We start from the raw sequence: 72,089 nt of genomic DNA, 5'->3' as shown, positions 1-72,089 counted from the left end.
AAAATAAATAAACGTTAAAAAAAAAATTAAAAAAAAAAAAAAAAAGAAATGCGACGATTTCACCAAAACAAAGGTAGAGCCAGTGGTCTTATCAATTTGGGGTTAAGGTAGAGTTTAACTAAAATTTACTTTTTCATTTATTTTAATTCCAGTGTAATTAACACACACTGTTATATTAGTTTCATGTGTACAATGTAGTGGCTTCAACAATTCTGTACATTACTCTGTGCTCATCACCATAAGTATACTCTTAATCGTCTTCATCTATTTTACCCATCCCCCTACTTACCTTCCCTTTGGTAACCATCAGTTTGTTCTCTATACTTAAGAATCTGTTTTTTTGTGTGTGTCTTTTTTCCTTTCTTCATTTGTTTTGTTTCTTAAATTCTAAGTACGAATGAAATCATATGGTATTTGTCTTTCTCTGACGTTTCACTTATCATTATACCTTATAGATCCACCCACACTGTTACAAATGGAAGATTTCATTTTTAATGATTAATAGTCCATTGCATTTATATAAAACACCTCATCTTTATCCATTAATCTACTGATGGAAACTTGGATTCCTCCCATATTTTTGACCATTATAAATAATGCTGCAATAAACATATGGGTGCCTATATCTTTTCACCTTGGTGTTTTTATATTCTTTGGGTAAATGCCCAGTAGTGTGATTACTGAATTGTAGGGCAGTTTTATTTTGAATTTTTTGAGGAACCTCCATACCATTTTCCAGAGTGGTTGCACCAGTTTGCATTCCCACCAACAGTGTACAGGGGTTCCTTTTTTGGCATATTCTTGTTGATACCCGTTGTTTCTTGTGTTTTTTTATTTTAGCCATTTGGACCGGTGTGGGGTAATATCTCACTGTGGTTTTGATTTGCATTCCCTGATGATTAGTGATATTGAGCATCTTTTCATGTGTCTGTTGGCCATGTGGATGTCTTCTTTGGAAAAATATCTGTTCTTCTCTTCTGCCTATTTTTAAATTGGATTATTTGTGCTTTTTGGGTGTTGAGTTATGGAAGTTTTTTTATATATTTTGGATTAGCCATTATCAGATAGGTCATTTGCAAATATCTTCTCCCATTCAGTAGGTTGTCTTTTAGTTTTGTTGATTGTTTCCTTCACTGTGCAGAAGCTTTTTATTTTGATGCAGTCCCAATAGTTTATTTTTGCTTTGTTTCCATTGTCTCAGGAGACATTATCTGGAAACATGTTTCTATGGCCAGTGTCAGGGAAATTACCACCTCTCTTCTAGGATTTTTATGGTTTCACCTCTCACATTTATGTCTTTCTTCCATTTTGAATTTATTTTTGTTCATAGTGTAAGAAAGTGGTCCAGTTTCAGTCTTTTGCATGTACTTGTCCAGTTTTCCTAACACCATTTGTTGAAGAGACTTTTTCCCATTGCATATTCTTGCCTGCTTTGTTGAAAACTAATTGCCCATTGGTTCATGGGTTGATTTTTAGGTTCACTATTCTGTTCCATTGATCTATCTATCTTTTTTGTTTTGTGTGTGTGCCAGTACCATAATATTTTGACCACTTTATAATATAATGAGAAGTCTGGAATTGTGATGCCTCCAGTTTTGCTTGTCTTTCTCAAGATTTCTTGGGCTATTTGGGGTCTTTTGTGGTTCCATACAAACTTTAGGACTGTTTGTTCTAGTTCTGTGAAAAATGCTGGTGGTATTTTGATAGGGATTGGATTAAGTGTGTAGATTGCTTTGGCCAGTATAGACATTTTAACAATATTTGTTCTACTAATCCATGAGCATGAACTCTTTCCATTTCTTTATGCTGCCTTCAATTTTTTTCTTCAGTATTTTATAGTTTTCAGACTATAGGTCTTTTACCTCTTTGGTTAGGTTTATTACTAGGTATCTTATTGTTTTTGGTGCAATTGTAAATGGGATTGATTCCTTAATTTCTCTTTCTGCTGCTTCATTATTGATGTATAGAAATGTGACAGATTTCTATAGATTGATTTTATATCCTGTGACTTTACTAAATTCATGTATTAGTTCTAGTAGTTGTGTGTGTGTGTGTGTGTGTGTGTGTGTGTGTGTGTGTGTGTGGAGTCTTTCTATATAGAGATCATGTCATCTGCAAATAGTAAAAGTTTGATTTCACTATTCCTTACTATTGGATACTATTGGATACTATTCACTACTTCCTTACCTATTTGGATACCTTTCATTTCTTTTTGTTGTCTGATTGCTATGGCTAGGACCTTTAGTATCACATTGAATAAAAGTGGTAAGAGTGGACATCCTTGTCTTGCTCCTGGCCTAAGGGGAAAGGCTCTCTGTTTTTCCCCATTGAGGATGATGTTAGCTAGGGGGTTTTCATATATGGATTTTATTATATTGAGGTATGTTCCCTCTAAACCTACTTTGTTGAAAATTTTTATCATGAATGGATGCTGTACTTTGTCAAATGTTTTTATGCTTCTTTTGAAATTATCATATCATTCTTATATTTTTTTCTTATTGATGTGATGTATCACATTGATTGATTTACAAATATTAAAACACTCTCACAACACAGAAATAAATCCCGCTTGATCATGGTGAATGTTTTTTTAATGTATTGTTGGATTTGGTTTGCTATTATTTTGTTGAGGATTTTTGCATGCATGTTCATCAGAGATATTGCCCTGTAGTTCTCTCTCTCTCTCTCTCTCTCTCTCTCCCTCTCTCTCTCTCTCTCTTTGTGTGTGTGTGTGTGTGTGTGTGTGTGTGTGTGTGTGTGGTATCATTATCTGGTCTTGGTATCAGGACAATGCTGGCATCATAGAATGAATTTGGAAGTTTTCCTTCCATGTCTATTTTTTGGAGTAGTTGAGAAGAATAGGTATCGACTCTTCAAATATTTGGTAAAATTCGCCTGTGAAGCCATTTGATCCTGGACTTTTGTTTGTTGGGAGTTTTTTGATTACTGATTCAATTTCTTTGCTGGGAAATAGTCTGTTAAAAATTTATATTTTAAAATCTCTTGTTTCAGGTTTGGTAGTTTATATGTTTCTAGAAATTTATCCATTTCTTCCAGGTTGTCCAATTTGTTGGCATATATTTTTTCATAATATTATCTTAATATTGTTAGTATTTCAATGGTGTTTGTTGTTATTTCTCCTTTTTCATTTGTGATTTTATTTATTTTGGTTATTCCTCTTTTTTTTCTTGATGAGTCTGGCAAGATGTTTACCAATTTTCTTGATTTTTTTCAAAGAACCAGCTCCTAGTTTCATTGATCTGTTCTACTATTTTTTTTAGTTTCTGTATCACTTATTTCTGCTGTAATCTTCATTATTTCCTTCCTTCTGTTGTTTTTAGGTTTTATTTATTGTTCTTTTTCTGGCTCCTGTAGGTGTAAGGTTAGGTTGTTTGAGACTTTTCCTGCTGATTGAAGTAGAACTGTAATACTATAAACTTCCCTCTTAGAGCCTCCCAAAGATTTTGAACCACTGTGTTTTCATTTTCATTTTTTTCCAGGTACTTTTTTATTTCTTCTTTTACTTCCTGGTTAATCCATTCATTGTTTAATAGCATGTTATTTAACCTCCATATATTTATGGTCTTTTCAGATTTTTTCTTGTATTCGACTTTTGGTTTCATACTGTGGTGGTCAGAAAAGATGCATGTATGACTTTCATCTTTTAAAATTTGTTGAGGCATCTTTTGAGGTCTAATATGTGATCTATTCTGGAGAATATTCCATGTGCACTTGAAAATAATGTGTATTCCACTGTTTTAGGATGGAAAGTTCTGAATATACCTGTTAAATTCATATGGTCCAGTGTGTTATATAAAGCCATTATTTCCTTGTTGATTTTCGGTTTAGAGAATCTGTCCATTGATATAAGTGGGGTTAAGGTCCCCTACTATTATATTATTGTTGATTAATTCCTTTATGTTAATTCCCCTGTTAGGTGTATAAATATTTACAATTGTTATCTTCTTGTTGGATTGTCCCTTTTATTTTATAGTATCCTCTGTATCTCTACAGTCTTTGTTTTAAAGTTTATTTTGTTCAATATATGTATTGCTACTTTTTCTTTTGACATCCATTTGCATAATAAATGTTTTTCCATCCCCTTTCTTTTTTATTATTTTAATTTTTTAACATTTATTCATTTTTGAAAGACAGAGAGAGACAGAGCATGAATGGGGGAGGGACAGAGAGAGAGGGAGACACAGAAACAGAAGCAGGCTCTAGGCTCCGAGCTATGAGCACAGAGCCCGATGCAGGGCTTGAACTCACAGACCGTGAGATCATGCCCTGAGCCCAAGTCAGCCACTTAACTGACTGAGCCACCCAGGTGCCCCTATATCCCCTTACTTTCAATCTGCATGTGTGTTTAGGTAGAAAATGAGTTTCTCATAGGGAGCAATAGATGGGTGTTGTTATTTTATCCATTCTGTCACCCCTATGTCTTTGATTGAAACATTTAGTCCATTTACATTCAAAGTAACTATTGATAGATATATATTTATTGCCTGCCATTTTATTACTTGTTTGTGGTTGTTTCCAAAGATTTTCTCTGGTCCTTTCTTGTCCTTTTCTCTTTCATAGTTTGTTGGTTCCCTTCAGTAATATATTTGAATTTTTTTCTCTTTATTTTTGTGTATTTGTTAGTGGTTTTTGACTTGTGGTTACAAATAGGTTTGTAATAACATCTTCCACATATAGCAGTCTATACATTTTTAAAATTTTCTTAATGCTTATTCATTTTGGGGAGCATGAGTCACGTAGGGGCAGAGAGAGAGGGAGACACAAAACCCAAAGTAGGCTCCAAGCTCCCAGCTGTCAGCACAGAGCCTGATGCAAAGCCCGCACCCAAAATCCAGAGAACATTACCTGAGCCAAAGTCAGACACTTGACCAACTCAGCCACCCAGGTGCCCCATAGTAGTCTATATTATGTTGATAGTTGCTTAAGTTTGAACCCATTCTTTACTCCTCTCCTCCCCATATTTTAGGTATATGGTGTCAGATTTGCATCCTTTTGTTTTGTGAGTTCCATGATGGAGTTTTTAACTGAAATACTCATTTTTCACTCCTTTGTGTTTCCTACCTTCATACTGTCATTTTTGTTCTTTCCTTTCCACTCTAACAGTCCTCTTTAATATTTCTTGCAGGGCTGGTTTAATGATCAAGAATTCTTTTAACTTTTGTTTGAGAAACTCTTTATCTCTCCTTCTCTTCTGAATGATAGCCTTGCTGTATAAAGTACTCTTGGCTGCAGGTTTTTCCCATTCAGTACTTTGAATACATCTTGTTGCTCCTTTCTGGCTTGCAAAGTTTCTGCTGAAAAATCTGTTGATAGCCTTATGGGATTTCCTTTATGTGTAACTGTCTTCTTTTGTCTTCTTCTTTTTTTTAATGTTTATTTTTTTTTGGGGGGGGGGGAAGGGCAGAGAGAGGGAGACAGAGGTCTAAAGTGGGCTTTGTGCTGATAGCAGAAAGCCTGATGTAGGGCTCAACTTCATGAACTGTGAAGTTGGATGCTTAACCAACTGAACCACCCAGGTGCCCGTGTCTTGCTTCTTTTAATATTTCTTTCTTTATCACTATATTTTTCCATTTTACTCACAATATGTCTTGGTGTGGGTCTGCTTTTGTTGGGGGTTCTCTGTGTCACTTGGATCTGGATATCTGTTTCCTTCCTCAGATTAGGGAAGTTTTATTTCTTCAAATAAACTCTCTGGTCCTCTTTTCTTTCTCTTCTTCTTCTGGACATTCGATTGAGTCATTGAATTCCCTAACTATTCTCATTTTGCAAAATTATTTTTCTCTCTTTTGTTCAGCTTGATTACTTTCTATTACTGTCTTCCAATCATTAATTCATTCCTCTACTTCTTCCAGTCTGCTGTTCCCTACATCAAGTGTGTTTCTCATTTAGTTTATTGAGTCCTTTATTTCTATTTCCTTCCTTATCTTTGTGTTAATGGTCTCACTGATGTCCTCCACTGTTTTTTAAAGTCCAGTGAGGACATTTAGGATCATGTACTTTAAATTCCCCATCAGGCATGTTACTTATATCTGATATCCTTTGGTTAGATCTCCAGCCATGGCCTTATTTTGTTATTTCATTTGGGACAAATTCCTCTGTCTTCTCATTTTGTCTAAGTCACTGTGCCTGTTTCTGTGTGTTAGAGAAGTCAGCTATACCTCCTGTTCTTGAGCGTAATGGATTTATGAAGAAGAGGTCTTAGAGTGCCCTGCAGTATAGTGTTCCTTGTTCCCCAAGGACTGGTGCTTCCAGAAGTATATCCACTTGTGCTGTGTGCACTCTGCTGTTGTGTCATGGCTGCTTTATCCTTCAGGTCAGTCACCAACAGAGGTTCTTTGACTGTTGTGGGCAGTATTTGGTCCCTGGCCTAAATGTGGCATATTTTAACTAGGTGGGCCCTGGTCTGCTTGTGAAATGAGACCTGCTGCTGGAACCAAGATCCTGAAAAACTCTAAGGTCAGGATATGCAGTGTTGGCAGGGGTATGGGCCAATCTTCTGGGGATGGGGGTCCACAGTAAAGGGACTGAGGCATGCATGACCAAGAAAGGTGTTTCTTACAGAACATGGTGTGGGGTGGGGGTGTATGCAAGTTAGGTAGGGAGAGCCAGCACTGCACTGGTTCCTGCAGGTGATTCTGTGTTTATGCTGAAGGGCAGATAGAGGGAAAAGGCCTGTCAATTCCTTTATTCCTGGAGTGTTCTCTCTGTGAATGCTGCCTCTCTGGGAAACACTCCAAGATGAGCAAGATGGGCCACTCTGTGCCCCAAGCATAGAACATAGAACAGATGACTGTTTCTATGTTGTATGTCTATGTGCTGTTTGCCTGCCTTCTTTCTAAGAGCAGTCCCAATGTCCTCCAAGCTCTCTTAGAGCCAAGCACACTGACCTTTAAAACTCCAGGCTTTAAGCCCTGCAGGTTGCAGGAACTTACAAAATTCAGGGTCTCTCACTTTCCAAGCCAATTTGCTATGGAGATTCATTTTCCCCATGCACTCTCTTGTGTGTTAGTCTATCTCTCAAGCTTCTCCATAACCATGGATCCCTCCTCACCACAGTGACCACAATCCATTTCTCTCCCAAGCCACATCTCTGCACTTCCTACCTTCTTCAATGTGGCCTCTTTTCTACCTGTAATTGTGGTGTTTGTTCTTCCAGTCTTCAGATCAATTTCTGGGATAGATAGTATGCTTTGATAGTTACATAATTGCATTTGTGGGATGAGGCCAACCTAGGGTCCTCCTATTCCTCTGCTATCTTCCCCTCCCCAAATATACTCTTATTATAAGACTAATATATAATATAACATATATTCTTCAATATGTATATAAAGCAAATTTAAAATCTTATAAATAAAAGCTATATATTCACATAGAGAAAATACGTATTTTGAGGAATTGGCTCATGTGAGTATGGAGGCTGTAAAGTCCCATGATTTTCCTTCTGTCAGCTAGAGATCCAGGAACGCTGGGTATAAAAATCACTCCAAATTTGAGTGTCTGAGAACCAGGGGAGGTAATGGTATAATTCTAAGTAAAGGCCAGAGGTGAGATATTCCAGCTCAATAGTAAGGCAGGAAAAAAAGGGACAGACTCTTTCACCATATACTTCATGTTCCATTCAAGCTCTCAAGGGAGTGTATGATGCTCACCAATATTAGACTAGGCAAACCACTTTACTGAGTCCACCACATCTAATGCTAATCACATCTAAAACCACCCTCAGAGACAAACCAAGAAATAATGTTTAACCTGGGCATCCTGTGGCCAGTCAAGTTGACTCATAAAATCAACCATCAGACTGTATTTTTATTCATAATAGAATTTGCTTTGCTATGGTTAAAAAAAAATAATAACCCTAAACTATCAGTGCATTAACATAATAAAAGATATTTCTTAATTATGGAAAGTTTGGTGGGAGTCAAGTAATTTTGTAAGACAGTTGTCATTTAAATGGTGACTGTGTATTCTGTTATGTTTACCTGTCTACTTATGTTTACCTTATCTCTATAATCTCAATGTGTGGTCCCCATGATCACTGCTTTCACATCTACTCTTCCATGCTATGGTCTGGAATTGACACATGTTGCTTTCACTAACAGCCCATTGACCAGAATGAACTGCATAGTCATACCTAAGAACAAGGGAGTTGGGAAATGAAGAACACATGGAATAATTGTTGAGCCTTTTTGTGTCTGCTGAAGGGGCAAGGACAAAAGTAGAATGGCCATAAGGCCACTGCAATTTCAGAAAGTTCATGGTGGCTTTAACAAGGGTGGTAACAGTGGGGATGGAGAAAAATGGTCCATTTTTGATACATTTTGAAGGTACAATAAGGGTTTGTTGAATGGAAAGTCATGGGGTATAAAAGATAAAGAGAAATCAAAAGTAACAGATGGAAAAAACTTGAGAGTTTTAAAGAATATCAAGAGCTCAGTTTTATTTATTTATTTATTTTACTTATTTTTGAGAGAGAGAGAGAGAGAGAGTGAGCAAGTATGGGAGGGGCAGAGAGAGGGAGAGAGAGAATCCCAAGCAGGCTCAGTGCTCTCAACATGGAGCCCGATGTGGAGCTTGAACCCATGAACTGTGAGATCATGACCTAAGCTGGAATCAAGAGTCAGACATTTAACCGACTGAGTCACCCAGGAGCCCCAAGAGCTCAGTTTTAAACAAGTTATGTTTTTGATGATTATTATATAACATGGAGGAGGTATCAAAGCAAGCGGTTAGATATAGGAAAGAGGTATAGGCTGGAGATATTAAATTAGGAGGCATCAATATATGGATGGTTTTAAAAGCCATGAAACTTGATAAATTACCTGTAGGATGGGTAGAGTAAAAAGAAACTCCAACATTTGGAGGTCAGGGAGATAAGGAGGAACCAGCAAAAGAAACAAAGAGAGTGATCAGAATGACTGAGGGAAAACATTGCAAGTATGGTACCCAGTAAGTCAAATGAAGGGAGCTTAGTTTGGGAGTTGTGCTTTGTTTTGGTTGTTTTTACAGCAGAGAGTAAATAATTGTGTTTAGTGATATTGATAGATCAAGTAGCATAAGATCTGAGAAATTACCATTGGATTTAGCAATGTGTTGGTCATTAGTGACCTTGAAAAGGGCAATTTCAGTAGAATAGTGGGGTTGCTCACTTGATTAGAATAAACTGCTAATGAAAAAATTCAACTGAGTAAATTTGAAGATCTAATTGGCTTTAGTAAGTGATTCATGAATCACTTAATAATCAGGCAGCATCCGATCTAACAAGCAGGTTTTTATAGGTAGGGGGCTGGAGCAAGAAGTTATTAGCAAAAGAAAAGAAAGGATTGTTCCAGACAAGTTTACCTTCCCTTAGGGGAGCTTAGGCAGATTACCTCATCTTCTTTTCCGGGGCTGAGAGGGTGCATGTGACAGACTACCTAATTGATGCTTAAGAGAAAACTCTTGATTACTTAAGACTAAATTTCTGGGGGAGGTTAAAACTCCAAGTAGGTTATACATTAAGCTTTGATTTGGTGACAGCCTAAGTGAAACCATTTTGGGCCTGTGGTTTTCTTTTTAACAATTCCCCTCCCCCCACCATTGATCAGACTCAGTTTAACTAAGAGATGTGATAAAAATGTAAGGCATCAGCACCGCTCTTAGCTACTGCTCTAAAATTCTTGCAATTGGTGTTTTTCCTTCAGTGTGGTAGCCATATGTCATGCATAACCTCCATGATATTCACAAGTCATGGTTTCATTTAAGTCAGTCATTTTCTTGGCTTCTCCTCCAAGGTTTCACTCTCAGGAAGATCATCTGCTTGGTAGTTAGCAGTTACAAACATGCATTTCAAGTTTTTGAGAGGATACAATAAGCCAAGGAGATTATAAGAATAGTTCCCAATGTTCAGAGTGCACTTCAAAGCCATAGTCCCCAAGACATAAATATAATCATGAATTCATAAACCTAAATCAAAAGTAAAAGAAAGACTTCCTTGAAGAAGTGAACTTTTTAAGCCAAGTGGCTTGCTCCATGATTTAATATAATGAAGTTTTAACTTCCCCAGAAGTGTTAATCCAGATACAGCAAGTGGTGTTGGCCACAGCTCAAACACCTCCTTGCTCAGCGGAAAGATAATTATGGGCTATCCTATTATCAAGAACTTTGGCCAGAGAGTCTAAAGACCTTTTTGGGGCCACCATTACTTCAGCAGATGGTTCTGCAATAATTAAGAATTAAGGAGAGGTTGTTGGTCATAGCCTCCTTTACATTTAGCCCTAACCAGGGAAATAGAGACCTGACAAACAAAGAATCCTAAATCATGAAAACCTCCTTAGGAGGTCCTTTCTAACTCAACAATGTAAATTCAGGGGAGTCAACCAATGAGAGATCTTATTTTGCTTGTGAAAAGTTAGGGCACAATTAGATTTTCTCCTAGCCTGAAATAAATTTTAGATTACCCCCTCTTAGCAATGGACTGGGAGATATAGATGATGGCATTATCTTTCCAGGCAAATGCCAAAGTACAGGAAAAGAAAACAAGGGGAAAGGGTTTCATCTTTAAAGTCTGCAGTTGATTCATTGTCATGGGCAGAATCAGTTTACCTTGATGTCACCTACTTCTCCTCCTTGTCAATGTGATTCAGAGGTCTCCAGTGTCTTACAGTTTCACAACAGTATCAGTGGTTAGGAGAACTTGGTAAGGTCCCTTTTAGCTGAGCTCAAGAACTGTCTTCCTTTGATAATGTTTCCAGAATATCCAGTCACCAGGCTTTAGACTGTGCCCAACAGGTTCCTCTGAGTTGGGATCCAGAAAGTCTTCTATAACCTGTTGACAGGTTTCAGCATAAGACGTGGAAGATTTACTGTAGTTGGTCATACTAGCATGAGAAAACAAGGGATCTACAGAAGGCTGTGTGCCAACAGACATTGGTCTGCCTGTGACTATATAATGTGGTATGAGTTTATGCTTCCCAAAGGAAAGCTTCTAATAGTAAGACCAAGGGCAATCAATACCTTAGGACAGAGAAGTCCAGTAATTTTGGCAAGTTTAGAAATGTTCAGTTTGAGGATCCCATTAGTTCTCTCAACCTTGTCTGATGATGGAAATGATATGAACAGTGATAATTCCAAAAAGTTTTCAAGATTTCCATTAAGGCTCATGTGATTTTTCTCTGTGAAGTAGGTGCCTTGGTCATCAGAGATCATGGAAGGTATATTAAGTAGGAAACACATTTTCTAGCAGTTTTTTTAGCTACCATGAGGATATCAGCCTTATAGGAAAAGAAAGCTTCAATCTATGTGGAAAACACACAAAAAAGAACAGGAACATATTGGTAAACTATACTAAGAGACAGTTGAATGAAGTCCAGCTTCAGGTATCCTAAGTGTCCAAAGGGAGGAAGTGTGAACCCTCTTGGAAAAAAACCAGTTTCTCCAGGATTATGAACATGACAGGTCAGACATCATTGGTAGACTATTTTTGCAATTTTATAAAAGTCTTCCCTTCAATATCTATTAATAATTTGAGACATCTTGAATGCATGAGAGTGGTTAAAAAAATGTAAACACCAAAAAAATGGGGCATGCCAGGGAGCCAGAAAGAACTGTGCAGTCATCTTGGGTTTCCCATAGCCTTAATTTAATTTTGCTATGTTTATTTTTGAGAGAGAGAGAGAGAGAGAGAGAGAGAGACAATGTGAGCAGTGGAGGGGCAGTGAGAGAGAGGGAGACACAAGATCTGAAGCAAGTTCAGGCTCTGAGCTGTCAGCATACAGCCTGACACAGGGTTCAAACTCATGGACCGCAAGATCATGACCTGAGCTGAAGTCAGACGCCCAACCAACTGAGCCACCCAGGCACCCCAACCCCCCATAGCCTTAATTGTTCATTTAATTTACAACTATTGTTTACCCATCTTAATTTCTTTGTTTTAGAAGTAGGCTGTTGCCATGGGCAAGGACATCAGGATGGTAAAAGTCTGGCAACAAAGGGTCATTTTCTGCAGAGGCAGAATAGACTTCATCCACATATGCCACAATCTTTATAGATTCTGTTGCTGCTGCCTCTGCATGAAAGTCAGCTAAAGCATTTCCTTGATACTCAAGTTTAGTCCTTTTAATATGAGTCTCATTTTTGATGAGACACTTCAGAAGGTAAAAGAATATTTTCAAGTGGTAACATACCAGGACACGTATTTCTAGGAATTTCACATAATTTCTAGAACTCTTATATATTTATACAAAAACAACATAAAAAAAGAATAGTATTAGTTCTTATTTGACAATACTTCCCATATAGTTTAACATATGAAATAAGCCTAGTTTATTAACAAATCCCTTGGAATGTTCCAGGGAAATTTCTAGAAAAATTCCAGTTTCTTCTAGGACTAAAAGACTTCACTTAGAATTTGATTTGGGGAAGTTTGTAAAAATAGCACACAAAAAACTTTTTTAGGTGGTGACCTGAGTAGTATCACAGATCATTATAAAACTTAATTACCTATTAGCAAAATTTAGTTTTTTTTTTTAATATCCATTTATTTTTAAAAGAGAGAGAGAGAGACAGAGCACAAGCGGGAGAGGGGCAAAGAGAGAGGGAGACACAGAATCCCAAGCAGGCTCCAGGCTCTGAGCCATCAGCACAGAGCCCGACACAGGGCATGAACTCATGAACTGTGAGATCATGACCTGAGGTGAAGTTGGATGCTCAACCAACTGAGCCACCCAAGATCCCCCAAATTTAGCTCTTTTAATATTAAGAAGACTCAGGGGTACCTGGCTGTATCAGTTGGTAGTGCATGCAACTATTGATCTTGGGGTCATGAGTTTGAGCCTCATATTGGGGACAGAGATTACTTTAAAAAGAAAAAAGATATATACGTACATACACACACACACACACACACACACATATATGGAAAACTCAGTTTTCCTAGGTAATCAAAGACCTGATAAAGACAGTAGACACAGAAATTATTTTTTATAAAACAGAATATTTGTTTTCTAGGCAAATCACTCAAAAGATAAAGAAGTGTTCATAATCTATTAACAAAAGCAGACCAAAAATCCAGCAACTTTGTCCTTTTAATGGAGAAAAACAAATTCCAACTTTGTAAGTTTACTTTTGATATTAAAACTTACTCATTCCAACCTCCTGACTGATGGGGTTTTAGAATGGTGGGGGTCTGTAGCCCATGGCCAGGAACGAATTCTTGAGACATCTTTGGTGCAAAAAAGGTGATTTTATTAAAGCACAAGGACAGAGGACAGGCTCCTGGGCAGAAAGAGCTGCACTGGGGTTATGAAGAGTGACTGGTTATATACTATGTAATTTGGGGGAAGTAAAGGCAAGAGGGAGGCCTCCAGAAGGACTTTCATATGTTAAAGAGAAAAAAAAATATATGCTAAAGAGGACTCCTAAGATACCTGAGTCCTTGCTTTTGTGAGGCTAAGGTTGTTTTCCCCCTAATAAGGGATTAACATTATGACAGTAGGGGGTTCCTGGAGAAATGTTATACTCTATTTGCCTCAAGTATTTATTTGTCAATGGGCTGCAGGTTATAAAGAAATTTAACTTTACCTGCCATTTCCTTCTTGCCTTTGTTCCCCACATCACTAAGGAGGGGAGGGTGATATTGGGGGTACACATTTCTAGACATTAGGCTATTGATAAGATTGCCTTTTTCTTGTAATTTACTAAGATATTTGAAAATTGTCCTGTATGACTGTGATCTCTATCAGTTAACTGTTTGTTTTCTTTCCTTTCCTTTGTTCTTGGGCAGCCAGGAGTACCTGAGGAATATCACACATATACCATGGGTGGGGGTGGCTATAGGGTGTCAGCTTGCCTTATGGTCCCTTATCACTGACCACATATAAAATTATTTTCCAAAGTTTCCTTTTTCACAAACTTTCTACAATTTTCTTTTTTATATTCAGATTTTGTCTATTTTCTCTTTAAACAGCCAGTCTCATTTTAGGACAAAATTACTTTCTTTTTCCTCAACAAAAATTGCATCTCAATTTCTCATATCTTTTAATATCGAAAATACATCCTACTTTCTTGGTATGATAGGAAAAGATAGGATAAAATAAGCAGAGAGGGAAACTTCCTGAGGTCCCTTGGTGGGGAAAAACACATATTTTGGAACAATGCTGGGAGTATCTGACCACAGTATGCCCTGGGGCATAAGGTTCCTCTTAAGAATGTAACAGACACCACCCCCATAGGTTTTTCTCAGGAATTTGACAAAAGACCCCACTAAAAATAAGTAGATCATAAAACCTATGATTCACAAGGAACAGGTATGGCCTTAGACCACCCCTTATACAATGGAAATGAGTCAATCAGGAATGGACAACCCAACACCTAGCTATCCAGTCAATAAAAGTAGAACCTGAGAAGGAATAAGGAGGAAGGGTGTGGGGGTGGGGGGTGGTGGTGACCAGAACCTTATAAAACAAGGACCCCTGCCTATTGTCCATAGGTATGATGACTGAGCATGAGGCAGGCTGAGGGCAAAACACAAGCCAGAACCAACCTTCCCTCAAGGTAGGACATGTGTGATACTCCTTGGACACTCCTGGCTACCCAAGAACAAAGGAAAGGGGTTTAAGTGCTTGCCATGATAATGTGGGAAACTAAGGCAAATGAGAAATTAAATTCCCTTACTGCCTACAGCCCATTAACAAGTTCTTGAAACCAGCAGAGTGACCTCCCTCTAGAAGCTCAGTGATGACACTTGCTGGGGGCAAAAGAGAACCTTGGCTTAACATTGTCCCAACCTCACGGATCCTGTAAGTCTACCTCCTTTATCTCAACTGCCCCAAGATATATGCTGGCAATCATACTCCAAACTTATAGCCCCCCGATATGCATCTGAAAGGTCTTACGACTGAGGTTTTATTAAAATGGTGAATGGTGTTTTGCTAGCAACAGCTAGCCCCTCAAGGTCCTGGAAACCTTGTTTCCAAAATTCTTTAGAGACTTACTCTATCCCTGATCTCCTCCCAACCTGAGGGTATATAATGAGTTACCCATCATGACTCCAGTGCAGCTCTTCCTGCTCATGGATCCTGTCCCCATGTTTTAATAAAATCACTCTTTTGCACCAAAGACATCTTAAAGAATTCTTTCTTGGCCATCGGCTCCAGACCCCACAAACCCCCCATCATCCCAAAACTTCATCAAGTATTCACCTTCGAATGCCCCTCTCTGTAAAGAGAGCTTTTCTACTATTCTTCCTTTCTAATCTTATATTCTAATAAACCTCTGCCTGCTGCTCATTCTGTGCCCACCTCTTCAGTTTTCAAAGCAGTGAAACAACGAATCCCAGGTAATGAGGTAAAAAATCCTACAACATAAGGAGATATTTCCCTTATTATTTCTAGTTGTTTTAATCACATATTAATTAGAATTCTTAACTCTTAGAAACCTTAATTTCTAGTGAAAACTAGAAGTAGGCAATTGTGAACCTTTATACCAGCATTCTTTACATTGGCAAATTTATGAATACATTTCATAATTTCCAGAAGCATGTGCCTTTTCCAATGTAGCATTAACACATCTGAATATCTTAGTTTCTCTGTTATAAAAAGTCAAAAGTAGAGAAATCTATGTTTAGTAATTAACGTTTTATTATTTTATTAGAAAATGATCCCAATATTCAACAAATTTAATTCATCCCGTAGCAAAACTTTAACGTTTCGAGTTACCAAGAAGATTTGGGGAAATAATTTTTAAAGTCTACCCAAAACATTATCTGTTCAATCTACTCGTTTTTAACAATTATGTTTAGATTATGTATAAAAACTTCATAAGACACCAGATAAAATCAACTATAATTCTAAATTATTTTTGCTAACAAATTGCAAATGATATTACATGAATTTAACTAGTAAATAAATTTAACTAGTAGAATAAAATTTGTTTATCAGAATTATATTCAATGTTGATAACTCTAAAGACATGCCTCTTTTAATTAAACCAGTGAATTTATTGAGCTAACTTTAATTTACTGAAGATTATCCCAGAATACAATGATGTAGAGAATAAGGTAAAAGAAATATAGATAAAATTAAATCTCCTTAGGACTTATAGCCCATTGACAAGTACTTGGGACAGCCAGAGTGACCTTCCTCAAGGAGCTTAGCTGCCTCAATGATGATAAAACTTTGCTAGAGGCAAAAGACAACCTAATCTTAATATTAACAATATTAACCAGACCGCCAAGATCCTGTAAGTCTTCTTTAACAAATGAAAATCCTTTTGGAAACTTCCTTTGTCTGTACTTCCCCCAACTCCAAAGTATAAAATCAGCCATTTCTCACAAGTCCAGTGCAGCTCTTTCTGCCCAGGGGTCTTGTCCCAGTGTTACAATAAAAACACCCTTTTGCACTTTTCAAGAATTCTTTCTTGGCCATTGACTCATGGACCCTAGTTCAAATCATACCAACAAGAACCTGAAAAACATTTGGGTTAGTTTCTATTACATTTCTGAGAACTTTTATGTACACTAGTTTACGTAAGTGCTAGTTTGTTTAAGCCAGTTAAACAGAGCTTTAGCAAATTAATTTTGGCAATACCATCTGGAGGTAGAAAATATCACACATCTACAAGACAGATATAGACACATATGAACTGTATGTTCAGATATACAGAGACCTTATAGCTTCCGTTTTAAATTTACTGCCATGAGGTGTGCCTGGTGGCTCAGTCCATTAGGCATCCAACTCTTGATTTAGACTCAGGTCATGATTTCATGGTTTGTGGGTTCGAGCCCCATGTTAGACTCTGAGCAAACAGCATGGGATCACCTTGGGATTTTCTCTTTCTCTCTTTCTCTCTTTCTCTCTCTCTCTCTCTCTCTCTCTCTCTCTCTCTCTCCCCCCCCCTCCCCTGTTCACATTCTCTCTCAAATAAATAAACTTTTAAAAGAGAGATAGCTGTTTAATAGCCTCTTCAGAGTAGATATAAGTCTTATAATCTTTGTTTTAGGTACATTTTCTCTATTTTTTTATTACACGTTTGCAATGAATCTTCCATTGAAACTACTTTAGAAGTTTGAAAACTTTTGGAGACTTCTGCATGCAAATTAAAATAAGTATCCCATTGTATTTAATTTGGGGACTGTTAATTTCAAGTATTCTTCTTAAGTGATCTTATCTAATTATAATGTTTCCCATAATGGCCATTGTAATTTTAGGTTGTTTTTAGTAAAACTGTTCATCTTGCTAGATATCTGCAACTTTCAGGACTATAGCTCTTAGATATAGAATAAGCAGGTGTGTGCTCAACTCTCTAATCTAAAGAATCCTATTTCTTTAAGCTAGGCCTTTTAGTTAGGATTCTTGGAGGCAAACGCACACCTAAGAGGGATGTGCCATGGGGTTGGTTTTGGGGAGGTATTTTACAGTGTACCTCATTGTACAGATATTTTCTTGAAGCTGGCAAGTAACCGAGTGTCAGTCTAACTTATTCCATAACCAAGTTATCCTACCATGGGAGTCTTCTTGAGATGCCAAATACTCCAAAAGCCTTTAAATGCTCAACCCATGTCTATCAATGTTTGCAGCTTTATTTTTGGCTTCCAATATTCCCATTAGCTACTAATTTCTATTTAAAACACCAAGTCTCACACTAAATGCAATCCAGCTTAAATCAGACCCAGTCCAATCCCATACTCATTCTAGTTCTTAAATCAGACCTTGATTCTGAACTCAGTCTGGTTCTTAAGTCCAACCCAGTCCAACTCTAGCTGGTAACTACCAATAATTCCCAATACAGACCAAACTAGAAAACTCCAGTAAACAGGGACTACAGACTGGAACTGGGGAAGGGATTCATATATCGCATTGTGGACTGAACCAAGGGTTGACTGACGATCTGTTACAGCTACTTTTAAGTCTAGAATGACTTATTAACTCTGGACAAAAAAAAAGGCCAATTAGGTCAGAGTTCAAACGTAAAGAGTGCAGAGCTCAAACTGAGAGGAACTCACCAACGGCATTTGGAAACAGCGAGAAAGACAGTGAATTCAACAAGGTTCATAGAGCACCATGCTTCTGTTTCTCATTGTCCCTGAATTTTGATGGAGGTTTGCTTCGGATCCCACTGCTGCCACCAAATCTGTTAAAGAACAAAATCCAACTGAATAAATTTGAAGATCTAATTGGCTTTAGTAATTCATGAATCAGACAGCATCCCATCTAGAAGGTGGAGGGGAGCTCCAAGGAATTGCACAAAATAAAAGGTTTTCATAGGAAGGAGGATGGAACAAGAAATTATTAGCAAAAGAAAAGAAAGAACTGTTCCAGGAAAGGTTGCTTTCCCTTATAGGGAATGGTAGAAAGTCTTTACTAAGTAGACCACCTCATCTTCCTTTGGGGGCTGGAGAGGGCCCATTTGACAGATGCTTAACAGAAAACTCCTGATGGACCAGTTAAGATTATATTTCTTGGGGAGGTTGAAACTATAATTACATTATATATTAATCCTTATTTCAATGACTTGGCCTAAGTGATGCCATTTTGGGCCTGCAGTTTTCTTTGTTAACAAAACTGAAGAAAATATAGGAGAAAAAAAGTGGAGACAACAAATATAAATCCTATTTCTAGAAGTTTTGCTATAAACAGAAAGAGATGGCAGCTGGAGAGGGAAGTGGAAACAAAAGTTGTTTTTTTTTTAATTTGTATATTTGCTGATATGAAATGTTGGGGTTCAGTAGTGAATGTTCAAGAAAGAATTCTTGAAATGTCTTTGGTACAAAATAAAGATGGTTTTATTAAAGCACAGGGACAGATTCCTGAAAGAGTTGCACTACAATTGTGAGGAGTGACTAATTATACACTTTCAAGTTGGGAGGGGGTTAGGGATAGCATAAGTCTCCGAGGAATTTGCAAGCAAGGTTTCTAGGACCTTGAGGGGTCATTTACTACTGTCTAGTAAAACCTTAGTCATGAGATCCTTCAGATGTATTTCAGTGGGCCATATGTTTGGAGGGCTATTGCTAACATATATCCTCTGCAGGAGGAGGAGGTGAGGGTAAGAGATAAAGGAAGTTTCCAAAGGGATTTTTATATGTTAAAGAAGACTTATAGGATCCTGGAGGTCAAGCTAATGTCAAGCTAAGGTTGCTTTTGCTTTTTGCCTCTAGCAAAGTATTAAAGGTAAGGCACTTGAGTTACTAAAGAAAGATCACCCTACCTGTCCCAAGTACTTGTTAATGGGCTGTAAGTTGTAAGAAATTTTAATTTTTTTTCTATATTTCTTTAGCCTTTGTTCTCCAAATCATTTACTTTGCTTTTTTTTAAATTTTTTTTTTAATTTTATTTTTTGAGAGACAAAGAGAAACAGAGCATAAGCAGAAGAGGGGCAGAGAAAGAGGGAGACACAGAATCCAAAGCAGGCTACAGGCTCTGAGATATAAGCACAGAGCCTGATGTGGGGCTTGAACCCATGAACCATGTGATCACAACCTGAGTTGAAGTTGGATGCTCAACTGACTCAACCACCCAGGTGCCCCTGCTTTGCTTTTTCAAAAAGCAAAATGATAATAGCATACATACTGAATGAGACTGGTTCAGAGTACCCAAGAAGGCAGGGGATCCACTTCTGAGGTGAGAGTTTGGCTTAACCAAAGAGAACAAATATAAGTATGATTGATGGGTATGGGAGTCCTCAATTTTTTTTCAGTGAGATTAACAAACAAGGTTGTAATATAACACTAAAAGTGGAAAGAAAGTTCAAAGTTAGGTGACAGAGGGAAAAATAAGGAATTGAAAATTTATTAGAATCAGGTTAGAGAAAAAGTGAGCTAGAACAATAAGAGAAATGGTATGTTTTGAAAACCAAGGGAGGCTGATGCTTCAAAAAGAAAGTTGTCAAATGTTTCAAGTGCTGTGAAAAGTTAAAATGACACTGAAAAAGTCCACTAGATTTAGAGATTTGGAGGTATCTGTTGACCCTAGTGAGAATTACTCTAAGGACTAATGGAATCAGAAGTCAGATAGAAATGCATTTTTGAGTGAGTAGAAGGAAAATGAATAAGGATAATTTATGTTTCTCTCTAGATGTTTGGCTATGAAGGAAGAGGAGACTGTTTTTAACAAAAAATTTGGGAAAGAATTCATGAAACTCAATAGCAAAAGAATATACAATAATTCAATTAAACATGAGCAGAAAATCTAAGTAGACGTATCTCCAAAGAAGACATACTGATGGCTAATGGATACACAAATGGATGCTCAACATCAGTAATCCTCAGGGAAATGCAAATCAAAACCACAACGAAATACCAACTCATGCCTATTAGAATGGCTATTATTAAAAGAAAGAAAGAAAGAAAGAAAGAAAGAAAGAACGAACAAGTGTTGGCAAGGATGTGGAGAAAAAGGGAATCCCTGTGCACTATAGGCAGAAATGTAAACTGGTATAGCCATTATGTAAAACAGTATGGGGCCTCCTCAAAAAATAAAAGTAGAACTACCATATGATCCAGCAATTCCACTTGTGGGTCTTAGCTGAATAAAACTAACTCAAAAAGATATATGTATCCCCACATTTACTACAGCATTATTTACAATAGTCAAGATATAGGCTAAACAACCTACACATCCCTTAATGAGTGAATGGATGAAGAAAATGTGATATGTAATGAAATATTATGAAATATTTTTCAGAAATAAAAATGAAGGGAATCTTGACTTTTGTGGCGAAGTGGATGGATCTCAAGGTCATTTTGCTAAGTGAAATAAGTCAGACAAAAATGACATCTGATCTCACTTACATGGGACTCAAAAACAAGACAAAACAAAACCAAGCTCAGAGATACAAAAAGTGGTTGTCATAGGCCGGGGGGCGGGGGGGCGGGGGGGCGGGGATGGGAGAAATGGGTGAAGGATGTCAAAAGATATAAAGTTCTAGTTATAAAATAAATACTGGAGATGTAATGTACAGCATGGTAACTAGAGTTAATAATATTGTATTGTATATTTGAAAGTTGCTAAGAGTAGATCTCAAAAGTTCTTGATCATAAGAAAAAAATATTTGTAACTATGTAAGATGATGGATGTAAACTAGACTTACTGTGGTGACCATTTTGTAATGTATACAGACATCATATCATTATGTTGTATACCTAAAACTAATATAATATTCTATGTCAATTATATTTTAATTTAAAAAAAAAGTCTGAAAAAAAAGAGTAAATTCCTTTCTCAGGTTAGTTCTCCACAGCCTTCCAAAAATAGCAGAAATAGGCCCCAGCAGTGCTCCTAGCTTCATGGGAAAAAATAGGGAGCTTGAAAATGGAAAGGAATGCAGATAAACTAGGGACGGAATCCAAAATAAGGGCCAAGGAGCAGGGAAAGCGATTCTTATCTCAGAAGGTACTCAGTGATAGAGGGGGAATTGATGAATACGAGCCCCTAAAAACCACATTAGCAGAGGCTTCCATCCACAGAAAGATAGAACCAGAGAGAATCAGAGTGAGATAAAGAACCAACATTTGGTCAATGAAGTAAGATACTCCCAACCTCTAACATTCCCTCCTTCCTTGCAATGAAGAAAATCAAAACCAAAAAGAAGTTAGAGCCACAATTCTCAAACTGTACGCTGAGGTGCCCCAGGTGCCCCAGCCACCTCACAGGAGTGCAATGGAATAATTTATTTTGATTTTTAATTAATTAATTAATTAATTATTGTTTTAAGCAATCTCCACATGCAACGTGGGGTTTGAACTAATGACCCCAAATCAAGACTGAGACAGCCAGATGCCCCTGCTATGGAATATTTTAAATATTTGAGGGAAACAGCAACACTCAGTATCTGCCAGACACTACATGAATCACCAGCTTGAAATATTTTTGAATTTAAAAATGTTTGGTGGGGTGCCCATTGTCTCAGTCAGTCAATTCAAGCCCCATGTTGGGTGTGGAGCCTACTTAAAAATAAATAAATAAATAAATAAATACATAAATAAACAAATAAATGAATAAAAAATCTTTGCAAAGCTGGGTTTTTGGTTTTTTTTTTACCCCTGTTGCTTTGAGAAAAAACAAGTGCCTCTTGAAAGTCAAGGTGGAACAGGAAGCAAGGAGGCACCAAAGGATGTTATGAAAAAATTATTGAGACAATAAAAGCAACATGAGTTGAGAAAATTTGGGAACCTCTGCAGTATAACAAGAAAAGAAAATGAGAAATGTGCAACTCAGAACAGAGCACATCCACTTCTACTCAAACATGGGAGAAATAAAAGCAAATTATATCTTCCTCCTATCTCTCAGGTTAAGGCTAATATGAAAAGAGGGTAAAAAGTGAGGCCTGAATGTAATTTAGAGTTGACATTTCAAGACCACTGGGACTATTAACTGAAAGTGACTAAGAAATTATGAAATCTGTCTGAGCTATTGGCAAGAGAAGGATAAGACAGATTTAAGTGAGTGCAGATAAAAGTAATTAAATTAAATGGTAAACTATCCCAATGAGTTGTGATACTCAATTATAATATATAAGGACCATTAAATTTATGCTGATGGCCGATGGAGCAATTTTTGACCATAAGAAACAGTTATAAATATTAAGGTTAATCCATTCCTGAATTCATTCCTTGAACAGATATTTATACATTATATGCTCATCATTTAACTAATGGTAAGAGACACAGCAAAAGTTTGCAAAAGACAGTGTTTAAAGCAGCATGCCTTCTCTAATAAGTTTATCCCTCTACCCTGTCTCTATTTTTTTTTTTTCTCCAAAGCACATATAACTCTCCAAAGGAACTTATTTACTTATCTACATGTTGTGGTCTATCTTTACTACTAGAATATAAGTGCCAAAAGAAAAAGAATTATCTTGTTCTTTCTCCTCTCCTCCATTTCCCAACATTGGCACGCTCCATAGATCAATACTGGGCCCCCTTCCCCTGGCCTACACTATCTCTCATCCCTTGGATAGAAATATTATGTGTGTTGATGCTATATGTGCATCCCCAGTTGATATTTCTCTAGAATACCATATTTACACATCCAATTTCCTACTTGAAACATGGATACTGAATAGGTACTTGAAATTTAACATGTATTCCTCCATTTCCCACCCTTCCCTGCAGTCCCTAATCTAGTTAACATTTTAGTCGCTCTTCTCATGCTCAGTAAATGGCACCATCATCCACCTAGATGGTGAACAGTTTAGCGCTCAAGCTGAAAACTCAGAACTATCCTTAATCACTCTTCATCTAAAAGTCTATCAATTCTACTTCCAAAATATGTCTCAATTCCAATTTCTTCTCTCTATATCTACTGTTACCAAACTATTTCAAGCAATGTCTTGTGCCTGGGCTACTATAGTAGCTTCTACTGGCTTCTACTATATTTTTCACACTGCAACCAAAGAGAAATTTTCATATCCAAAATTTAATCATTATACATAGACACACACACCCATACTAGAAAAATCAGTCAGTTTACAATTAGTCTCCATATAATCAAGACTCCAAAGAAACATACTGGAGCATCAAGGTCTGACTCTACATAACTGACATTTGGGGGTTTTCCCATGTTTTTCTAGTTTTTATTAAAATCTGTCCCTTCCTGGGAAAAAATATTTACAAACAGAGAGGGATGGAGACAAACCACAAGAAACTCTTAAATACAGAGAACAAACTGAGGGTGGATGGGGGGGGTGGTGGAGGAGAGGTGAAAATGGGTGATGGGCCTTGAGGGGGGGCCTTTGTTGGGATGAGCACTGGGTGTTGTATGTAAGCCAGTTTGACAATAAATTATGTTTAAAAAAATCAGAAAATTGTCGAGTACTACCAAATACTAATACTAAATTAGAGCCTCCTGAATTGCTCATAGTGCTTAATACAACTATAGAATTTAGACGTCCAAGCTTTCTTATGATAATAAACATCAGGGATTTCATGTTAAAAAAAAAAAAAAAAAAGGTCCCTTCCCTGCTTCTCCAACAATGCTCCATGAAAGCAGAAGTTTAGTATATTGCTTGCTGTTATATCTTTAATACCTAATTAAGTAGGAAATAAAAAGTAGGCTCCATAGGCCCCTAGACTATAGCAGCACCTGTACAGAATGTAGCCGACTGTAACCAATACCTCTCTCTAGAATCCTCAAGGGATTCTAGAAATTTTCATATCCAAAATTTAATCATTATACACACACACACACACACACACACACACACACACACCCCTCTACTAGAAAAATCAGTGAGGAAGATTTCTGATCGACTTCTTGGGATGATCTTTCCCTCACTACATTCAGAAACTAGGCAGGATAGTGGATCAAAGTGTAACGCCAGTCACGCTAACAGGGTCGAATCTCAGCTTTGCCATTTACTAGCTGTGCAACTTAAACATCAATGCCCTCATTGTATATCAATGCCCCCTGTACATCAACGTCCTCACTTATAAAATCGAAATGAGTATCTACCCCCTTAGGGTTGTTATGAGGATTAAACGTGAAGATATATCGCTTTATCTATATAATCATTTATTTACATTTATTAGAGTATATCTCCCTAGAGGCCACCAATTCCGTGATATAAACAGTGGCCAGAGCCTATGAGGCTGCTATATGCACGATGATTCAAGAAAACAAAACACATTTCTTTGTTAACTTTTTGTTCCTTAAACTGAGTTCTAAATGCACTTACTGAAGGAAGAGCATGCTATCTTTAGGTTTTACTCTTCCAAGACTGTAAGCAACCCCCACCCCCATCCCCCCACCCCCGCCGCCAGCCAGTCAATACGCTTTCGCGATTGGCCAGGAAACAGGAATCCAGTGAGCTCAGCTCCCGCCCAGGCCAGCGCCGCGTCCCGTCTTGCTCCCCGCCTGCGCTGTCGCGGCGGTTGCTCTTTCATTCCCGGGGTTTACGTTCTTTCCCCTTCACGCGACTGGGGCCCCTCATTCCTTATTTGATACATTTTTAAATCCTCACGCTTCTCTAGGGCAAAGGTTTTTTTTTTTTTTTTTTAATACCTTCATTAGCTACCTGTAATTTAAAACCACTTTGCTTTCCCTTCGTTTGGAACCTAGTTCTTCATTTTTAGAAACCGGTTTCGGAAGAGACATCCGTCGCGGATGCAAGTCTCGCGAGAAAGTGACCCTCTATCGCGGTATTTCTCTGTTTCCAGAATCCTTAGCGCGAGGCGGAAAAATACTCATTTATCCCCAGCTTCTGTTGATTAGCTCATTTTCACTGCGGCTCTTAGCTTTCCGTGTTGCGGTTTCTCTGTGGGAAATGGCGGCTCCCGAGCAGCCTCTACCGCCGATGGCAAGAGGATGTCAGAGCTCTGCTTCACTCTCTCCGTCACGGGGCGACCGAACCCTTCTTGTGAGGCACCTGCCAGCCGAGCTGACTGCTGAGGAGAAAGAGGATTTGCTGAAATATTTCGGGGCGCAGTCGGTGCGCGTCCTGTCAGATAAGGGACGACTGGTAAGGGCGCTCCTGTCCCAAGCCGCCGGGGAAGGCCCTTGACTCGGGGAGGGGGAAGCTTTGACAGAAGGAAGACAGAAAAGAGTGGGAAAATGCGCTTGTGTAGTGAGGGCGTGTCTATCTTTCCTCTTTAATGTCCAGACGTCTTGCGTACCAAGTGAAGTTTTAATTGGCTTGAGCCTGCATTAGTCACAGCGCCGCCGAGAAGGGCAAGGCAGAAGAGTGGCTTATGTTCCCTTTTCTGATCCATCAGGGGAATCTCGAAACTCCTCTGAATTTGAGAGCATTTCTTTTAGACTCAGTACTCAAATATAAAGTACAAAGGACTTTGCAAAAATGTTGGTTCACGTATATGCCACTGTGAAGATACTCATTAAAATAGAGGAGAAACTACAATAGTAACTTCAGTAAGCCAGTTATAGAATTTCTACTAGATTTTTTACGAAGAAATTACTCATAAAATCTTTTTCTAAAGTAAAGTGAAAAAAATAAAAAGGGGCACCTGGGTGGGTCAGTGGTTGAGGCTTCATTTCTTGATTTCGGTCAGATCGTGTTCCGTGGGAGGTGAGATGGAGTTCCTCTCCGGCTACCCGCAGAGCTTGGACCCCGCTTAGGATTCTTTCTCTCTCCCTCGCCCCTCTGCCCCGCTCATGCTCGCTTGCTCGCTCTCTCTCTCTCTCTCTCTCTAAAATAAAATAAAAATAAAATAAAAATTTATTTCTGACGGAATCTTTGGGGAACAATATTTTGAGACTGCAGGAATTTACTCAATAACTTCATTTGCTTTTATGCCTGAAGATGTTTTAGATGGGTTTCTCTCCATTAAAATAGTACGGTGATGTTAAGTTTCTGCAAGATGGTCTATGATGCAGCGAAATCAGTGGTTTTAGTCTCCTCTGGTGATTCTAATATGCAGCCAGGGTTAAGAAGTACTGAGAAGAACGACCAGTTTTGATCAAAGTGTCATGTATACCAGCAAGTACAAGTATTCTGTGTTATTCAGTTTAAATACACTCTGATTAGGTCATGTTGGATCAGATCTGACAAAATTAGAATGTGTGATATAATATAAGCAACTCTTGACAACAACTCTTTCACAGCATAAGGATTCATTTACTTTTGACTTATGTTTTTTTCTGATGGTTTTTAAACTATTTACAGTTTATATTGAAAAATAGACTTCTCCCATTGAACCCTTATTACAAGGATAAATTACAAAGGAAACATGCACTTAATGATCTTCTGTTGGTAAACATTTTTAAACTTCGCATTTATCTTATAGAGGAAAGTTTTTAAGATCTTCATATATATTATAAATTGCAGATATTTGTATATTGAGATAGTTTAAGAGTTGTCCTGTGTATAGTAGGGGTTTTTAAACTTCTGGTCTATTGGACTATTTAAAAGCATGTGTAAAACATACTGTATATGTGTATACACATTCGTATTTAAAAGGCTACATAGCTGTCATCTCAAGGAACTCTGAAGCAAAAAAGATTCAGAACCACTGTACTGCAATTAATTATCAGTTAAAACAATCTCGATTTTCCATCCTTTTCCATGACTTTATTAATTTTTGAAATCACTGTCAACTGGTGAAGTATCAGACTTCCTTATGGAAGACTGAAATTATGTTACAAATAATTTGTACCTTAATTATTTTTCAGAAACATACAGCTTTTGCTACTTTTCCTAGTGAAAAAGCAGCTATAAAGGTATGACTTTTTTATTTATTTATTTTTTACTATTAAAGTTGTCAGCAATTTCCTATTAACTTATCTTTGTTCAAAAATGAAATGTGATGTTAAACCACAGTTTTCAAAAGCAAGAGGGTCTGTATTTCAAGAGTTTTCCTCATAGACTGCATTTGGTTTATCAGTTGGCAAATCTTCAATGTTTAGGTATTTGGAAATTAGAATAGATTCACTGGAGGGGCGCCTGAGTAGCTCAGTCAGTTAAGCATTGGACTCAGGTCATGATCTTGCAGTTCGGGGGTTTGAGCCCTGTCAGGCTGACAGCTTGGAGCCGGGAGTCTGCTTCAGATTTTGTGTCTCTCTCTCTCTCTCTCTCTCTCTCTCTCACAATAAATAAATAAATAAACAAACAAACAAACATAGATTAACTGGAAAGCAAATTAAGATTGAATTGTAATTTCATATGTAATTTCATATGTAATTAAAAATAAATTCTAAAGGATGCAAAGATTGATAACTCTCTTTAACTGCAAGGTAAGATGTTTTAAGTATTAAAGGGAAAATACATGTATTTTAAAAATCCTAGGGATTCATTCACAAAGAAGTTGACCTTTGAGGTAGACCTTTAAATGATTAGTTGGATTTTGAGAAGAAAACAAAGGGAGATGAGCCCTTTCAGGTTGGGTGAACACTAAGTGAAGCTGTCAAACATGGAAAGTTGTAAGTAGAGCAAGAATTAAGGGTTGAAATGGAAATAGGACTTGGAAAATAGGTTGAGATCTAAATTTGGGTGGGAGGGAGGGACTGAATTTTGTTTAGTAGATATTAAGGCACTGATAGTTTTGAGCTGGCCAAAATATAGTCAGATCTGTGAAAATATCTGGTAGAGTTCATGTAATGGATTAGATGGGGAAAAACTAAAGGTAGGAAGACCAAATGGAAAGCCAGGACAAGAGAAGTGTTATAATGGGCAAGGCAAGATAAAAGGTCTGAGTAAATCAATAAGAAGACAAAGGAAGAAGTAGGTATACACTTGGTAGAGATTGAGTTTGTAGGTCTTGTGATTCCTATACATAATTAGGTTTGAGATTTTTGGGCTGAGGTATTAGGTTATTACATTAGCTGACATTAAGGGCAGGATTTAAAAGATAACTTGCAAAGGTAGATAATGAATTCAAATGCTATCTGTTAACTTTGAGGAGTCAGTGAGCTACTTCTGTGGAAATATTTTTAATACAGTTAAAAGTATGGCTTTAGAGCTGAGACAAGCTCAAAATGGAGTTTTTTGAATCAGGTGAATGGGTATGGTTGCCCAAGGAAGACAGACCAGCAAAGGAGAATGAGAAGAAGAAGTTGAAAAGGAAATAGAACTACAAAGTAAGTAGCTGAGAGAGGTGGGGGAAATTAGCTAACATTAAAAATGAAAAACCATATATCCTTAAAGAGAATATGTATGACATCCATTTTGCGAGGAAGAAAATAATAATAAAGATTTATGTTCTCATTGAGGCTCACATTCTCTAAAGGGGAGGCAGATTATAAATAATAAACATAATTGTTTAATATTTTAGAAAATGATAAATGCTATGGAATACAAAGGAAAAGGAAATAGGATCAAGAGTGCTAGATGGGAATGGTTAAGTTGCTGTTGAGGTGATAAGGGTCATATTTGAGTAACGATTTGAAGGAGGTGAAGGACGTTAGCTAAGAGAGTACCTGGGGAAAGTACATTCCAGTCAGAATAATGGCTGGAACGAGGGCTGTAGTATGGGAGAACGTCATGTTTAAGTAAGCCAGTGGCTGAAGCAGACAAAATGAGGGAGAAATAATTGGATTTGAGGTTAGAGAAGTAATAGAGGCCATATCATGTAGGTGTTCTTTTTTTTTTTTTTTAAAGTTTATTTAGAGAGTGAGCAAGAATAAGCAGGGAGGTACAGAGTGAGAGGGAGACAGAATCCCAAGCAGACTCTGTGCTGACAAAACTCACGAACCCTGAGATCATGACCTGAGCTGAAATCAAGAGTTGGACACCTAACCAACTAAACCACCCAGGCGACCCTCATTTAGGTATTCTAAGGATCCTAGATTTTACTCTGAGTAAATGGGGAGCAATTGGAATATTTGGAGCAAAGCAGTAACATAATCTAACATATCTTTAAAAGGATCACCTTGGGTGTTGAGAAGAGATGTAAAGCAGGGAAGAGTAGAAACAAGGAAATCTGTAAAAAGGTTATGGTGGCAATTTAGTTCAGAGATGATAGCTGTTTGGAATGAGGTGATAGAAGTAGTTAGATGCTGGATATATTTTGAAGATAGAAACAAACAATTTCTTGATGTGGGAAGAAGTCTTACAGATGATTCCAATATTTTTGACATAAGTGAGTAGAAGAATGGAGTTATACCAGCAACTGAAATGTGAAAAGTTCCAGATAGAAAATATTTGAGCGGATGAGGAGAGAGCATTAGTGGCTCAGTTTCTGAAGTGTGAGAAGTTTGAGATGTTTGTTTGACACCTAACAGGAGCCATCCTGTAGTTTGGATATGTTTTCTTGGACTTCAGGACAGGTTTGCGCTGAGGTTATGAATTGGGGAATTATAAGCATAGTGATGGAATTTAAATTTAGGATGCTGATTAGATCACCAAGATAGTAGCTGGAAAGAGGGCCCATAATAGAATTCTGGCATATGCCAACATTTAGAATTTGAGAAGGCACAAGCCAAGAGATTAAGCAGTAGAAACCAGTGAGCTAGGAAGCAAACAGCAGGAAAGTATGATGTTTTGACACCAAGTGAAGAACATGTATCAAGGAGGGAGTGATCAACTGTGTTAAATGCAGTAAGATGATGATTGAAAGTAGACCATTGGCTTGGCAGTACAGAATTTGTTGTCTTTGCTAAGCAGTGCCAGTGGACTGAGTTGGCGACTGGATGGGAGCAAAGGAATTCTAGGTAAAGGGCTTAGGTAATTCTTAAGGAGTTTTACTGCAACAGTAATTAAAGGAGGGGAGAAGAGCAAAGTGGGATCAATGGATGAAGAAAAACAAATTAGGATGGGAGAAATAGAAGCATATTTGTGTGCTAATATGGACGATTTAGTAGAGGACAGAAAATTAAAGAAGACTTCCCATACAGTTTCAGGGAGCAGAAGAGAGACTCTTGAGTAGATGAGAGGGTGGGATTTAGTATACAAGTCCAGCAACTGGATTGAGATTAAAAACATGACTAGTTAATACATTATAGCAGAAGGTAGAATATGTAGATGCATATGCTGGTAGATGGGAGTTATAGTGGGAATCTGAAGTTCTCATATAGTTGTTTCAGTTTTCCCAAAGTAGGAAGCAAAGTCCTAGGGTAAAGAATGGGAAAGGAATGTTGTGAGGGTTGAGGAGCCAGGAGAAAGTACAAAATAATCTTAGAAATTAGTAGAAAAAATGAACTAAAAATGAGATATGTATGGCATCATTAAGTTCCACTCCAGATTTGTGGTTGTGGTCATGAATTTAAAGTGAGTCCAGGCTGATTGTGTTTGTTTTTTTAACCTTTTCAGTTGCCTAGGTATAGGCAGATACGGATTTCAGCAGATTTTAGTTTTGGTAAGTGATAGGAAGCAGTCCCTTAATAAACGACAAAGGCTAACCAGCCTGACATTAGAAATGGGTAAGAAATAGCCAAGGAGATATTAACAGCATTAACAAAGAACGTGTGTAAGTTAATATATAGATGTTCTCTAACAAATAATTTTTGGTGGAATTATAAAATATTTTACTCTTGCTTTTCCAACTGAAGGCATTGACAAGACTTCATCAGCTGAAACTTTTGGGTCATACTTTAGTTGTTGAATTTGCAAAAGAACAAGATCGAGTTCATTCCCCATGTCCCTCTTCAGACACTGAAAAAAAGAAAAGGTATGTAGATAGGTTTTCCTAAAATTTTAAAGTGTTTTTAATCAATTGTGTTTCTATTGGGTTGTCTTCAGACCAGCAAGTAAATGATTTCAGATAATAAATGATACATCTCTTGAATCTAGTGTATTATATTTATGTTTGTTCTTAATTGTGCATTAGGAATCTTGAGTGTTGATTTAATATTAAGAATTTAATCAGTGTGAAGTGAGAAGAGGGTAGGGTGAAAAGTAATCAATTTTAAGTGGAGGAAAAGTAATCAATTTTAAGTGGAGGAATATAACTAGACTTCAATTTTAAGTGGAGGAATAAAACTAGTATAAGTCCTTGTATTACAGATAGCAGGGTGTCATGAAAAGGCATGGCCTTTGAAATCAAAGACTTGTATTTAGTTCCCAACTGTAACTCTTTGTAGTTATAAAACTTATAAATTTGCTTTGCACTAGTGGTTCTCAGAGTACTCCCTGGACTGGCTGCATCATCTGCACCCCAGATTCTTGGGGTGCCTGGGTGGCTCAGTTGGTTAAGCATCCATCCAGCTCTTGATTTCAGATCAGGTCATGATCTCACTATTCCTGAAATTGAGCCCTGTGTTTATTATCTGTCAACACAGAGCCTGGCTGGGATTCTTGGTCTCCCTCTCTCTGCCACTCCTCTGCTCACTCTCGCTCTCTCTCTCTCTCTCAAAATAAATAAATAAACATTAATGAAAAAAGAAATACAGATTCTTGAGCCTTACCCTAGTCCTACTGAATTTGAAATTTGGTGGGGGGGAAGGGTAGGAAGGGGAAGATAAAGCCCAGCAGTCTGAATTGTAACAAACTCTTTAAGTGATATTGATACATGTTAAGAAATTTGAGTACCACTTTTGTATACCGTGTGAACTCCAGGGGTATTTTTTTTGCTTTTTGTTGTTTTTTTGTCTGTTTTGTCAATGAGATTTGTCATACCATCTTCATAGGGTTTCATTGAAGAGTAAAAAGACTAAGTGAAAATGTGTGCCTTGTATAATGTCTAGGATAGAGAAGGACGTTTACTAATGTTGATTACTATTTACCTTTCTTTTGCTATTTGTTTGAGAAATGGTTGGAAGTTTTATTTATTATGGAACTATTTTCGTAATACAGTACCATGTTTGAAAAGGTAATATGTCTTTTCTGTATGCAGTTTTTTTTACTCTATTTCTAAAGATAAGATCAACTTTGATTCTGTATTTTTTAGATCTGATGATCCTGTGGAAGATGATAAAGAAAAGAAAGAACTTGGTTGTTTAACCATAGAAAATGGGATTGCACCAAACCATGGGTTAGTATTTTTTGTTAGTGTCTTGTTGTTTTTTCAGTTTTGTCATTCAGAGTGTGTGTGTGTGTGTGTGTGCACGTGTGTGTGCCTGTATTGCAAATAAGATGTTCTACAGGATATTTTATTATCTGTCATGTATATTTTTAACATGTTGATTGAACATTTTCACCAGTTAGAGTTTGTCACTGAATTTGGGACCATTAAAATGTTAAGAGCTATAATGGCACCTGGGTCGCTCAGTTAAGCATCCGACTTTGGCTTAGGTCATGATCTCACAGCTCGAGCCTGGAGCCTTCTTCAGATTCTGTGTCTCCCTCTCTTTCTCTCTGCTCATCCCCTTCTCACACTCTTTCTCTCTCTCTTAAAAATAAATGAACATAAAAAAAAATGTTCAGAGCTATAAGATAAGCTCTGGTAAGAAATACCTTTTTTTAGTGCAGTCAGAAAGCAAGTTTCTTTTTAAATGTACTTATTTGGGATTATTAGGAACAAGGTAAATCTAAAAGTACTGAATTATGTGAGCAATTTTGTATGTTACCTAAAAGTGAGTTATTGATACGAAATTTACTAAAACATGATAAACATTTTAAATATTTTTTTAGGCTGACTTTTCCTCTGAATTCATGTCTCAAGTATATGTACCCACCACCTTCAAGCACAATCCTAGCAAACATAGTAAATGCTTTGGCAAGTGTGCCTAAGTTCTATGTACAGGTAAGTAGAATGAAACATAACTTTCCTCAAAGTAAATGCTTAAATGACTTCATAAGTTATTCTTCATGCTAATTTTTATACTTTTCATAACAGTGTTAATCAGACTAATTCCAACATGCAATGATATTATAGTAATTAAAGGTGTCTTAGTTTGGGTTGCTATAACTAAGTACTGTAGACTCACTGGCTTATAAACAGAAAATTATTTCTAACAGTGCTGGGGATTGGAACTCTGAGATTAGGGTGCCCGCAAGGTTGAGTTCTGGTAAGGGCCCTTTCCTGGGATGCAGGTGGCTGTTTTCTCTTTGGATCCTCACCTTGCTGAAAAAAGGTGAGAGAGCTCTCTCGGGTCCGTTTTATAAGGGATACTAATCCCATTCATGGGAGTCTACCCTTAATGACCTAATTACTTCCCAAAGGCCCTACCTTCTAAGACCATCCATCACACTGAGTGTTAGGATTCAGTATATGTATATGGGTGGAGGTTCAGTCCGTTGCAAAAGGTAATGAAGTGTTACTGGATTCAAGTAGAAATTTTTCTAAACTGTGGTATAAACATAGTAATATGCTTACTATTAATAATACTAATAAACAATGTAATTTGGGAAATATAATTTTTGGTAATTTTTGTTACTTAAGCATACACCTTTAACATATAGATTCTTTCTTAAAGAAAAAGTCATAGTAGACCCTTAAGCAAATGCTTGAAAGTATTGATAGTAGTAAGATACTTTGAGGTTCAAAATGTACACGATATTTATTTTCTTTATTGTACCTTCTGTTTCATAATTCTACAGTAATTAAGGGGAAAGACATAACATTTTGATAGCATTCACATTGCAAGAACATGACATTTTTAATAATGAGAATAATAGTATTTGTAGAATTGACAAACAGTTCAGGAAGGCTAATCTTCTGAGATATACCAGCACCTGGTATTATCCCTGTTTTGGGATAAGGCAAGAGGTGGCCAGCCTTTGCACTAAATCAGGAGTGTTATTGCAAAGTTTTAAATTACATAAAATATAAGATGTGAGTTGAATCGGGTGCCTAGGTGGCCCAGTTGGTTAAGCATCCAACTTCGGCTCAGGTCATGATCTCACGGTTTGTGGGTTCGAGCCCCGCGTCGGGCTCTGTGCTGACAGCTCAGAGCCTGGAGCCTGCTTTGGATTCTGTGTCTCCTTCTCTCTCTGCCTCTCCCCAACTTGTGCTCTGTCTCTATCAAAAATAAATAAATGTAAAAAAAAAAAAAAAAAGACGTGAGTTGAATCGTCATTTTATTATATGATTTTAAATGTGTTTCTGCTTTAAGGTTCTTCATCTTATGAATAAAATGAATTTGCCCACACCTTTTGGACCAATTACTGCGCGACCTCCCATGGTAAGAAATCTCTTAGAATTTTAAAGATTTACAACATCTCTTCTGAGGTGGGATTATTTAGGATAAAGTTCACAAATATTGTGCCAGTAACCTCTAATGTGCATTGAAAATAAGGGACAAATACAAAGTTAATAGAACATTAGTCAAATGAACAATTAAAAGTGGAAAAAAGCCAGAACATGAAAGAGATGCATTTGGTAATAGAGGCCATCATTTCTGTGATATCTTTTTTTTTTTTAACATTTTTTTAAATTAAGTAAGCTCTACATCGTGGGGCTTGGACTCATGCCCTTGAGATCTAGTCGCATGCTTGGGGTGCTTGGGTGTCTTAGTTAAGTGTATGACTCTTCATCTCAGCTCAGGTCTTGATCTCTAAGACCATGAGTGTAAGCCCTGTGTTGGGCCCCATGCTAGGAGTGAAGCCTACTAACGAAAAAAACAAAAAAAACAGAAAGAGTGGCATGCCTTACCTACTGAGCCAGCCATTGGCTCCCTAGAGGCCATCGTCTGCTGCCAGTGTTGTTGTTCAGTCCTCTGATCCAGAACATTCTGCCATTTTATAAAATAATTACATTCAACAATTATGAAAATTTCCATTGTTTCTGGTTTTACTGCATATAGAACTTCATTTGCAAAAGACAAGAAATGTTGCTAATAATTTTTATTAGAATTTACTGTGCAAACCTATCAGTAATTTAGATCATCTGTGTCTGCTGTTGAATAATTCTAGTTTCTATTTTGGTGTTGTACTCTTAGTATTTGTTTAGACAGTAGCATAGAGAAATTATTTTGAGTCCTAACATTTAAGTAGAACATTTGCTTTTCTACTATGTATTGCATATTGGCTACTTTTCTAATGTCTATACTATTAACCTTGATAATATTTTGTAATCCCAACATCTCAATGCCTGGCACATTACAGGATTATTAGTTAAGATTAGGCTAACTGTTGGGTGCATGGGGGCTCAGCTCAGTTGGTTAGATGTCCAACTCTTGATTTTGGCTCAGGTCATGATCTCGTTGTTTGTGGGATTGAGCCCTGTATCAGGCTCTGTGCTGAGAGCGTGGAGCCTGCCTGGGATTCTCTCTCTCCCTCTGCCTCTCAGCCCCACAAGCTCACATGCACACTCTTTCTCTCTCTCAAAATAAAAAATAAACAAAAAAAGATTAGGCTAACTACTGTTAACATAAAACTCAAATCTTAGTCACTTAACATAGTATAATTTATTTCTTATGCATGTTAAGTCCATCCCAAAATGGACAGAATGGTGTTGTACTCTACTGAATCATTCAAAAGACATAACTTCATTACGTGCATTCCCATATCAGTGAGGGTATTACCATACATCTTGCAGATCAAGAAGGAAGAGAGGATTATGGGTGGATTTTTTTTTTTTTTTTTTAATGCTAGCATTTTGTTGGCTAAAACTGTTGTATGGTGAAATCTAACTGTAGGAGGTTTGGAAATTTAGTCCAGCTAGGTGCGAAGGAGGAAGAAACAAGTTTTGTGATCAATTAGCCATCTTCTGTAGCAGGTGTTACTCAATGCTGCATGTGTAAAAGAATATCGTGAGGGAAAGAGATCTGAGAATAATGTGTCTGGATGGAAATAGTTTTTCTGTTCTATAAATATCATAGATTGCTGTAGTCTTTTTGTTTTTTCTTTTAATTAGTATGAAGACTATATGCCATTACATGCACCTCTTCCACCTGCATCTCCTCAGCCACCAGAGGAACCTCCTTTGCCAGATGAGGAGGAGGAATTATCAAGTAAAGAATCAGAATATGAAAGCAGTGATGATGAAGACCGACAGAGGTTTGTAATATCAAGTAAGATTTGTTTAGATTTGAAGAAACAGAATGAGTCACTTGCTCTTATTAAATTTTGCCTGTAATTGTTCTTAATTTGGGGTGATTAGAATTTGTCCCCAAATCTCCAAGTCTTGACCATGCATATTAGGTACAGATTAAGACCTGGGACTATATATTAAGACCTAAGGAAAAATTTTTGGATTATGAGTGATTTTTTAGATTGACGCTTATGATACTATAAAGTACAATTGATCCTCATTATTTGTGGATTGCTTATTTGTGAATGTGCCTACCTGCTAAAATTTATTTGTAACCCCAAAATCATTACTTATAGATAGGGCTTTTATAGTCTTTTGCCAATGTGGGCATGGTGCAATGATGAAAAATTTGAGTTGCTTGACGTGTGTATTCCCAGATGAGGTATAACAGGGTGACATTCTGCTCCCATACTGTTAACAGGTATCCTTTTCGTGGTCTATTTAATACTAATCTTTTCACATTTTTATGCTGTTTGTTGGTGATTTTGCTGTTTAAAGCGGTTTCCAATCATAGTGTTGTAGTTCTGTCTAATGTTTACAAGATCAAGGAGGCTGTGATGTGCCTGATGGAGAAAACACATTAGATAAACCTTGTTCAGGTTGGAGCTGTAGTGCTGTTGACTGTGAGTTCAGTGTTAATGAACCAACCATATTTAAAATAAGGTGACCTTAAACCATAAACACATAAAACAAGGTGTTTATAGATCAGTTGGTGAAATGTTAGAGAATAGGCTTGCAGGAAACTAATCCTGACTTTCCCCTAGGGGCATTGATTCATTCATTATTCACTAATTCTTTGTGGACACTTTTTTTGGCGGAGGGGACACTTTATAAAACATAACTCTCTCGAATAACAAGAATAAGAATAGATTGTATTCATATTTTTTCAGCTTATTCCGTGAATTTTATTCACCTCTGACTATTTCCAGAGCATTTCTGAGGGATTTTATGCAAAGCCATTCATAGTTACTAATGCAGGTGAATTTATTGGTTGTTCTTGACAGCCTACATATATTTTATTTAAAGATTCTGGTGAAAAGCAATAAGTTGTTAATAATGTCCAGGTGTATAATCCATAGCATGGCCTAGAATAGGAATTGCTAAACATTTTCTGTATAGGGCTAGAGAGTTCTGTTATAGTAGGAAAGTAGCCGTAGACAAACCTAAATGAGCAGATTTGGTTGTGTTCCAGCACAACTTTCTGTTTACAAAAACAGGTGGCTGGCTGAATTTGGTCCTAAGGCTGTTAATTGGCCAATCCCTCCTCCAGCAGACTAGTATGTGCACATGATGGGAATCTTTTTATTTTTTCTTGTTTTTTAAGATTATTTATTTATTTTTAAAGTTTAATTGTTTTAAGAGAGAAAGACCAAGTGTGGGAGGGGCAGAGAGAGAGAGAGAGAGGGAAAGAGAGAATCCCAGGCATGCTCCACACTTGAGTGTGGATCCTGACACAGGGCTTGAACTCAGGAACCGTGAGATCATGACTTGAGCCAAAATCAAGAGTTGGATGGTCAATCAACTGAACCATCCAGGCGCCCCTAAGATTTTTTATATTTAAGTAATCTCTACACCAAACGTGGAGCACACCAACTGAGCCAGCCAGGTACCCCATAGGTTGGGAATCTTAGGTAACTGTACAGAAGTCAGATACAGGAATGGTTGACAGGAGTCAAAACCCAAGCAGAGAATCTAGGCAATAGTTACAAATAATCAGTAAGAATTTCACTATTAATTGAGTCAGTGTTCACTTAAGTAGTGGCTCAATATATATATTCTTTCAAGAGAAATAGTTAAAATCAAAGTGTAGGTGGAGCCAAAACTACATAAATGGGGTGACCAGAGTGTCTTCAATAGAGACATTTTAGGAAAGCTGACAGCTCTTGATAGACTATAACTTTAACTTGTTACTGAATAAAGAACAGCATAGAGTGTTGCCTTGTGTTAATTCCATAACCTCTGTAAATTTTACTTTCTTTGTAAAAATTATGCAAACTGGTGAAAACTCTGTTGTTTTATTTAGGTTTTCATTTAAGGATATAGTGAGGAATTCTCTAAGTAATTCATCTTGAGTAATGAGAATAGAGTCTTTGCATGAAACAGTCTCTGGTTTCTGCTTTTCCAGTATCTTCTGGAAATTAAAAAAAAAAAAAAAAGGAAAAACAAAAACCTGTACTGTTCATTCAGCAAGTATTTGTTGATTACCTACCTAACTTATGCCTGGCAGTGTTGTAGAGGGTTAGTGTACTTTGAGCAGTTTGTGAACAGAGGCATGTTTTTGTATTACTAGATTTATTCATAAAATTTTGGGTAAACTATGATTGTTAAGAGGCTTTATGTTTACATAGCATAAGCTTAACATTTTTCCTCACTTAGATTTAAAGCTTATGTTAATGACTTAATTCTCTTTTCTTGAATTTTGTGTGCATGTTTATTTTGCTTCCAAATTTCACAAATGTAACTATAGATATAGAGCTATCTATGACTAGTGGTTTTTGAGCTTGTGCTCTGTGGAAACACCATGTCCGATCCTGTGGAAGATACAAAAAAGCCTAGACAAGATCTTTTCTAAATATTATTCACACTCACAATGAAGATAAACTACATACAATGTATCAATTGTTACACCTTGATAGTTATTTATAAACTACTTCAGAGTATAGTACTGTATTTGAAAACATTGTTCTCAACTTATCTTGTGTAATGATTCATGTGCAACAATTATACACAAAATGCTTTAAAATAAAAATACTTCAGTTTAGGCTATCTTTAATTAGAAGAAAAGTCAGTCAATGAAAGAGAAAAGTTACATAAGTTGTTGTATTACTGTATCCTGTTTTAACTTTTTGGCATCAGGTGTAGTCATTTTATTTGAACAACTAATAATTTTTATACTAAAACGTATCTTTTAGAGATAAATTGAAACTAAGTAAATTTCCAATTCCTTTAAAGTAAGATGAAAGTTGACCAAGGAAATTTAGAATATGAGCTTATTTTAAATTATTATCTTAATTGATGGCTTAGAAACTATACTTAATGGAGCCCTGGGTGGCTCAGTTTGTTGAGCTTCCGACTTCAGCTCAGGTCATGATCTCGCGGTTCATGAGTTTGAGCCCCACATTGAGTTCTGTGCTGACAGCATGGAGCCTGGAGCCTGCTTCAGATTCTGTGTTGCTCTCTCTCTGCCCTTCCCCCACTCGCACTCTGTCTCTTTCAAAAATAAACATTAAAAAAATTTAAAAAAACAGACTATACTTATGCTACATAAATCCTAATTTACTAGAATATGTCATTTATACTTATAGCTTAATTTATATTATATGCACCTACATGAGGAATTTTTTGTTTTTATTTTTCTTTCCCTAATGTAGAATGACCAAACTAATGGAACTAGCAAATCTTCAGCCCAAAAGACCAAAAACAATAAAGCAGCACCATGTAAGAAAAAAGCGAAAAATAAAGGATATGTTGAAAACACCATCTACTGCACACAGGTAATTTTGTTTTGGGTTATGAAATAAGCATTTTCTGTGTACTTTGTCTACTTGCTTAACTCATGTCATTTAAAAACAATTATGGCAGATACTTTACTTGCCTGTTTGCCATGGAATTCTATGCATTTTAATATCTTAGATAAAATTATCATTAATTGCAATTTTAGTTTGTTGGTTTTTTTTTAGCTATTCTACAATATAATTTCCCTTGAACTTGTAAGTAACTTCATAGAGAGTTTGCTAAAAATCTTTTTTCCATTTGAAAGGAATGAGTCTTATTTTTTTAAAGTTTCATATTAAATATAAATATGATGTATGTTTCTTACCTATGTATGTCTTGATATCACAGTCCCATGCTTTTAATCTCTATAGCAGCACAAATAACTAAAGATAAGTCATGTGAACCAAATTCAGTTTTCCAATAGCCACATTAAAGGAGTAAAAAGATGCAGATGAAATTAATTTTGATAGTATATTTTATTTATCCCATAATATCCAAAATATTATTTTAGCTTATAATTAATATAAACAATTATTGACATTCAACATTTTTTTGTATAAAGTTGTTATATTCTTGTGTGTATTTTATATGCTTATATTTTAATTTGGAAAGCAATATTTCAAGTGCTCATTAGCCACATGTTTGGCTAGTGGCAATTCTGTTGGACAGTACAGCTTTATTGTACAGCATACAGAATACAGTACATAAACATGCATATATTAAACATAGAATGAACTTCTTTGTGTATTGGTAAATATCCTCAAGTTCGGAATCAGTAGTCCCCAAGTACTGTCTCTGTCATCTAATGAGTGATATCCCTTAATCTCAATCTCCTTGTCTAACTAGGAATTTAATAATACTCATATTAGAAAATTTGTTAGGATTTATTGAAGTATTAAATGGAAGTTACTTTGTGTAATGCTTATAGTATTATGAGCACTTTATCATTGTTATGGTAAATATGAAATGAAGTTTTACTCAGGATTTTATTTGCAATTACAAAGTAATGCTGTCACTGTTTATAAACAGCAGTTTACATCCAGTGCTGTTACCTTCGGATGTATTTGACCAACCACAACCTGTAGGTAATAAGAAAATTGAATTTCATATATCTACTGACATGCCATCTGCATTTAAGAAAGATCTAGAAAAAGAACAAAATTGTGAAGAACAAAATTATGGTAAGCATATTCTAGTTCTTTATTTAATATGCTATGTAAAAATTCTTAATCTGCTTTTTGTGTTAGAATTAAATATTTGAAATATGCAGACTTCCTTAATATCATGAAATACTATCCATTTTGAACTTTTTCCTGTAATCAAAATTAGTGCTTAATGATGAGACCATCACTGTTGCCTTTTGCTAGTAATGAACTATGGGGTGAAATTTAGTCTGTTTTTTGCTGATGTTTACACTAAAAATACAATAGAAAAGTTTCTTCTGTTGACTTATGTTTTCATTGTTAGATGTGATGTTGTATTATTGATTAGGAAACAAGCTATGTGGCTATTGTGTCTGTTGTAGATTTCATGTAAATTTTTTTTTTTTTTTTTATCCAAAAGACACGGAAGATTGTTTACTAAGATGGTGTTAAGTGTAAAGATTATTAACATTACAGATACTTTTTCTGCTTACTTTAGGCATTAATTTGATATTATAATAACATTCCTTTTTTTTTAATCTTGTTTTTTAATTTTGGAAATAATACGAGCTTATAGAAAATAAACATATAAAGTAACATTTTAAGAGTTAACACCTCAAACCCCACTGTGCCCTATCTTACTCCATAGAGACAGCCATTGTTAATAATGTAGAATATAGTTATTCTTCAGACCTTATCCTACACATGTGTAAACACGTTTTCTTTTTTTTTTAAATGGGCATCATGTTTTATGTATTTGCCATTCACTTAATATTGACTTATTGAAAGTGTAGAGCATAGCAGACTTTGTGCTCAGCACTAAAAGACAAGGTAGGCATCGTCTCTGACCTCTTGGAGTTTAAAATCTAGTGGGAGTGGCTTACTGTATTAGAACATAAAATATATACCTTATTTTGTTTTATGGTTGCATAATACTACATAGTCTAGTTGCATTAATCTTTATTTTTATTTTTTTTTAATGTTTATATATTTTTGAGACAGGGAGAGAGAGAGAGATAGCATGAGTGAGGGAGGGGCAGAGAGAGAGACACACAGAATCCGAAGCAGGCTCCAGGCTCTGAGCTGTCAGCACAGAGCCTGATGCAGGGCTTGAGCCCACGAACTGTGAGATCATGACCTGAGCCAAAGTTGGATGCTCAACTGACCGAGCCACCCAAGTGCCCTTCATCAATCTTTATTTAACCGTGCTCTGTTGGTAGAAGTTGCGGTTGTTTCTGTTTACTATTTGAGAAACCACTGGAACATAAATTTTTGCACATGTGTTTTTGAGCACTTATGTGAATATATGATCAGAGTTCCAGTAACTGTTAGAAAGTGAGTGGAAAAACTGCTTTTAAGTCCTTTCTCATGGTTAGTGAGAAGGCATTACCTTTTTTTTTTTTTTTTTTTTTTTTTTTTTTTTTTTTTTAAGAGAATGGTATGATGCCTCCATCTGTACTCTTTTCCTGGCCCTGCTGGTATTAGGGTTGGGCTTGTGTCAGCCATCTGACCATAATCTCCACCAGAGAGGCAGCATGTGCAGTACCCCGGCCCCAGAGCACAGTGCCCATCACAGAAGAGGAGATAATAAATATTGTGAGAAACAACCAAGATGATCCAAGTAAACTGCTTGGCCTGGTCTAAATGTCTAAATATTAGCTATTGTTGTTTAATAAATGAACAGTAGGTAGAGCACAGATAGCTCCTTTTTTGTTTATATATATGTATACACACACATATATATATACACACATATATATACACATATATACATATATATACACACATATATGTATGTACACATATATATATACACATACATACATATATATACACATATATACATATATATATATACACACACATATATATTTATTTATTTATTTATTTAGAGAGAGTGAGCCCAACCAGAGGAGGGACACAGAGAGAGAGGGAGAAAGAGAATCCCAACCACGTTCTTATGCCATCAGCGTAGAGCCCGATTCAAGACTCAAACCCACAAACTGAGATCATGATCTGAACCAAGATCAAGGGCCCAATGCTTAACTGACTGAGCCACCCAGACACCCCTATATTTTTCTTTTTGTATATTTTTCTTTCTTGTTTCCTGTTAGTCACCCTTACATGCAATATTTTTAGTTTTTAGTTTAATTTTCTCAAAGGTTTAGACCTGTATGAGAGGGTAATAGTCTTCCCATTCTACATCAGTGCAAGTAGTAATGTTGAAGTAATAGTAGAAGCGTCTTAAAGTTTTTTTTCTTATTGATGCTTTCAGGCCACAGGAGATCTGTTTGTACAACAATTTTTCAACATTACGTACAAACTTTTGTAATTCTAAATATGGCATATCCTTTGCACTATTTTCATAGCTTTTTAGTTTTTTGGTAGTATGACTAGAATTTTTCTAGTGAATGTTTAACCCTAACCCTATCCTTCCCATACCAGTTTAATTTTTGCTGAAGGTAAAATTCATGTTTTGTAAATGAAATCTTTAATGTTGCTATATAAAATTTAAAATTTGCCATGTTGGGGCACCTGGATAGGCCAGTTTGTTAAGTGTTAGACTTCAACAGTTCAGGTCATGACCTTGCAGTTTGTGAGTCCAAGCCCCACATTGGGCTTTGTGCTGATAGCTTAGAGCCTGGAGCCTGCTTCAGATTTCATGTCTCCCTCTCTCTCTGCCCCTCCCTGCTTGTTTGTTCTTTCTCTCTCAAAAATAAATAAACATTCAAAAATTTTTTTAAAATTGCAGTGTTTTTGAATTTTCCTAGTCAGTAATCTCTTAAGTATGAGTACTTGTTTTTCTGTACTTCTTGCAGGATCCAAGAGTCGGATTGACTTTTTTTTTGGTGGGAGAGTGGGGAGAGGTTTAATGAAGTTTTTTTGGTAGCTTTGAATGAAAGTGTCTTATGATTTCAGCAAATGTTCTGATCTTAATCTTTTAATCTTTGGTGGTTGTTTTCTAATATTCTGATGTAACATTATGAAGTCATCAAATGCATTGTATAATCTTGAATGACCACATGCCATTACAGAATGCCTTTGATAGTTATGTAATTTATTTAATGAATTGCAGATTTCTTTCATGTAATTATTCATAGTTCAGAGTGGGTAGGTTAAACAAAATACTGTTGACACCCCCTCCCCTCCAACACACATTTCTGCTTATCTTGCTCACCACATTTAATCAGATATCCCCTCTGGCACCTCGAGCTAAATTCCTTGAAAATAAATTCATTTTCTTTCCACTTTGCAGGCTCTTACAGGTAGCAACACAAAGCAACCATTTGGCTGTTTAGCTTTTGTCTGTGTCTGTTTCATGTTACAGTGACAGAGTTTAATAGCCGTGATAAAAACCATATGGTCTGCAAAGCCTAAAATATTTGCTATTTGAACATTTACAGAAAAAGTTTGCCTACAGAAAAGTTCTAAAGCATTGAGAAAAACACTACAGAGTTTTAGTGCCAGAAGATACCTTAAAATGGAAAACAAAGCCTGTTTTGAAGGGAGGGAATTTTTAATTGCTGATGTTAACATTAACTTTTAGATTTACCTGCTACTGAAGGTGATGCACCCAATGTAGGATTTGGAAAAATCTTCCCCAAACCTAATTTGAACATCACAGAGGAGATTAAAGAAGACTGTGATGACATGCCATCAGAGTGTATTTCTAGAAGGGAGTTGGAAAAAGGCAAAATTTCTAGAGAAGGTAATTTTGTGAAATAAACCAGTGCTCATTCCATTTCTTTGATGCTTCAGAAACAACAAAACTTTTCATGTTCTTTACCATATTTAAGGCATATCCTTCAAAACATCTTTCCAGTTAATGTTTTTAATCACTTTTTTTTATTTTTAATACCCATATTCGGTAGGGAGGAAAGTGTCTCTCAATACGGTGTTTTCAGTCTATATATAATTGGAAAACATTTTTGTTTTCATTCCTAAAACTTTCATATGACATTTAAAAAAATCAAGTGGCCCATAATTTGTAGTTCTATATTCCAAATGCAGTAGATATATCATCACAATATTGTGTCTGAGATGCATGCAAAGCAGTTGTTTGTTTTAAAAAAAAAGTTTCAATTTTGTAGTGATTAAAGTCTGTGTTTATGGATTTTATTTCCTAACATGATAGTTTTTATTTCTAAAGAATTTTTCCTGTTTCACTACATTTTAGGAAATCAGGGGTTTTAATTGACGTGTAGCATGTTATAATTTTTTCCATAATAATGGGAAATAACCCTCCAACTAGCATTTTTGCATAGAATGTCAGTTGTTAGGAACTGATAATTGACACTTAATAGGAGTAACTGTATAGGGATTCAGAAGCCACAGTTTGTATGAAATACTTGATTATCAGGTTTGACTAAATTAATACTTACATTTGACTGTGTTTGTGCCTGGTGGTTTGGGAAATTGACTTTAAGCAAAACAGTGACACAAATGGTTGATAACATTAAATTGCTTCAGTCTTTTTAATAAAGTAACATCATAAAGGAGCCTCAATAATAGATATTTTATTGGATAAGTTTTGGTTATTCTAGATGACTGAAATTCTTTTTTTTTTTTTTTTTTAATGTTGATTTATTTTTGAGAGACAGAGAGAGATAGAGCATAAGTGGAGGGAGGGGCAGAGAGGGAGGAAGACCCAGAATCTGAAGCAGGCTCCAGGCTCAAAGCTGTCAGCACAGAGCCCCACGTGGGGCTCGAACTCACAAACTGTGAGATCATGACCTGAGCCAAAGTCACATGCCTAACTGACTGAGCCACCCAGTGCCCCTAGATGCCTTAAGTTCTTAAATTTATTTTCATATCATCAACTCACATTTTTAGTGGGTATTTTTGTTAATAATACTGCTATTAATAGCTGTAGTTTTGACAATTTCATATGCTTTTTTCATCTATTTAACATTTGTATTTGTTATTATGGTTTTTCTTTGAAAAAAATTAATGAAAAAATACTAATTTTATTTTGTTTTGTTTTCCTTTTAAATAAGAAATGGAAACACTTTCAGTTTTCAGAAGTTATGAACCTGGTGAACCAAACTGTAGAATTTACGTAAAGAATTTAGCTAAACATGTTCAAGAAAAGGTAAGTTGAAATTTATAAATTGGCTTTTTATTTTACCTTTTTTTTTCCCCTGAACCTTCTTATTTTTCTTTTTCTTATTAAAATTCTAGGACCTTAAGTTTATTTTTGGGAGATACGTTGACTTTTCTTCAGAAACACAACGGATAATGTAAGTGGAAGCATATTCTTAAATTTTTTTATTTTATCTGTTACAAATTAACCCCTTTTTATCCCAGCATTTTCCCTGTTGCATAAGTTTTAGATATCTAAAGCAGTAGTCAGCAAACTTCTTTGTAAATGGGCAGGTAGCAGACATTTTCTATTTTTAATTTATTACAGGCCATAAAGTGTCTGTTGGAGCTACTCAGTTCTACTTTTGTAGTATGAAAGCAGGCATAAACAATACATAAACTATTATTTATGGCTGAGTTCCAATAAAACTTTATTTATACAAGTAGCATAAATTCCAGTGTTAGTCCCCAGTTGTAAAGCAGTGGTTCTCAAACTTTACCCTGAGTAAAAATCACCTGGAGAGCTTGGTAAAAACAGTTTCTTCAGTCCATCTGGGTTGAGGTAAGACCCATGAATTTGTATTTCTAAAAAGCTCATGGATGATGCCAAAGCTGCTGGTCCAAAGACTATACTTTGGAAACTACTGCTTTAATAACTCATGCAGGAATATATAGCAGTCAGGCCTAATTTTCAGATTCTTAACATTGGTAGTAACTTCCCTTCTTTTAATTAGTCTGCATTAAGCAAGTCTCCCACTTTTTGTGAGAGCAAAAGAAATGGATGTGATTTGTAAATGAGTTAAAAGCTAATGTTTAGAGTTAGAATATCATTCTTTAAAATGCCATCATTAGTTAACTCAAGTATTTAAGACCCTCAACCATATAAATTAGAAGTAGGGAAAAGTAGAAAAGGAAAAGAGAGAGACTTGAGTAGAGGTAAAAGAGTGGAGATAAAAGAGTAACTGGAACTAGTTAGTCTTGTTTTAATCTTTTAAAGTCTGTCTGGCTTGTTTATACTTGTCAGTGGCAAATATCTCTTCTTATACCAATAGTTTCTGTTGCTAGGCATGCAAAATACTGGTCCTTTTTCTTGTTTCTACTTTTGAATCATTATAAGAAACAGAAGAATATATGTATGAAATGTTTAGTGTACATAAATACATATGTGTGTGTGTGTGTCTATCCATTTCCTCTGTTTTTTTGTATTGCTGCATTTAGAATTTGAGAGGAAAGATAATTCTATATGGAGAAAGCTGTATACGTCAAAATGATCAATTAATTGTTTTCCATGGGACTTGTCATGTGAATTAAAAAAAAAAATTACTGCATTTTTAAAATGCTTTGTATGGACTATCACAGTTGTAGGCAGTACTTTCGTTGTAAATTACAGTTTGGTTTTTCCGATTTTCTAATATAGTTTTCCAAAAAATGTTGAAAAATGAATATGCTATAAAATAATAGAACACTACACTTAGAATAAAAAAAATCTGGTATCTGTTTCACTCTAACTTTATCTGTATGACCTTGAAGAAGTCACTCATTCTCTGTAGGCGTCACTTGTAAAAATGATTTTGACTAGATAATAAAGTCCGTTTCTACTTTGAAATTCTATGTTACTTTTCTGTGGTACCTCTCAGCCTTTCTGTTCTTGGTTATGTAGTTGTTTTTTGTCACTTGGGTAGATAGTATTGAGTTGGCTGTATGAAATTTTTTAAAAATAGAGCTACAAAATAAAAATTTAAATTTGTTTTCATAGTTTCTAGCAATATAATTTTTAAACTATGTAACTACAGCATGGCAGAGTATCTCTTTGACAAGCACATGTTGGGAAACAGTGATAATGAGAGCTAAGCCTTAGGCTGTCTTCCCATCGCCACATGGGTGACTTCCCTGGTCACCGAGGCAGTGCATGTATGTTGGGGTGACATTTTCCCTTTTCTATAAGTTGTACCAAAACATCTACTTAACTTCCTTCATTTGTAACATTCCTTCAAACAAAGTAATTTGGTACCCCCCAAAAAATAAATAAAAATAAACTACCTAAATACATTTAACATAGCTTTAAAAAGCTAGATATAAGCACATTGTCAAACTTATATTACGTGGAATCAATTTTAGAACAGAATACAAAACATAATTTTAAGAAGTCTTGAGTAATGTTCTAATCAGACACTGTAGTCATTTATACTCTGAAATAGAAAAAATTTTAGATGTTTGACACATTTCTATTCCCCTCATCAAAATTGTTTGACATTCTTTAAATCAAAACCTCTTTTTCTTCCTTGACTTCTAGGTTTGATATACGTTTGATGAAAGAAGGTCGCATGAAAGGACAAGCTTTCATTGGACTTCCAAATGAAAAAGCAGCAGCAAAAGCCTTAAAGGAAGCTAATGGATATGTTCTTTTTGGAAAACCTATGGTGGTTGTATCCTTTAAACAGTCTTTTCCAAAGACAATGTGTCTTTTAAGCAGAAGGGTATACTTGCAACTAATTTTTATGTTATTGTTAAGAAGTCTCAACACTTGGCATTCTAGCTCCAGATGCTCAGTTATAAACATACTTAGCTGAATCAGGTGGTTGTTTAGATTTTTATTGGAGAATAGAGGAACCTCAGCAGCATGGAGTTATTAAAATTTAGCCATGTTTAAACATTTCATTTCTACAGCTCAGTAGTACATTTTTATGCTAAGCCTAAAAGACTATAGTATTCACAAATCCACTAGGAGTCATTTAAAAAAGATATGATTCACTGCAGTTTTACTGTTTTATTTTGTGATTCATATTTCTATTTGAAAATTTACCAAAATATATTATTGATTAAACATTCTGCTTTTAGTAGTTAATGCAGTTTGCAAGATAGAAATCAGAGGGATATATGTAGTGAAGGTCCAGGTGTAAAAAAAAATGACTATAAAGAAAAGGTAAATTTTTTACTTTTGCAAATCATGAGCAGCAGGTAGGCACTCAAAAAAATATTTGACAAATGTCTGAGAGTAGGAAGACAAGTATAAGAGATACATTTTAAAAACTGTACTTCTGGAGCACCTGGGTGGCTCAGTCGGTTGAACATCCGACTTCGGCTCAGATCATGATCTTAAGGTTCATGGGTTCAAGCCCCACATCAGGCTCTGTGCTGACAGCTCAGAGCCTGGAACCTGCTTCGGATTCTGTGTCTCCTATCTCTGCTCCTCCCCTGCTCACGCTCTGCGTCTCTCAAAAATAAATAAACATTAAAAAAATTTAAAAACTGTACTTCTACCCTATATTAGAATGTTCTTAATAATTATTTAGAGAGGATTACTGTCATGTTTGTGAAGGAAACCTTAATTTTTAAATATTAGCAATTTGCTCGATCTGCTAGACCAAAACAAGATTCTAAAGAAGGAAAAAGAAAGTGTTAAAAATTAATAAAGGTAAGTGTGCATATAACATAATAAAAGAACAAACTGTCTTGAGATAAAATTAAGGAAAGATAAAAGCCTGATAGTGATAAATTCGGTATCTCCTAAGGTTTTTAAAGGATGTGAATCAATTGATCGATCCACCCATGTCTCTATCTCTCTGTGTCACTGTGCAATTAATTCTCAGTGAATTTCAAAATTTTAACTACCTTATGAATAAAGCCCATATGTATGTAAAAATTTAGTTTGGAGAATGAATTTATGAGAGGAATGAGTCTTTGTCTTAAATCTTTTTCTAGCTAGAGGAAAGCAATGCTTCTTAAACTTTAATATGTACTGTGGTATTCTGAAGGTCTGATAAAACAGTTTGCTAGGCTTCCCCTCACCCTCACCCATTTTCTAACTCAGTAGGTCTGGAGTAGGGGTCTTGGGTAGTCAGTCATCCCAGTTTTCCTGTGCTGAGACTGGGAAAGTGTCTACCAAGCCAAGACAAATTGGTCACTCTTAATGGGCCTAAGAATGTGCATTACTAATTATATATGTCACAGAACTATTTACATATTTTTTGAGGCAAGAAATTTTTTGCCTTTCCAATAAGTAATTTTAATGCGTACTTAAGTAATTTAATGATTAGAAGTGGTAGAATTAACCATTTTAAGCTTCAAAGTTTGTGTTACATTGTTTGATTTTAGGAAATCAAATGAGTAGAAATACATTCATTTTGTTTTATTTTAAATCTTCCTGCCTTTATAAACTGGAGGAACATGAAATAACTTGGTCAACTTCACTGGTGTTAAGCTGAAAAAAATATAATTAAGGAAAATTTTGCAAAATGTTTATTTCTTTTGTGAAATGCCATGATAATTTGAATTTTGTGAAGTATATATCCTGATGTAGTCAGAATTCTTACAAATACCTTAATGGACCAGTTAAAAATAAACAATTTTCAGTGTGTGTTTAAAAAAGTAATTTATTTGTAAATATAATGTGAAAATTGAGAAAAAAATTAAACTGCATTCTGCTGTTCTTCTTTAGAAGCATTCCTGCGTAAATACTGCTGTAATACTGTCATACAAAGTGTATCCTTTCTTGTTGTATCCTTTTTGGGGCAGTGTTTTTTGTTCTTCCTAGAAATGTTTTGTCACTTTCCCACTCATGGATTCAGAATAAGCAATAGTTTTTTATAATTTTATTCAAATGAGTTATTTTTAAAATTATCAACATTGATTGGACAAATCATTTATGTGGTGTTTTTTTTGTTTTTTGGGGAGTTTTTTTGTTGTTTGTTTTTTTGTTTTTTTGTTGTTGTTTTTTGTTTTTTTGTTTTTTTTGCTTTGTTGCTGAATTTTCTATGCCGTTCTTGAGGTTATGTAATTTTTCCAGGGAAAGTTAGTGAATCAGGTCAACGTATTTACTTGGAGAATGTATGCATTTGCTTTAACACAGAAATTAGTCTTGTTTCTTATATTTATGTATTTCCTAAACCTAATTCAGTAACATGCCTTCTGTTTTATGATGTATCTGGTTTAGGTGTTCTATATAATGTGTTGTAAATTTTGTTTGGGGAAAGGATTTTTTTCATTTAAAAAAGTACACATAATGAAAATTAAAATAACTGGATTTCCTTGTCAGTTCCAAATAAGAGGAGCAGACCTCACATCTCAGGTTTTAATATTGATATGTCTTTTGAGATAGATAGCAAGCAGAAGTATCTTTTTTCCTCTTTCTTTTTCTAAACAAAACAAAAGGAATAAGAAAAGAGGAACAGAGAGGAGAAGACATAATGTTGACTCAGGGTAGCACATTAAGTGAAAAGAAACAATACTGGTAGGTATACATAATAACAATGGTTTCCAGACTAGTTGATGACCGGTATTACCCAAAACAGTGGTTTTTAATCCTGGCCACATTTTGGAATCACCTGAGAAACTTTTCAAAAATACTGATAAAGAAAAAAGAAAAAAAACCCTGAAAAATAACACTATTGCTTATTACCCAAAACAGTGGTTTTTAATCCTGGCCACATTTTGGAATCACCTGAGAAACTTTTCGAAAATACTGATAAAGAAAAAAGAAAAAAAACCCTGAAAAATAACACTATTGCTTAGGTTTCTCTCCATTTTGATTTAATTGGTCTGGCGTACAACATAGATACTGGAATTTTTCAACCCTCCTAATGTGTGACCAAGGTTGAGAACCACTGAGGAAGGATTTTTACATATAAAGATTCCTGGGCTTTCTCCTAAAACTAATAAATCAGAATTTCTGTGAATGAGACCAGGAATCTAATTCGAAAAGGTTCCTTCAGTAGTTACAAGGGCTGACCAGTATAGATACTACTTAGATTAAAATAGTTAGATGCCTAGCCATCCAACCTTCTACAAGTAGGAAAATCAAGAATTAGAGCCTCTACATTTCTTGCAAATTCTATTACTAGTACTATGAAAATAATTCAAAATTCTGTTAATAAATTATCACTCTAAGAGTACGAAAATTTGCAGATGTTGAAATTGCTATTTTTTAATAGAGACAGTTAAAATGTTTTATTTTCTAATGTTATAAATCCGTTTCCATATAAGCTGTTTATGTTGACAATCAAAAATTTGTAGTACTGACATGATTCACTAATTTTCTAAATATAAATGTTTTAGCTTTTAGTTATTTTAAAACAATTGAAATGTTTTATAATCATTATTTTTAATGAATTCTTACGGTGTTTTAGGTTCCTTTTGCTTCCATGTCTTCCAACTGCTTTCCAACTTTGAGGAGAAGAAATTGACACCTGGACTATGGAACTGTGCGTAACAGCTTTTAAAGTATATTTAAAAATTAAATCTATATGCATTTAAATCTGTTTATTGGGGATATATTACATGTATTTTAATCATCTTCCTCATATATAATAAATTATTTTCTTTCCAATAAATGTTCTTAATTTTTCTTTATATTTAATACATTTGGAAAGTGTAATTTGATAATTACATAAAAAATTTTCCAGGTAAAAAAATTTTTTTTTCAGGTAATTTTACAATACTAAATAGAAATTTTCTTTTATGATTATGGATACAGCTCTTTTTTCATTCTTACCTGGATACCACTGCACTCACATACTTTTTTTTTTTTTTTTTTAATAATGTTACTGCTTATTTCTTGTAATTATTTTAGGAGTGGTTTGTTTGGCTATGAGTTTTGCTGTTTTTTGTTGTTGCTTGTTTTGTTTTAGTAGTGGGAGATTTTTCCCACTTCAGGGGATTTGTATTCTTGTTCTTAATTGTCTTTTATTTTGGTGCCCCCAAACCTTAAAGGTGTAAATGTTTCCCATACAAAAGTATCCTGTTGTCTTAGTGAAATTAGTTTCAGCTATGTGTTAATATAAAACTTTGATATATTTAATTTGTTTATTAAAAGTGTCCTGTGAATATGTAATAGTAGCTTCATCTTAGAATCACTGCCCATCTTTGGGTCTTTGGGTCTTTGTTAGAAAGCTGTTGTGAATCACAGTTTATTCTTCATAGCATTGTGAAATAAAGAAAATAGAAATTTTAAAGGTAAGCATTAGAAGTATGGTGAAGTGAATCCGGGAACATGCTCGTGTTTAGATGTCAAATATGTAAAGAAGACTAAGGAATAGGCAGAAGCCAAATGAAGGTATCTCAAGTAGGAAGGGGTGGTCAACTACATCAGATCTGTTCTTAACACACCTCTCTCCTGACAAACTGATTTGATGGATGGAAGAAATGAGAGGAGGTAAATTTAATATAGTGAGAAATGAAGATGACTGTTAGAAGAGTCTTGCTCTCAAGGGGAATAGAAAAATGTACTCTTAATCTAGGGAGATACAGTATTAAAAAGGTTTTTGATTTTGTTTTGTTTTATAAAGATTGAGGATATAGCATGTTTGTATGGACTAATCCAGTAGAGGAAAAAGCAAAACCAACTATGATAGGAGGGAAAGGGATATTGCTGGAGGTACAGATATGGTGTACAAATAGAAGAGTTAGTTTTAAAGATGGGCATGAAACATCTCATTAATAGCAACAGAAGGGACAGATTGTGTAAGTCTAAATGGTTATAGTTTGGTAGATACATAGTAGGAGCATGTAGAAGTTGTGTTCTATTTTTTTCAGTGAAATAGGAAGGAAGCAAGATCATGAAGAGGAAAAGAGTGTTGGATCCAGGGGCAAAAAGGAAGGTGTAAAATAGACACTTGAATGGCAGAGTGAATAGACTTAGAAGGATGGCTAGAAGGTACTTAAGTGGTGTTTTGAAGTCTGTTGTTAATTTAAGTGACACTAGTCAAATAGTTCTGTGTTCATTTCCAAGTATTCTAGAATTGGTGCTATCACTAAGTAGACAGAATTGAATTTAATTATAATTGAAATATTCCTAGGTGAATACAGCCAAGTGGGAGAAATGAAAAAGTATTGATACACTCAAGGGAATGAGTATAAAGAAGTGGTGTAGAAAGCGATCTGGGTAAAGAGCAAAGTGAGAAAATGAAGGTTAAGACACAATGGAGAAATGGTATGATCAATTACAGATTGCAGTATGATTAAAGATATGTTGGAGTTATATACTAGAGTAAGAAGTACAAATTTGGGAGGTTGAAATAAGAGAATAAGGTGACGGCAATTGACAATAGTAGAGAGAATACGGTAATTAGTGACTGCAAGTTCCAGGATGTGGACATGGTAGTTGAGTGAAAGCAGAGTCATGGAAAGAGATTAATTAAAGATATTGAGAAACTTGGGTATTAAAAGAAATATCTAAGTGGATTTTGAGATTATTAAGATTTATGACAGGAGCAGTGAGCTAAGAGCTAAATAAAATTATTCCTTAGAACATGTAATTGTGTTAGGTATGCAAAAAACAGTTTTTAAAAATTAATCATAAAACTTTTCTACAGTGACAGGAAGTTCAGGTTAATTTACTGAAAAGTGGTATACTGCAGTGGTTTTATAGATGTATATTCTAACATCACATCTTGTTTCTAAGGCTTAATTGCTTTATGGCCTTGGTCAAGTTATTACCTTCTCTATCAGTTTCCCTGGGCATAATCATAATACTTAGGGTTGTTGTAAAGATGTGTGATGAATATAAAATACTTAACGAGTCTGATATATGTATATCTATATAATATTCAAATTCTCCATAAATATTAACTCTTGTAGTAGTAGTTGTGGTGGTTCTCAACTCACACCGATTCCAAAGGTGACATAAACATTCTGAGATCTTAGACAGTCATTTCTCCACTGTGATGACCAGAACTTCTATTGCCTCTGTTCAGCAGGAAAATTTCCTCTATTATTCAAGTTTCTTCTAGCTGATCTAAGAATTAAATTGACATGAGACGTAATTCATAATTTCAAGAAATGTGCTTCTTCAAAATATAATCTTTCAGTAAAACATAAGAAAATGTTCAGTATCAGACTCAAGCTTATCTTTAGTTTCTCTGTAATAAGGAAGCCAAAAGTAGATAAATCTATGTTCAGTAATTGTTTCATTATTTTATCATATTTGGAAATGATTTATTAGATATTCCTTAAATTTACCTTAACTCCTCAGTTAGCAAAACTTTTAGGTTTCAGATTACCAAAAAGATTTGGGGACAATATTTTAAAATTTTACCTAAAACCTTTTTATCTTACCTATATCTGTCTAACTTACTTGTTCTTAACAATTATGTGTAGGTTGCCCACAAAAACAACTCTGTCTGCAGAATCTGACATTATTCTCAGTTTATATTGTTTTGGGCTGACAAGTTTTGCAGTAGAGATTACATGAACTTATTTGACTTTCAGTAAACCCAGGTGGAATAAAAGTATTATTTTAATGCTGATAACTCTAAAGACATGTCTATTTTAATTAAACCAAAACCTTCAGTTAGTTTTAATACCAAATACTTTCCCAGATCACATGAAGTTGAAATTCATTTGGATTTTCTTTTTTATTTTGAGAAATTTTAGGAATTCAAAATTATTATGTGCTTAATTTTCTTTAAGCAAATTAAACAGAGGTCTTTTACAAATTAATTTTAGCAATACCAACTGAAGGTAGAAAAAGCCATATATCTACAATAGATACATATACTGACAAAGGCAGAAGCCTTACAGTTAGCAATATTTGAAGAGAAAAAGGGGCAAGAGAGCCCTTTTGCAGTGTACTTTTTAAAAAGAGCTGCTTTCAGGGGGTGCCCAGGTGGCTCATTTGGTTGAGCATCCAACTTTGGCTCAGGTCATGATCTCCTGATTCATGAGTTCGAGTTCCACATAGGGCTCTGTACTGACAGCTCAGAGCCTGGAACCTGCTTCGGATTCTTTGTCTCCCTCTGTGCATCTCCCCAACTTGTGCTCTGTTTCTCTCTCTCGAAAATAAATAAGAATTAAAAAAAAAAAAAAAAAAGACCTGCTTCCTTCTTTTTTTCCTTTGCCTTGGTAGTTGTGGGGTGTATTTACACTTCAGAGATACAAGATTTATGACTTCAAGGGACAGAAAAAGAATGTAAATTTGTGTGTGTGTTTTCTAGGAGTTACAGGATAATTGCTGTTTAGAATTTACCTTTTTTAAAATACAGCACAATTTTGCTTCAATATCCTGATCTTTATAGTATCTATAAACGTGTCAAGAGGAATAGGTGAGGTTTTGGAATTGGTAGAGACTGCGGCGGGGCGGGGGGGGGGGGGGGTGTTGATTTGCTTCTAGAGTTGCATTTTTCGTTTTGTAGAAATTTGGCAGGCAAACTTGTTTCTAATTCCCACAAAGAACTGAATTACAGCTAGAATATCAGGATTGATCAGCCATCTAAAACTTGCCTCTTTAGATCAGGGAGATTTCAACTAAAGTGGGAATCAGAAGATTTATATCTTTGTAAAAAATTCTGTAAAAATTATTTTAACAGAAGCCTTCACAATTCAATGTTGGCTTCTGTTAGCCCCTGAATATCAGCCTTCTGCTGTTCATTTGTAGGAAGGCCAGAAGAAATTATGGTCATCTGTTTATTCTGTAGTGGGGAGGTTGTGAGTGGCTACTAATCTAATTTCTTTCTAAATTTGGTGGGATCTTCTGAAAGTGGAGGTAAAAACGGGCTTTGTAATTTTTAAGATTTACTGCTCTCCTAGGGATATGAAATTTTTTTTCCCCCTGGGTGGGGTGGTTCAGGATATATCTACAAATGATATTGCATAGGAATGCCTACAGCTGGCAGAGCCTGATTACAGAGCTCTGGAAAGTAGGAGTTGTTATGAAACAGGAAAGTGAGCCGTATCACTTGCTTCAGTGCTTTTGTTAAATTCCACTTCATGGGTTTTATTTAGCATTGACATAAGTAACCTATATACTTTGAATCTAGAGTTTAGGCTGGAGTACTTTTTGTAGGGAAAGGGAAGTTAAAATAGGCAGATGGGGCCAGATTTTAAGAAGGGGAATTTACTTTGAATGTAGACATCAGTATTTGTCTTAGGTCTAATTTCTCTTTCATTTTGTCAAGGGAATCCCTAAGGCTCGCAATTATGATACTATTAAGACAATTGAGAGCTGTATATAAAGAAATTTTTTTTAAACAGCCAATGTGAGGGATTTATTGTCTCACCATTGATTGATGAGTAAGATTTTATTTTATTTATTTATTTAAAAAAACTTATTTTTTAATGTTTATTTTTTGAGAGAGATAGAGACAGAGCATGAGTGGGTGAGGGGCAGAAAGGGCAGGAGACGTAGAATCTGAAGCAAGCTCCAGGCTCCAAACTGTCAGCACTGAGCCCAATGCAGGACTCGAACTCAACTGCAAAATGATGACCTGAGCCAAAGTCGGATGCATAACCACTGAGCCACCCAAGCACCCCAAGATCTTACTGATTTTAATAGCAACTCAAACCGATAAGCCTTTTTATGGAAAGACTCCTAGGTGACTTTCTAGGCTTAGGCCATGAATGTGAGAGGCTTATCTAGAAGGCATAGATGATAGATACAGTTCTCATGATCCCAAAGTTAACTCCCAGAAATAGTCTAAGGAAGCAAAAACCTTTGTTACATAGGCAGTGTGGATGAGTTTAGTGAAAACAGTGTCTTTGATAGCACACAGAAACCTGAAATACCTCCAGTCATAGACCCATTAATCTGTGACACCAGGCAGATGCTACTGGAATGGGACTTTTCGGCAGTAATCAGCAAACCACAAAAGTCCCTTCTGGACTGGGACGTTTTATGACTTACCTTTCTGAGATCTGGCTTGGCTGGACAAAGAGAGTGGTGCTTTCAACTTCGTATCTCACAACCCCACTCTCTGTGGCTACCAAGGTGCACCCCAGTAAGTACACCCTCCAGAGTGGTGGAGACCAGAGAGAATATATTCACAGATCACAAATCCAAGTTCTCAAGACATAAAGCAAGACAAAAGGAAAAACCTCATCCAGTTTTTACGTGGGAGACCCACACAGCAAAGTTTGTCAAAACATATGCCAGTCTGATGAGAATTGTGAACTCAGAAGTCTGTAATACTAGTTTGAACAGCAGACTTGTAAGGGCCTTTGCTGATATTCTTAACCTGTAGTAATTCCTTTTTATAACAATGGAGCGACGATCTCTGGAAGGAAATCAGTCAGTAAAAACCAAGAGTACTCTCTACCAAATTAATTCGAATTGCTAAGCCCAAACAACTATTTCCAAAAATATTTTCTCTCGCTCCTCTAAATTTAGAAAGAAAAAGGACTCATGCTGCTTGTTCCACCGGACCTTGCAGACAGATTGCAGGAGGTTGACATGGTAAGAAATCTTACCTTTTGCCAGCTGTCTCAGATGTGCCAGGATTTCTCAACTACAACAATCTCAGGGTGAGCAATATTTAGCCAGTTAAAGTTTATCCTGCCAACTAGCCAACTGTTGGGGAGGAAAAAATTTCTTTCAAGATTCTTCTAACTGGTCTAAGAATTAAGCTGACATGAAACAAATTCATAGTAGGAAAAAAACAAATTTTAATTAATGGAGGCCCAATAATAACACGAAGTCTTAAATATTCAAGTTATATGCTTCTGTACATTTTATGCAGATGTTGCCAGGTGAACTGGGGAGACCCAGGGAGATTCCAGGCCAGGGGTCCTCAACCTAGCTGAAGGAGTTGTCAAGAGCTCTCTGTCTTGTCTTGAAAAAACTCAAGGACAGGCACACAACACAGTGGATGAGCGACATAAGCAGGAAAGTTTATTAAACTGAAAAGTATACTCTGGAGATATGAGAGCAAGTGAGCTCAAGAGAGCTGTGTGCCTTAGGGGTTGGGTTTCTAACTTTTATTGACAGTTGTTAACTAGGGGGTGGAATATTTATTACTTGGGGCAGGAAGCAGGCTTTCATACTTTTTCTTACTAATTTGGTCAGGGGTTTCCTGTCATGGCATCTGCCATCTTGGGCCTGTCTGGTTTGATCCGGATTCTTGTGGACTGCTACCAGGACAGGCCTCTCTCTGACGTTTCTGATAGCTGGCCATGACTTCCTTGTTGCTGGCCTCCAGGTATCCTGTTAGAACCTAACTGCTTACTCCAACACAGACATAAATCAATGAGGAATTGACAAGATAAAGAAAACTTAATTTGGGAGCTTCAAGTAGTGAAGGATTCTAAACAGAATTTAGGCTATGGTTGTAAATTACTAAAACTAACAAGACATGTTCACACAACCTTCATAGCTCTGAATTTCCTATCTCTGGTGATAAAGATACCTCAGGGAGAGTGCCTTTCATTTATTTCCTGCTTTCTGGAGACAAGGTGGGGAGGGGGAGAGCATTCTTAATAATTAGTATGCCAAGGTGGCACATTTTGGGGACAGCCTGTCCTTGGCCTTCACACTTCCTTGCCACACTTGGACGATGAGACTTCTTGGCAAGTTTAAGAACTTTGGTGTCCAGGAATTATTAACCTGTTTATGGATAATGCACAACCATCCCACCACTGTGTCTATTTGATAAATTGAGCATATGACCCGAATAGGTCCAATTAGAAGGATTTCCAGGGCTTGTACAGATCTTCCTTCCTTCCTTCCTTCCGTCCTTCCTTTCTTTCTTTCTTTCCTTCTCTCTTGCTTGCTTGCTATCTTTTTCTTTCTTTTCTTTGTTTCTTTCTTTTCTTTCTTTTTTTCTTTCTTTCCTCCTTCCTTCCTTCCTTTCTTTCTTTTCTTTTCTTTTCTTTTCTTTTCTTTTCTTTTCTTTTCCTTCTTTTCTTTCTTTTCTTTCAACTGGATAGAGCTATACCTGGAGCTGCTAAGCATTATCCTGGTAATTGTGATAATTGTTTGTTATCAGTGAGTTTTTTAAAAAAATCATCATGGGGGCGCCTGGGTGGCGCAGTCGGTTAAGCGTCTGACTTCAGCCAGGTCACGATCTCGCGGTCCGGGAGTTCGAGCCCCGCGTCAGGCTCTGGGCTGATGGCTCAGAGCCTGGAGCCTGTTTCCGATTCTGTGTCTCCCTCTCTCTCTGCCCCTCCCCCGTTCATGCTCTGTCTCTCTCTGTCCCAAAAGTAAATAAACGTTGAGAAAAAAAAAATTTTTAAAAAAAAATCATCATGGAGAAGTACTAATAATTTAAGCCTATACTAAAAACCCTAACAGCTAGTCTGTCATTGAATTTTTTAGTTACTATAAACAAAGCAAACTTTAAATCAGTACTTTTTCCTTTTGCTGGAGGGATTTGGCACCCTTATGGGCTGACTATGGGTCATATATGTTACCCTTAAAGCATAAGGAGTGAAGTTTCATATAAACCACATAAAGTGAGAGTTAGAAAGGGTTTGTTCTTCAGAGGAAAAGCACAGTGCTGTGAAATTAAGAAAGTAGGTACTTGACAGCCAAAATCAAATGTTTTACTACAATATACAATATATACTTTTATTTCCATGTGATTTTCCATTTATGCCTTCTACAAAGGCTGGGATTAGTATGAGGGAAGTGAGACCTATAGGGTATAAAATTTAAGTAGTCAGGCACAGAATAATGCAGGTGCTCCTCATCCCAACCTAGCATGGCTCTGCCTCCTACTATAGTAACATAAATGGAATCAGCATAATCCTGATTAGGTATATCAAAAGGCAGTAGCATTCAGTTTTCTGCTTTAGATGATTTGGAAAATATATGCTATACAAATAAGACTCCTTTAAAATCAATATCAAGATATATCAAGGCTTTTAAAAGAAGTAAGAGAAAATAATATTTATTGAGCACCTGTACTTAAAGTAATTATTTGATCTTCATCACCCTATAAGAGGAGAACATTTCCCATTGTGAGCAATGGAGGAGTTTTTTCTTTTTTTAATAAACTTTAGCTGTAAGTTAATATTTGTTTTATTCATAACTCACTAATACCTATAAAACAAAGAATATTGACCTCAGTATAATTGCTCAGGAGAAGTGATAGCTAACCACATATGTTAGGTACATAAGAGAACTGATGATCTCAGGAGGAATAGTGTTCTCACTCTATTCAGTTCTTTCCAAGAACTGAAGTTACTATATATCCTACTCTGACATTTTCTGAAAGGAAGCTGTTATAGAGGTATTGGATTCACATAAAGGCCAGTAAGAAATGTAAACAGCTCAAACTCACTAAATATTGAAAAAATACTGGGAAAGGGAGAACCTGTATGCAACAAGCATAAGCTTTAATGCCTTGGGGTGAAATTAGGAGATGAATCAACATGTTAGAACATCTGTGATTAAAAGGGGTTACATCTGTTAGAAACTACATCAACTGAAAATGAGAAAAGGGGTATTTGACTATACAAGAAATGTTATTTTTTTTAAATTATGATATAGTACTGATACACTAGGATATTTGAAAATCTTAAGAATTCAAGAAGCAAGTCTGAGCAAGAGGTAATTTATTGTATGAAACTTCAGAGCTTAGAAAAATGCATAAAATACCATTAAATAATATTTATGGAGGCATTTAATATCTTGCTGTGGGAGAAAAGGGTGGAAGGAAAGATTGAGGTTTGGATAGCTCTGTATATTGTACATTTCTTTTAAAAAGTTATTTGAAGAATATTTTGGTAAAATATTAACATCTGTTAAATCTGGGTCTTGGGACATGGGGTCTGTAATTTTTTGTTGTTGTTGTTTTGCATCTTTCTGTATGACCTATATCACAACTTAAAATAAAATAGTGGAACACCTCTAATCCAGTGTTTTGCAGCTATGTTTTCATATGCCCTCCCCAAAGGAACATTTTTAGAATTTTTTTCACTAATTACTCTACATGAAATTTTAATATCACAGTATACTTTTTGTTTTTGAACTGTATGTTTATCTGTTATGGATAAATAGTAAGATTTTTCTTCCTTTCCATCCCAAGAACTAAACAACAGTGATTCATTTGGAAGACACATGATTTGGTACTGATAAAACAATAAGTTCAAAACCTTAACAGATCATATAAAGTATATTGTCTGACCTTAGTTGAACTAAATTAGGTATCAGTAACAGAAAAAATGTGAAAAATGTTCAAATTTCTGGATATTAATATTTCTAAATAACGTGGATCAACACAATTCTTAATGGAAATTAAAAAGTATTTGAACTGAATGAAAGTGAAAATTCATAAAAAATTTGTGGAATATACCAAAAGAGTGTTTAGTGAGAATTTGCTTATATTAGAAAAGAAGAAAAATCAGATTTATGATTCAGTTTCCCACCTTAAGTAACTAGAAAAAGAAGAGCAAGTAAAACCCCAGAACAATCAGAAAGAGGAAATAATAAATAAATCAGTGAAATTGTAAGCAGAACAGTGGAAAGTATTGTAAACAAAACTAATGCCTAAAAGATCAATAACACTGAGAAAGTTCTAGCCAAATTGCAAAGAAAAAATACCCCCAAAGTTGTAAGAAAATATTTAGAATATTTTGAAAATGTGTTTCCATAAATTTACAACTTTGATGAAATAGGCCAATGTCATAAAAGTGACAAAATATCAAAGCTTGTTCAAGAAGTAGGTAACCTGAACAATCCTATAGCTACTTAATAAATTTACTTTGTAGTTAAAAATCTTTCTGCAAAGAAAACTAAAGGCCTAGATAGGTAGCTTCACTGGTGAAATTTGCTAAATATTAATGAGGAAACCAACAATTCTATACAAGAGAATACTTCCAAATTCGTTTTATGAGTCCTGTATTACCCTGATGCTAAAACAAGACAGGATACAAGAAAACTACATATCAATATTTCACATGAGTGTAGATGCAAAATATTAAGTTGAATCAAGTAATGTGTAAAGAGTTTTATAAATCATGACCAAATGCAGTTTTTCTTGGGAAATACAGGCTAGCCCAACCTTTGAAAATCAGTAAAAGTAATCCATATCAAGAGGCTAAGGGGGAAAAAAAACAAAACATGATTATCTTAATAAATGAAAGGAAAGCATTTGATAGACATTCATTCTTAATAAAATCTCAGTAATAATAGGACTAGAAAAGAGCTTCCTAAATCTGGTAAATAGTGTTTACAAAACCTACAGATGTCCTGATGGTAGTTAAAAACTAATTTTTTCCCCCAAGATTGAGAACAAATTGAGAAAGTGCACACTAATCTCCCCACTTCAATATCTACTGATAGCCAGTGCATAAAACAAAAACCATACAAATTGGAAATATATAAAGTCCCCATTCAGAGATGACTTGATTGTAGAAAATCCTAAAGACTTAAAAAGCCTACAACTAATAAGTGAGGTAAGCAAGGTTGCAAGGTTAAAAGTCAATGAACAACTGGATATTGAATTTTTTTTCTAAAAATACCATTTGCAATAGTATCAAATAATCAGTCTACATAATATGTACTAAACCTACAACCCTTCACCAACTTTGATAATGAAAAGTGACTGTCTAAATAAATGGGGAGAGATAGATACTGTGTACATGAGTCAAAAGACTCATGATTCTTAAGATTATCAACTCTTCCCCAGTTGATTCATTACTACTCAAAAATCCTAGCAGTATATTTTGTGATATTTCCAACCTGATTTAAATTTCTTTAGAAAAGGAATAGAACTAGAATAGCCAGTGCAATTTTGAAAAAAAAAAAAAATTCTTTTAAATTGCATAACTTAGACTACCTAATTCTAAGACTTACTACAAACAAGTTAGTGTGGTATTGGCAAAAAGATGGACACACATATCTTGGAACAGAAAAGTCCAGAAATAGACTTACATGTACAGTAATTTTTTACAAAGGTGAGAAAACAATTCAGTGGAGAAAGTATGGTCATTTCAACATGATGCTAGAATAATTGCACATCCATAAACTAAAAAATAAAAACCTTTGTACGTTGCTTTCACTTTACACAAAAATCTCTTCAAAAATGAATCATAGCCCTAAACATAAAGTGTAAAACTATAGAACGCCTAGGGAGAAAACAATAGGATGAAGTCTGTATGACCTTGCTTAGACAAGTTCTTAAGTACAACACGCTAAGAAGGAAGGAAGGAAAGGAAGAAAGAATTGTTTTTTGTTAAATAAAAATCTTGTATTTTTCAGAAGACACTGCTAAGAAAATGAAAAGGCAAGCCACAGACTGAAAAAGTTTTGCAAAACATATATTTGAGTTTTATCCAGAATATATAAAGGACTTTCAAAACTAAGAAAAAAATAGCCCTCCCCCACCAAAGGATAATAAATCTGAAGATCCTTTACCAAAGATAGATGGCAAATAAGCACGTGAAAAGATGCACATCATTAGTCCTTAGATAAATGTAAAACAGCCGCAGTAATATAGCACTGTACACCTATTAGAATGGCTTAAAACGAATTCCAACAGTAGCAACAATTGCCAAGAATGGAGCACTATAGCTTTCATACATTGCTGATGGAAGTACAAGATGGTACAGCTGCTTTGCCACAGTTTGAAGAAGTTTGTTAATAAAGTTAAATGTACACTTATATGTGATCTAGCTTTCACACTTCAGAGTATTTAAAAGGAACAAAAAACTGCGTTCTCACACAAAAAACTTGTATGTGAAAGGATTCTGGAAACATGGTAGAGTAGGAAGCACCAGGAATCCACCTCCCCAACTAGATGACAATTGCACTGGTAGTATTTATTTGATGTAACTATTTTGGAACTCGAGTCTATTGAAGCCTTGCAACTTAACAAGGGAAAGCTCTCACAGTAAATAACAAGTTAATGTCATTCAAATTTAGCTCTTAACAGAGTAGCAGTTACCTATTAACCAACCCCAGCCATACAGCCGGCAGCTCTGCATGTATTCTTGGAGCAGCTTGTGCACAGCTAGTGGGAGCCAGAGTAGACAAAAAGAACCTTCACCTCCAAATATTGGGTATCAGTGCTGATGGCTGATTTCTGTTTTTGATCATGGAGGTAAAGAACTGAGAAATCATGTTTGTTCTACCTCTTTCCATTGTAAGCAACCCCCCAACCCCTTATGAAGTGACTTCCAAGGGTATAAAAGGACTGATCCTCCTATATTCCCCCTGTTTTTCTTTGTTTTCCTTTCTGTTTCTGTTTCTTTTCCTTTTTTCTTTTTCTTTCTGTTTGTCTTTTTTTTTCCCCTTTAGAGAGCTAGACATTAAAGACTAGATATTCGAAAACCGCATATATCGGGGTGCCTGAATGGCTCAGTCCGTTAAGTGTCTGACTTCAGGTCATGATCTTGTGGTTTGTGAGTTTGAGCCCGCCTCAGGCTCTGTGCTAACAGCTCAGACCCTGGAGCCTGCTTTGGATTCTGTGTCTCCCTCTCTCTCTGCCCCTCCCCTGCTGACACTCTGTCTCTGTCTCTCAAAAATGAATAAATGTTGGGGTGCCTGGGTGGCGCAGTCGGCTAAGCGTCCGACTTCAGCCAGGTCACGATCTCGCGGTCCATGAGTTCGAGCCCCGCGTCGGGCTCTGGGCTGATGGCTCAGAGCCTGGAGCCTGTTTCCGATTCTGTGTCTCCCTCTCTCTCTGCCCCTCCCCCGTTCATGCTCTGTCTCTCTCTGTCCCAAAAATAAATAAACGTTGAAAAAAAAAATTAAAAAAAAAAATGAATAAATGTTAAAAAAATTAAGAAAAAAATGCATATATGGGAAAAATTAGAAATTGACCACAAATACCCAAGGGAAGACTCAAACAAGATCTGAGAAGACCTTAGGTTTTATACCTCAGGCTGATCCTTAGCACAGAGACAGCAAAAAACAATAAAACACGAAAACAGTAACAACAACAACAACAAAAAACCCCTCAGTAAATCCTAGGGAAAGAAAAGAATCTGATTTTCAGAATTAAGATATTGTTAGGTTAAAATGTCATTTTCAACAGAAAACCAGAAGACAGAATAAAAATCAGGAAAGTATGACCTATTCAAAAGGGAAACAAAAAACAGAAACTGTCCCTGAAGTAGACCTGATGGCATTTACAAGAGAAAGACTTTAAAACAACCTATAACGATGCTCAAAAGATTAAAGGAAGATGCACAGAAAGCTAGGAAAAAACCAAACAAACCTGACTGAAAAGGACAATAAATGAAATGAAAAAGTCTCTAGAGGAATTCCAAGGAAGATGTGAGTAGGCAGAAGGAAGAATCAACAACCCAGATGAGAGGACAATGATTAAGTCTGAAGAACAGAAGCAAAAAAGATTGAAGAAAAATGAATGGAGCATAAGGGATCTGTGGAACACCAGCAAACAGATGTATATACACTATGGGAGTCCCAGAAAAGGAGAGAAAATGACAGAATATTTGAAAAATAATGGCTGAAAACTTCTAAATCCGATGAAAATTATGAATATAGAGATCCAAGAGCTCAACAACTTTCCAGTAAGATGAACTCAGAGACCCATATCAAGACACACCATAATCAGACTTTCAAGACAAAGACAGAGTGTTGAAAACAGCAAGAAAGAAGTGAATTGTTAAATGCAGGTGATCCTCAATGAGATTATCAGCAGATTTTTTTCTCTCAGAAACTTTGGAAAACAGAAGGCAATAGGCTGATAGATAGATACAAAGTGCTAAAAAAAGAAAAAAAAAACCTCTCAACCAGATATCCTATATCTAGCGAAACCATTCTTCAAAAGTGAGGGAGAGGGCTCCTGGGTCGCTCGGTTGGTTAAGCATCCCAACTTCGGCTCAGATCATGCATGATCTTGTGGTTTGTGGTTCATGTCCGTGCTGACAGCTCAGAACCTGCTATGGATTCTGTGTCTGTCTCTCTCTGCCACTCCTCTCTACTCATGCTCTGTCTCTCAAGAATAAATACATGTTTAACAAATTTGAAAAAAAGAGAGAAATTAAGACAATCCCAAATAAACAAAGTTGAGAGAATTTGTTACCATTGGACCTGTCCTGCAAGAAATACTCAAGGGAGTCTTGCAGAGTCAACTTAAAAGACACTAGACAGTAATTCAAAGCTGTTTGGAGAAATACAGATCTCAATAAAGGAAAATATATGGGCAATTATAAAAGCCAATATTATAATAGTGGTCTATAACTACACCTGTTTTCTACATAATTTGAGACGAATACATTTTTTAAACAATTATTAATTTATAAACCAGCATTGTAACTGTGGTTAGTAACCACAGTTTGTTTTCTACATACTTTGAAACGAATGATATTTAAAATAATTATGTTTTGGGGTACACATGTATGAAAATGTAATTTGGAGGACTTCAACAATGAAAAGTGATGACAGAACTGTAAAGGCAGAGGTTTTGTATGTTATTGAATTTAGTAAGTGTTAAAACTTTAGAATGTTAAATGTAAACTCCATGGTAATTACAAAAGCTACAGAATAAACTCAAAAGGAAATGAGAAAGTAAACATGTCACTACAAAAAGTCAACGTAAGACATTGATAAGGCAGGAAATGACACCAAAAAAGCCATAGCGCATATAGAAAATAGGCAAAATGATGGAAGTCCCTCTCTTTAGTAAGTACCTTAAGTATAAATGAATTCAACTCTTCAAAACTCAACAGTTGCAAGAATATATGAAAACACAATTCAACTATATTATGTCTAAAAGAGACACACTTTAGATCCAAAGACACAAAAATATTTAAAATGAAAGGATGGGAAAAGATACTGCATGCAAATAGTAATCAAAAGAGCAGGGCTGGCTTTACTAATATCAGACAAGATAGACTTTAAATCAGAAAGATTGCAAGAGACAAGAACATTAAATCTTAATAAAAGAGCAAAAGGATATAGCAACTGTAAACTTTTATGCACCTAATGACAATCAAAAAATATATGAAGTAAAACTGACAGAATTGAAGGGTAAAATATTCAATTTTACACTAATAGTTCAAAACTTTAGTACTCCCCTTATGACAATGGATAGAATGTGACAGAAGATAAGGATATAGAGGACTCACACAATAAACTAACTAGAACTAACATATACGGAATACTCTACCTAACAACAACAGCATACACATTCTTCTCAAATGCACATGGGACATTTTCTAGGGTAGACCATGTATCAAGCTACAAATTAAGTTTCAATAGATTTATAAAAAGAGACGTACAAAGTATGTTGTCTGACTACAGCAGGATTAAGTTAGAAATCAATAATGGAAGAAAAGTTGGAAAATTCACTTTACCACTGACATTAAATGAAATTCTTGAACAACCAGTGGGTCAAAGAAGTCACATGGGAAATTAGAAACTAGTTGAGACAATTGAAAACCCAAATAATGTACCAAAACTAGGAGATGCAGCAAAAGTGGTGCTAAAGGAAGACTTTATTGTTATAAATCACACTAAAAAAGAAATATCTCAAATCAACAAGCTAACTTTACAACTTAAGGAACTAGACAAAAAATCCAAAGCTAGTAGAAGGAAGGAAATAATAGAGATAAATGAAATAGAGGATAAAAAAGTAATAGAAATCAATGAAACCAAAAGTTAATTGTTGAAAAACATCAACAAACTTGACACACTTAAAATGGGTAGACTAATAAAGACTTACTAAAATCAGAAATGAAAGTGGGTACATTACTCCAGATTCTACAAAAATAAAAAGAATTATAAGAGTATGATGAACAATTCTACTCAAACTGGATAACTAGGCAAAATTGACAAACTCCTAGAAATACAAAACTTACTAAGACTAAATTATGCACAAAAATAGACCTATAGCTAGTAAGGAGATTGCACTGGTAACCAAAATCTGACAATGAAACACTGTGGAACTGATGGCTTTACTTTTGAGTTCTAGCAAACATAAAGGAGAGAGAATGCCAGTCCTTCCTGACCTTTTCCCAAAAATTAAAGAGGAGAGAACACTTCTTGCCTCATGCTATGAGACTAAATTACCCTAATAGCAAAGCTTACTCACTACAAGAGAAAAAACACAAACCACTATCCCTTATGTACATTGATGTGAAAAAAATTTTTTTTTCATCAAAATACTAGCAAACTAAATTCAGCAGCATATTAAAAGAATTACACATCATGACCAAGTGGGATCTATTCCTGGAGTGCAAGGATGGTTCCACATATGAAAATGTATCAATGTTCATTAAATACAGCTCATTAAAAAAATGAAGGACTAGGGTGCCTGAGTGGTTCACTAGTCTAAGCATTTAACTCTTGATTTCTGCCCAGGCCATGATCTCGTAGTTCATGAGTTCAAGCCCCACGTCAGGCTCCATGCAGTCAGGGTGGAGCCTTTTTGGGATTCTCTCTCACCCTTTCTTTCTGCCCCTTCCCTGCTTGCAGGCATGTGTGCACTCTCTCAATCAATCAATCAATCAATAAAGGACAGAAACCACATGGTCATCTCAAATTATATAGAAAAAGCATTTCACAAACTTTAATACTTTCTCATGATAAAAACATTCAACAAACTGGGAATAGAAGGAAACTGCCTCAGCATAATGAAAGCCATATATGAAAAACCCACAGTGAACATCATACTCCATGCTGAAAAGCAGGGAAAAATTTTCCTCTACAATCAGGAACAAGTTAAGGATTCTCACTTTCACCATTTCTCTTCAACATAGTGCTGGAAATTCTAGCCAGGGGTGTGGGGATGGAGGGGGGGAAAGCATTCAAATTGAAAAGGAAGAAGTGAAATTATCTCTGTTCACAGATGATATGGTCTTCAGCATGATTGAGTTATAATTGAGAAATAAATTTTTAAGATAGTTAAAGTGTACAGTGTGATGATTTAATATACATATACATTGTGGAAAGAATCTGCCCCCCCCCATTGAGTTAATTAATACATCCATCATCTGACATTAGGTCCTCAGACTTTATTTATTCATTTTATAACTGCAAGTTTATACTCTACCAACCGTTTTTGTATTTCTGCCATCCTCCAGTTCCTGTTAACCACTTTTCTACTCTCTGACTATAGTTTTGACTTTTTTTTTCCCCTTTTTTTTAGATTCCACTTACAAGTGATACTGTGCCGTATTTTTCTTTCTGTGTCTGGCTTATTTCACTTAGCATAATGCCCTTCATGTTCATCCATGTTGTCACAAATTACTGGGATTGGTGGATCATATAGTAATTCTATTTTTGGTTTTTTGAGGAACCTCCACACTGTTTTCCATAGTGGTTGTACTCCTTTACACTGTCATCTACAATGTAGAGGGGTTCTCTTTTTTTCACATCCTTGCCAGCATTTATTATCTCTTATCTTTTTTATGATAATCATTCTAACAGGTGTGAGGTATTAGTTCTCTGTGGTTTTGATTTGCATTTTCCTGATGATTAATGATGTTGAGCATCTTTTCATGTACCAGTTTCCTTTTTATATGTCTTTTTTGGAAAAATGTCTATTTAGGCCCTATTTCCACTTTTTGTTTTATTGAGTTTTATTTTATCAAGTTGTAGATATCTTATATTAGAAAATCATAAAGATTCCATTACAAAACTTGTCAGAATTAATAAATTCAGTAAAGTAGTAGGATACAAAATCAACATGCAAAAATCAGTTGCATTTTGGGGTGCCTGGATGGCTCAGTCAAACATCTGACTCTTAATTTTAACTCATGTCATGATCCCACAGTTCATTAGTTTGAGCCCTGTATTGGGATTTTTTCCAAGCCCAATCCAACCCCTGCTTGGGATTTTTTCTCTCTCCCACCCCCCCCCCCCACCATCCCTCCCACATGTTCTCTAAATAAATAAATAAATAAATAAATAAATAAATAAATAATAGGTAAACAAATAAATAAATAGGCAAATAAACAACTAAACTTAAAAAAAATCAGTTGCATTTCTGTATACTAATGAACAATCTGAAGAGGAAATTATGGAAAAAATTACATTTGTAATAGCATGAAAAATAATAAAATACTTAGGAATTAACCAAAGAGGTGAAAACTCATATGATGGAAACTATAAAACATTGCTGAAAAAAGTTAAAGAAGACATAAATTGAAACACTTCCTATTTTCATGGAATGGAATACTTAATAGTATTAAAATGTCAATACACCCAAATGTGATCTACAGATTCAATACAATCTCTATAAAAATCCCACTGGCTTTTCATTTTTCATAGAAAATCCTATCCTAAAATTCATATCTTAAGGGACCCTGAGTAGCCAAAACAATCTTGAGAAAGTAGAACAAAACTGGAGGACTCACTTCTGGTTTCAAAACCTACAACAAGGAGTACCTGAGTGGCTCAGTCAGTTAAGTTTCCAACTCTTGATTTCGGCTCAGGTCATGATCTTACAGTTCATGGGATTGAGCCCACATCAGGCTCTGTGCTGACAGCACGGGGCCTCCTTGGGATTCTGTCTGTCTCTCTGTGCCTCCTCACGTGTGTGCTCATGCTCTCTCTCTCTCTCTCAAAATAAATAAACATTTTTTAAAAAGCTACTACAAGCCTATAGTAATCAAAACATTGTGGTACTGGCATAAAGGCAGACATATAAACCCATGGAATAGAATAAAATCCAGAAATGTATCCTTACATACATGTTCAAATGGTCTTGACAAGGGTGATGCCAAGACCATTCAGTGGGAAAGGTCTGTCTTTTCAACAAATGGTGGTTAGAGAACTGGGTACCCACATGCGAAAGATTGAATATGGACCTTTACCTAAGACTGTATATAAAAATTAAATCAAAATGGATCAAAATACATAAATTTAAGAACTAAAAAACCTCCTAAAATAAAACAAAAGCTCACAACATTTGATTTGACAGTGATGCATTAGATACAATGCCAAAGGCATAGGTAACAAGAAAAAATAGACAAATTGGACTTCACAAAATTTTTAAAAATGTGTATATCAAAAGGTGTACACAGAATGAGAGAAAATATTTGCAAATCATAAATCTGATATAGGATTCATATCCAGAAAACATAGAGAACACCTAAAATTCAACAACAAAAAAGTCAACCTAATTTTAAAATGGGCAAAGAATTTGGGGTGCCTGGGTGGCTCAGTCGGTTAAGCATCTGACTACAGCTCAGGTCATGATCTTGTGGTTCATGACTTAGAGCCCCACGTCAGGCTCTGTGCTGACAGCTCAGAGCCTGGAGCCTACTTCAGATTCTGTGTCTCCCTCTCTGTGTTCTTCCCCTACTCATGCTCTGTCTCTCAAAAATTAAATAAACACATTTAAAAACTTATTTAAAAAATGGACAAATAATTTGAATAGAGTTTTCTCCAAAGAATATGTATAAATGTTTAATATGCACATAGGTACCACCTCACATTCAGGATGTCTATCAAA

The 72,089-nt window shown here is 35.7% G+C and overlaps 1 protein-coding gene across 5 annotated transcripts; it reads left to right on the top strand.

The window, feature by feature from the left end:
- Positions 1–24,878: 24,878 nt before the first annotated feature.
- On the top strand, positions 24,879–52,343 carry RNPC3 (RNA binding region (RNP1, RRM) containing 3). 5 transcript variants are annotated; one of them, XR_007154570.1, is made up of 17 exons: positions 24,879–25,452; positions 27,120–27,167; positions 30,933–31,051; positions 32,270–32,353; positions 32,953–33,064; positions 34,377–34,445; positions 36,119–36,261; positions 39,667–39,789; positions 40,820–40,971; positions 44,480–44,641; positions 45,930–46,024; positions 46,114–46,172; positions 48,308–48,440; positions 49,358–49,429; positions 50,453–50,496; positions 51,166–51,244; positions 52,140–52,343. XR_007154570.1 is itself a non-coding variant. In XM_047869488.1 (15 exons), exons 1-14 carry the CDS (start codon positions 25,258–25,260, stop codon positions 49,415–49,417), a joined length of 1,554 nt encoding a protein of 517 aa, XP_047725444.1. In that variant the 5' UTR covers positions 24,879–25,257; the 3' UTR covers positions 49,418–49,429; positions 52,140–52,343. The 5 variants fall into 5 exon arrangements, 2 of the variants coding, with proteins under 2 accessions (XP_047725444.1, XP_047725443.1); XR_007154571.1 differs by having other exon boundaries at positions 50,453–50,511; XR_007154569.1 differs by having other exon boundaries at positions 50,453–51,244.
- The last annotated feature ends 19,746 nt before the right edge of the window (positions 52,344–72,089 follow it).

Source organism: Prionailurus viverrinus, chromosome C1 (assembly GCF_022837055.1).
Source record: "Prionailurus viverrinus isolate Anna chromosome C1, UM_Priviv_1.0, whole genome shotgun sequence".
NCBI classification, from domain to species: Eukaryota; Metazoa; Chordata; class Mammalia; order Carnivora; family Felidae; genus Prionailurus; species Prionailurus viverrinus.
This window is presented reverse-complemented; position numbering and strand designations above follow the sequence as displayed.

Bases quoted from the DNA above. Each gene is read 5' to 3' on its own strand.
- RNPC3 (XM_047869488.1), top strand. From the start codon at position 25,258: ATGGCGGCTCCCGAGCAGCCTCTACCGCCGATGGCAAGAGGATGTCAG. The intron at 46,173-48,307 runs GTAAGTGGAAGC...CTTGACTTCTAG, and splicing joins TCAGAAACACAACGGATAAT to GTTTGATATACGTTTGATGA. The intron at 48,441-49,357 runs GTATCCTTTAAA...TTTAAATATTAG, and splicing joins TTGGAAAACCTATGGTGGTT to CAATTTGCTCGATCTGCTAG.